The 72,089-nt window shown below is 35.8% G+C and overlaps 1 protein-coding gene and 1 long non-coding RNA gene across 5 annotated transcripts; one reads left to right on the forward strand and one right to left on the reverse strand.

The window, feature by feature from the left end:
- The first annotated feature begins 13,773 nt into the window (after window positions 1-13,773).
- Window positions 13,774-16,014, forward strand: LOC127087070 (uncharacterized). The gene is made up of 2 exons (XR_007789767.1): window positions 13,774-14,261; window positions 15,682-16,014. It is a non-coding gene; the product is annotated as an uncharacterized LOC127087070 (long non-coding RNA).
- Window positions 16,015-40,168: 24,154 nt separating this feature from the next.
- On the reverse strand, window positions 40,169-56,579 carry LOC127087071 (helicase protein MOM1). Of its 4 annotated transcripts, XM_051027928.1 has the most exons (15): window positions 56,438-56,578; window positions 55,303-55,336; window positions 54,792-55,193; window positions 52,711-53,248; window positions 50,428-50,479; window positions 50,075-50,155; window positions 49,686-49,985; window positions 48,418-48,591; window positions 46,820-47,732; window positions 46,301-46,321; window positions 46,078-46,199; window positions 45,025-45,129; window positions 41,950-44,214; window positions 41,646-41,856; window positions 40,169-41,133 (listed from the first exon to the last, which is right to left on the reverse strand). In XM_051027928.1, the coding sequence occupies exons 3-15, from the start codon at window positions 54,916-54,918 to the stop codon at window positions 40,400-40,402; spliced, it is 5,643 nt and encodes a 1,880-aa protein (XP_050883885.1). In that variant the 5' UTR covers window positions 54,919-55,193; window positions 55,303-55,336; window positions 56,438-56,578; the 3' UTR covers window positions 40,169-40,399. The 4 variants fall into 4 exon arrangements, with proteins under 4 accessions (XP_050883885.1, XP_050883883.1, XP_050883882.1 ...); XM_051027926.1 differs by having other exon boundaries at window positions 50,075-50,149; window positions 54,792-55,336; window positions 56,438-56,579; XM_051027925.1 differs by having other exon boundaries at window positions 54,792-55,336.
- Between the last annotated feature and the right edge of the window lie 15,510 nt (window positions 56,580-72,089).

A 72,089-nucleotide genomic window follows, 5' to 3' on the forward strand; every position in this document is an offset into this window, starting at 1 on the left:
ATATGTTACTGCATCTAGGCCTGATATTATGTTTAGTGTGTGCATATGTGCTCGGTATCAGTCCGCTCCTAAGGAATCGCATTTAAAAGCTGTAAATCGCATCCATATATGCCTTCATGGTACATCTAAGTATGGCATTTGGTTTTCCAAAGGTAGTTGTTATAATTTGGTTGATTATTCGAATTCTGATTTTGCCGATTGCAAATCAAAAAGGAAAATTACTAGTGTAACTTGCTACAAGTTTTCAAACTCCTTAGTTAGTTGGCATGTCAAGAAGCAAGTCTTCGTTGCTTTGTCAACTGCCGAGGTGGAATACGACACAACCGGTAGTTGTTGTGCTCAAATTTTATGGCTCAAATAACGACTACTTGACTTCGACATCAAACTTCAACGTATTCCAATAATGTGAGATAATACTAGTGAGATTAACCTAACCAAAAACTCAGTGTTACACTCTCATACTAAACACATTGATATACGTCATCATTTGCTACGCGACCATGTTGAAAAAGACGATGTCGTTTTTGAACATGTTGATAGCAAAAATTAACTTGCGTACATTTTCACGAAACCTATTGCGAATGAGCCATATTTAAATATTTGACGGGAATTAGGCATTCTCGATATCTCAAATGTTACCTAAATATTTTGTTGTATGCAATCTTTACATTTGCTTCAACTTTCATTATAAAGTTCCATTTCATGTGAGTACATCATTGATCTTTCATCCTAAGAGGTAGTATCATTTTACTTATCTCTTTATTCGTAAGTTTTTATTTAATGTGTTGCTTATATGTCTCTTACATGTGATTTCATATTTATGTTCTAAAAATGTGTGATACATTTGATAAATGATACATTTCATGCATGTTCACTTCCAAAAACTTCATTGTTAAACCATGTGTTTTCAATCTATATGTTTATAGTGACTTCATGTTATCATGTCATTATCATATATGTTTCATGCTATTATATCTTCATATTATAAGTATTTTTGAAGCTATTGGTGTTTGAGCATGTTATTTATCGTCTTTCATAATTTCATGTTTTGTTCTTATGTTTTTCTATTATTGACAATGTTATGCGGTGTTTGTAATAAACTCCTTATAATTGTTTCTGACTTGCATGATTAATTTATGTTTAGGAAATCTTCAATTTAATGTCATTCTAATGATATGTGAGTTCATGTTATTATTGAATAATTTATCTTTGCAACACCTCTGAGTGTTATATATGTTGTTTTAAGTTTTACATGATGCTTCTCACGTTTTGTAACTTTGTCTCATTTTGATGTTGTCAAAGGGGGAGAAGTTCATGCAAGAACAAATTCTAAGGTGCACATATTCAATGGGAGCTATGATCAAGACATCAAATACTTCGCACATTTTTCCATCATAAAAAAGGGGGAGTATGTGAGTACACTTTCCTTTTAGAAATATTTTGAATAATGTCAAAACTAGGACACTTAGTATTTGTGTATATTGGACCCTATCCTCTATGCCTATATGTGCATTTTCATCTTAGAACACTTAAAATAAAATAAAATATGTTTTTACAAGTCAAAATTAAGTTTTTATGTCAAGAAATAGTCTTTAGGTTGACACATTATATCTTGAGGTCGACACATACTGAAACTATTTTAAGAACCAAAGTTTTATCCAGTATGCATCAATGCATATGACCTATAGTTCTACTCATAGTACCTTTAGGTTGACTCATGCATGCTTGAGGTTGACGCATGCCGGGCCTTGGCAAAGACAAGGTCTCTGTCTGCTTAAGGTTAACACCTAGTATATAGGTAGACACATATAAGCTAAAATGCCTTTATGGGTCGACACACTCATATGGGTCGACACACACACACACACACACACACGCACATACACACACACACACACATATGCACACGCAGGTACACCCCCCCCCCTCCCCCCCACACACACACATACATACACACATTATATGCATACATCATCCTTTTCAAAAAATTGAAATCAAGAATATACAAAGAACTTTCTCATAATCTTCAACATTTTTGTATGCATACATACAACAATTAAACGTAATCATTTTTGTTGGGTGTCGTCTAGATACAAGCTTGATAAAGTCCAATTTAGGATTTGTATACTCAATTTTGGTTGAGATTTCTTTGGGGGGTTTCCTTAATAAAACCAGTTAGGGTTTTCCCTCCAAGATCAAATGTGATTTAGGGGTTTTTTGGCACAAGTTTTTACAATTTGGATTCATCTGAGTGAAAGCTTTGAAGAAATGAGTTTCCGTCAAAGAAGTAGAGAAACCGGAGGATAAAATTGAAAAACTGTGGATAAGATTTTTCAATTTGGATTCAGCCGAGTGAAAGCTTTAAAGAAAACAGTTTATGTCAAAGGAGTAGCAGAACCGGAGGATCAATTGGAAATATTGGAACACTTGATATTGCTTAAGATCAAAGGAAGAGAAGAAGATATAATCAACATCAAATTTGAGATTTGGGGGTTTAGATTTCTATTTCTTTCTTGTATACAACATTTTCAAAGGTTAACTAAATATCTCAATTCCATTTGGAATTAGGGGCAGACGTAGCATAGTGAGGGCTGCCTAAACAAATCATTCTCTCTCTCTCTCTCTCTCTCTCTCTCTCTCTCTCTTTCTATTACTCTATTTACAATTTTTGAATTCATTTAGTGTACAATTTCATATACTGATAATCCTGTTTGTGTTGAAATATTTTAAACTATTTTGTAAGATAACTGCAATCTATAAAATAGCAATTGGTTTTCACATCAATAACACAAAGGAAAAACCAACTTGGTGTTCATTGCACACGACATATTTGATAAATCATCTTAGTCAATTTTTGTTTCTTATTTCATTGGAAATTGATTATCAAAGTGTAAAATCATTTAAATGTTATTTTGAAAGTCATATTAATTTGTTTTCTCATCATTGGTATATATTTATTTCATTTCGTTACGGTTTAATACACATATCTGATTCTTCCGATAACGGTTTGGGATAGACGAGTGTTGATCCGGATCCTCTTTCGCTACCCATAAAAAATATTTTTAAAAACATATTTTTAATCAAATTTTTATTTGCGATCTATTCACCCCCCATCTAGATCGTTTCCCTTGTCTAATATGAAGATTTATGACAAGGGCAAGGCTCTACTTTTGTTAAGCTTGTTACCCAGATTACCAGAGCATTTAAAGATTCTCTTTATTTATAGTAAGGAAGGTATTATTACTTTAGATGAAGTTCAGACGACTGTGAGACCCAAAGAATTTTCAAAGCTGAAGGATTTAAAGATTAATGATATTGGTGTTGGCTCGGGTGTCGCAAGAGGAGTAAGTAAGCATAGAGGGATGTCCAAATCCATGAGATTTGACAAGTCAAGGTTAAAATACTTTATTTGTTATAAAACTATTCACTTCATGAAGGGTTGTTCTAAGAAGGAGGAAAATGAAAATTATGTGGAGATTGTTGTTGTCTTAAATAAGGGTAGTTATGAGAGCGTTGGTGCACTAGTGATGCCGAGTTTGGAGACTGAAAAGAGTTAGGTGTTGGACTTAAGATTATCTTATCAAACGTGCCTTAAGAAATAATAATTTGAGAGTTTAAAGCTGGAAGATGATGGATTTGTTTGACTTGGTAACAATCAGGTTCACAATATTCATGGTGTTGGTACAGTCAGCCTTAAAATGTTTGATGGTTTTGAGTTCCTTCTACATAATGTGTGGCATGTTTTAGAGCTTTCAAGAAATATGTTTTATGTGAGCACATTTAAGGATCTAGGCTATTGTAATATAGTTGAACATATGGTGTTGATGATTTCACATGATAGAGCAATCGTAGCCAAAATATGTGAGTTGTATATTTTAGATGGTTCCAATGTTATTGGTTATTCATCATTAGCTATTTGAGACTTCCGTGACAAAAATAATCTATGAGATTTGAGGTCAACACATGGTAGATACTCAGAGGTTGTTTTAGGGGCTTTTAATGATTTTTGTATAAAATAAGGGATACATATTCATTTGATTGCTTTTCGGCTTTATGCTAGGAATTGAGTTGCCTTGGAGTTTCAAAGGTGGGGATGGTGTCAAAATAGCTTACATGATTGGAAGATTTCTATTCATGGGAATAGGCTTATAGAAATTCGTTTATGTTTGGAGTAAGAAATACGTAGATCACTTTATTATGAAGGTCGTCAAAAACTTTACCATTTGCGTAAAAAAAGGCTATTTCATCTTAATGGTAATGTTATGAATTATGTATTCAATGACTATCCAAGATGTGGGAAGAGTTAGGATTCGTGGGAAGTTGAACTAGGAGGATGAAAGTTCATCATAGGCAAACGCATTACTTTTATTGAGGCCCAAAAAAGAAGGAAAGGTAAATAAATAGAGACGAAAACATCATAAACTATTGCAGAAGACTTAGTTTGAAGTGGAGGTCCCGCTAGGTATATTAGTTCTAGTGAGGGAAATTTTATAATGGCCTATGATTATCATTTGAGTTGTGATAAGGTAAGGAGAGAGATTTTAGCACCTCATAAATATAATTATGTTAGCATTGGTTATTACGCTTCATATGTGTTTGAAGAGTTGCAAAACATGGAAACAAGGACCTTTAGGGAGGCATTCAAAAGCAAAGGAATTCAAAGATGGTTGAATAACCATACTGCTATATTACCTAAGCATAAAAGGTTGTTTGATAATTGTATTAAAGTGGCAAGATCAAGGTTCAAATGTGACTTGGACTTGATCAAGGTTGTTGAATGAATATTCAAATCAAATAGAGCAACAAGGTGGTTGATGGCTAAATTGGCATCATCATCGATTTAAAGTAAAGGTGGAAAACTGTAGGATTATGCCTTAAAACTTTTAGTGAAGATAAGGAAAACATAATCCAAGATTTTTATGCATATTTTGATTTATGAAAGATTTAATCTGAATCTGTTTTAGTAAGATTAAATTTCATATTTTCAAGAGATTTATATTTATTCAAGATTTGTTTGCAATCAACTTTATGAAGATTGGTCTTATACGCTTTTGGAGGTTCAATCGCATCTCAAACCGAAAACACTAGCTGGACTTTTGTTGCTATTTAAGGAATCACTCTCATTAGTGAAGACTCGGACCTTGCACTACTAAGCTTGGCGTGTTTTAATGTTATTAAATCTTTGTTTGTTTTGTAATACTCTATTCATGGGTCATATTTCTCAGTTAGGAAAATAAAGTATTTGAGTTGTATTATTGTTTCATCATTCACATAATTTTGTAATTGTCCAAACGCTTGGAAAAGTGTTTGAGTGAAAGTGAAAAGGGTCTCAGATTCAGGGGGGCCTGGATTGAAGTTTAAGGGAAGTATTAGGAAAATAGGCATTAAACTGGGATAGATAAAATAAGACCAATTTATGCTTCTGATTACTAAAGTAAATTTCCTTTCATTAGTTTGATACCCTTTAGATGTAGATAACATTGCACTGAACTGGGTTAATAATTCATGTGTTACTAATTTTTTGCATTTATCTTTCATGTTGCACATAATTATAGTCATATACAGTATTCCATAATTGTGTCTATCATCCTAACCTCGGTAGAAGAACATTTCAAATATTAAAGCATTATTACATTTACATAAAACACCTTGATCAAGATTGATACATGAAGATTCAAACGACTACATCAAACCCCAACAAAAGAGAAATTAGATACTCTTAATCATAATAGCTATATAATAATGTCTTAGAATAAATAATATGAATATCATATGTGTCGATTTCTCAGGCAACGTTTCACCTTCAACCTTCCTCTCTTCTCTCTCTCTCTCTCCTCTCTCTCTCTCTCTCTCTCTCTCTCTCTCTCTCTCTCTCTCTCTCTCTCTCTCTCTCTATCTCACACACACACACACACACACACATACTCTCTCCTCTCTCTCTCTCTCTCTCTCTCTCTCTCTCTCTCTCTCTCTCTCTCTCTCTCTCTCTCTCTCTCTCTCTCTCTCTCTCTCTCTCTCTTACACACACACACACACACACACACACACACACGCATATCTCTCTCTCCTCTCTCTTCTCTCTCTCTCTCTCTCTCTCTCTCTCCCCTCCCCCCCCTCCCCCCTCCCTCCTCCCTCCCTCCCTCCCTCTCTCTCTCTCTCTCTCTCTATCTATATCTATATATATATATATATATATATATATATATATATATATATATATTATCTAGTTAGAATTCAATACAAGTACTTTGACAATGTCCTCAAAATGAATGGTTCTAGTTGTTATATATAGAAGTATGTAACAACAGTCTTGCTTAGTGAGACCTTTAGCCGGCCTAACGAGTTTGTCTTTTTTCCCTACACGTTGATTGCTAGCTCATCCTAGTGGGCCTATCCATCTTTCTTTGTTAGAAAATCTTCCTTCATATTGAAGTTACTTAGTATTTAAGGAATCTCTCAAACCACCTTACTTAATTAGGCGAGGTTGTCATCTTCGCCTAGCGATAAACCATTTACTTCGCTATGAAGCAACTCGGTCTTAATTTTTTTTTGAATTCTTTTGTCCCGCCTTAGCTTCCCTAGCAAACTAACTCCTTTGCCTATTGAGAATATCCCTACCTCCGTTGTAATATCCCATATCCTCTTAAATGCTCTATTCTTTGTCAGTTAGGACAAATTGAGTAATTAGTAAGCTCAAGTGAGACTAAGTCTTACTCAATTCTCTTAATCCTTACTAATTAGTAAGATAAGTCAATTTGGCAATATTGATGAGTGGAATTTTGGAGATTTTAAGTAATTGACAAGGGAAGAATGGACATTACTTAAATTATCCTCACTAAAAGACAGAAGATTTCTAGAAATCTTCCATCAACTTTCCTTTTGATTCATTCTTCTCATTTGTAAAGTTAGTAAGGAGAAGAAAAGAAAGAAGAAAGAAGAGGGAAATAGGAGAAGATAAGAGAATAAAAATCTCACACCATCATCATCATCTTCATCTCATCTCAATTCATCATCAACTTCTTCTCATGAAGTGGGTTCTTAGTTAGTTTTAGCTTTGGAGATGAAAATCGAGGTTTAGGGTTCTTTGTGAAATCTTGCTATTTCTTATGTTTTTGATGTTGTATGTTATGTGATTTTGTTGGATATTGATGTGTGGGGATGTTATGAGAATATGTATAAAAACTATGTTGTTGTTATTGTTTCTTTTATGTGTGATTTCTTGTTGTGTTGATGTTGTGTTGTTCTTGTTGTCATGATATGTTGGAGACTCATGAGGTTAAGAAAGAATGAAGACATAATTGTATGATGATGAAATTCATGGTATGAAATGTTTGATTATGTTATGATATGATTAGACATGGGTTATAGTGGTTAAAAGTCGATAAAATGGTTAAAAATAGACTTATATCAGTTCTGAAAAACAGAGTCTCGGTTAGACACGAGTTTCCTCGCTCAACGATACAAACAATTATGGGAAATGGTACATTCTGACTTGGCTCACCTAGCCACAAATGTCTCGTTGATACTGAATTTTCAGTGCCACCGATCTTAATGCATCTTGAGTTCCATAAGTCAAAATCAGACGCGGTTAGATGCGTTAAAAATCTTGTTTAAATCTATATCTAATAATGATGCTTGATGATACTTATTTGCATGTTTTCTCTTTGTAAATTTATTGTAATTCCTGTCGTGACGCAAAAAATACCACGGGTGTTCGCACTATCGAGATGATAACAGATTCGCCATCAAAACTTATTTATTCCAAAAGGAAAGGTAAAATATCGATAAAACCCTTAAAATAAAAGAAAATGGTCGTCATGACCAAATTCGAGTTCGGGAGTCGGTTATGCAAGGGGAAGGTATTAGCACCCTTCACATCCGTTGTACTCAACGAGAACCATTTAGTTAGATTTGTGAATAAAGTGTTAGCTTTCATTTATTTGTTTTCTAATAGTTATTGAAAGTTTGAAAGGAAAAAGAAAATAACTAAAAATAAGTTTTTTATTAGGGTGTTTGACAATATCGCAGATCTTGCTCATATGTATCCTCAGGTGCGATGAGGAATTCAAAGTTACATTGTTCTAGGCAAGACAAATATGTTTTTTGGTTTTTTGTTAGAGTGCTTGACAAGATGTTGAATCTCGCTCCAACGTATCCCTAAGTGCGGTGGATAACTCAAAATTACGTAATTCCGAGTAGAAAACCACACATTTGTTGGTTGATTTTAGAGAACGAAGGTTTAAGTCACATTCTAGTGGTTAAACGTTGCTTGTATGCTCGTGCGAGGGCCGTAAGCGTTTGTTTGTATCGCAGTAGAATGGATACAATATTGCCCATTTGTGAAAAGGTTTTCGATCGCACAGGGGCGAGAAAAGATAGGTTTGATAAGTTGAGTGTGTTTTTGAGTGGATGACGAGTACTTTAACGGTAGGCTAAGTACGACCATCATCCAAATACTCGGGACTGGGGAGGATAATTACTTCCATCTAATATTTCTCATCCAAGTTATTTATGAAATTTGTGAGGCGAATTAAGTCACATTTCTTTAACAGATGATGAGTATTCGAACGAGAGGTTAAGCATGGCTATCGTCAAAATACTCGGGGACTAGGAAGGATAATTACACCCAACGAATCCTTTTTTTCCTGGTGTAACACCTTGATATAATTAGATGTTTATTTATTTATTTCTTGATTTATTTAATTAATTTAATTAAATAATTGTTTTATGTGATTTCTGATGTGTTTGGCCGGTGTTGACATTTGTGGTGAATTATGCTTAATTCATTAGTTTTGGGGGGATTTAATTAATTAATTAATAGAAAATTGAGAGAATAGTAAAGGTTGGGGTACACAGTGAAAATGATGGAAATGAGATGGTTAGTAATGAGGAGCTTATGTTTAGTTGGGACAAAATTACAATTATAAGGAAACTAATTTGGTTATTATATAATTAGAAAGATAGAAAATAAGATTTTTGAGAGCAATTGTCAATAACGTGAAAAAGAGAATAAAAAAGAGCAATAGGCATTAGAAAGCTAGGGCTTTAGGAGAGGAGAATCATAGAAGAGTTTACTTTCTTATTTTGCTTGCTGATTTTATAAGGTAAGGATGGAGGATTACTCATCTAAGTCTACCTTAATCATGAAAGGGTATAGAGGTTTCCCTTAATCTCCAATAGGGTTGTCGCTTGCAAAAAGTCACTTGAAAATAGGTCAAATTTCACTAAATCCACAAATGATCTATAATGTCTCCAAACTTTTGATGATCCTCCAAGCATAATTGGCTCTTATCATGTAAATAGAATTTGTAAAGTATGTTGAGAAGAGTCATATTCAAAAAAGGGGAATTCAAAAATGTTGAGAATTGAAGGAGTTGTGATCCTTGGAACCTTGACTTCAAAATGTTGACTTTTAGGTCAAACCACTTGGAACAAGCTTGTGCACTTGGACTTTCCTTGCATTTCAAAGCACATAGGTGATCATATGAATTCAAAATAAGGTTTTCTTGATGTATCTTGATTAGATTGCTCAAATCTTGAAGTTACTTGTTGAACAAGGCATGGAAATGAACACATGAACCTTAGACTTTTCTTGAGAAGTAAGCCACCAAACTTTGAGATGTTTTTGACTTGAGGATCCCTACCTTGCACAATAAACTTAAGGGAAAAAAGGCATATTTTTGGTATTTTTATTAGTGGTTAGATAAGCAATAAACATATAAACACAAAAGTAAACAAAGAGGTGCTTAGTGATCCCTGTAAGAAGCAAACCTAAAGATGAATAGGGGAAGGGCCAAGATGTGACCTTATTTGTATGTAAAAGATGCAAATGAGATATGGGATATTAGGGTTAAAAAATAGGGTATGACACTGGGGATACATCTGAGGTGGATATACCATTCAAGGATTAACCATCTGACCAACAGTCTCACCATACTAGACCCCATATAGAGCATAGGGTACCCTAGGGTAAGTAAGTGGAGGTACAACAACAGAAGATGTCCCAGGACAAGGAAGAGGCATTCCAGATTAAACACCTTGATATGGATTATGAATAACAGGTTGAATAGGTTGAGGAGTAATATAGAAATGAATGCGAGGACTTATATATTCGGGCTCATTGTCATCAGCAGTTTCAGTGGTGACTCGCATGGAATTTTGATGAGTCTGGCCCTGAGGAATCTCATGGTTGTCACCATCAACCACCTGAGGAGAGAGATGAGTAGGCATGCCCCAAGGAAAGGCAGCAGAGTTCCCATTGACTAGAGGCATAACAAATGATTGGTATAGAACAAAATCACTTCCATTGAAAATTTGAGGAGTATAATTCAGAGGCATTCCCCATGGGTAGGAAGCAGCATGCCTACTCAGACCAGGCTGAGAGTTTAGCTGGTTAGCAATGGGTTGAATCACAGCCTCGAATAGGGTCTCAACAACAACAAGAGTAGTATCAGCAGCAGTAGTAATACCAATATTAGTATTGGTAGCAGCAACAACAGTAGAAGTATCGGTGTCCTTCTGAGCGTGTAGGTACTCCATAATTGCATATATATTCCTTGGAATAGGTCCATCTTTCCTTGTAACTAGGCCAAGGTTTCCTTGTAGTTAGCTTTTTCATGTTCAACATCTGCCACGATCTTCTGTTTGTTTGCTCTGGTGAAGTATCGGCGGCGAGTTGTCGTCTTTTCTACAAGGAGGAAGATGGTGTAAGTATTTTATTTTCTTGTATGAAAGGTTATGAATGCATTGATGTATGAGATGCATGTAAAAGATTTTTTTGTGTTTCTAGGGAATCCCAAGAATTTTGAATGTTCAATACAAACTAAATCTTTTTAGATTCCCTAGGAGTGCACATGCTAAAATTCATTTTGATATGATGTCATGAGATGGAACATCATAGATTCAAAGGTCTGGCACATCTGGGTAATATGTCCATACTCCTCAATATGTGTTCAAAGGTACGACGTATCGAGGTATGTAGGGGCTTGATTTCCTGCATAAAATGCATATCCCCTCATTGGTAGGTTATAAGGCTTTATGAAGGTTCTTTGAGTCATAGATATTGGGGCTAAAATATCATTGTCATCACAAAATAACTCGTGGGCCAATGATACTCTTGGGAGGATATACTCTAAGTGAGCCAACCCTAAACTTCAAAAGCCACAGGTTAAGTAAAGGTCCCTAAAGTCATGGACCCCCTTTGAAAGAATGGTTGTCAATGCAAAATGACTTACGTGCCAATGAAGCTTCAAAAGGAATCTACTCTAAGTGGGGCCTTAGCACCTTCTCATCAAGACAACTACATCCGACAAGTCAGTACGAAGCCTCAATCTATCACAGGTGTACTCTTAAATCCTGGGTATTGGGCTTATCACTCAATAGCATCATGAAACTCATCCCACAATAGAGAAATAGAACAAATATATCCAAGATATAATATATGAAAGCAATAAATCATGTGATAACAATAATAATAAAGCAAGTAAAAATAGTAAAGATAAATCCCCAAACATGTAAAGAAAGCAATCAAAAAGTAGGCTTAACTCCTACTTGAAAGAGCAAGGACCCCCCAGCATATTCGCCAACTGAGGCTACATGATAAATACCTGAGTGCATCGCACGCTCGAAGATACAACAGAGTCTCCATTGAACTTTATTTATTCCTAAACGAAAGGGGAAACATCGATAAAACCCGGGGGAAGAGAAACGGGTAAGGAAGTCGGTTATGTAAGGGTAAGGTATTAGCACCCCTCACATCCACTGTATTTAACTTGAACCATTTTGATTGTTCTTTGCTCGAATAGGTTCTATTATCTAAAGATTACTTGCGAATGATCTGAATAAAAGGAGAAAATGAATTTAATAATTAAGGTGCTTGCTGAGGGTTGGGTCCCTCATGCCTACGTATCCTCATAGTGCAATAAGAAATTAAGAGCTTCGTAGTTCATAGACCTAATGGCGGGAGATGAAATGAGTGTTTTCCTAAGCACGAGGACTAACAAGGCAAACAAGAAAGAAAAGGGATTGGTGTAATGAAAGTATGGTTTAAACCAATGATAATGTTGTTTGAACCCATATGATAAGTATATCTGAACCAAAGAGAAAATGTGGCATGAACCAATATATAATATGTACAAAAAGAAAAAGGGTATGCCTAAGCACGAGGACTCACAAGGCAAATAAAACAAAAGAAATGGGGCTTGCCTAAACACTTGGACTAACAAGGCAAACAAAAAGAAAAGTTTGTCTAAGCATTAGGACTAACAAGATAAATAAAAAGGCTTTTGGTTTAGAGGTAGGTATTTAACCATATGGTAATTAACCCAAAGATATATATGGAATCCAAAGAAAATTGTATTTGGTCCAAAGAGATAAGTATATCACTGATGAGAAGATTATTGAAGGTATTGAATGATGAATGGTGAAGGTTTGGATGTTGCCCTAAGGCAAAAGAATATATTTGATTGTTTATTTATGAAATTTGTTTGGTGAGTTTAATCGTTGGCACTTAGAGGGAGACAAACATCTAACCACTGACTAAGTACGATCGACAATCAGCATACTCATGAGTTGAGATGACAGTTACATCCTAACCACTCTTTTTCGCCCTAAGAGGACCGAATTAAACTTATTTTACTGTTAAGTGTTTTGAATGGGTGTCAAGTATCGGGCCACAAGCTAAGTACGACCGACAACCCAAGTACTTGAGAATATTGTGCACAAGTACGCACACCCCATCTTTTTCACCCAGTGTATTATGAAAAGTATTTGATGATTTTTGAAATGAAAGAGGTATGAAAATATAATAGAATGGAATATAGAATTGGATGAGATAGAAGTGAGATGGAAGTGGAATGGATGAGATACTTGACATTTGATCAAGCATTCACGTTGCTTTTGATTGTATTTGATTTTGAAAAGCACTTGACGTTGGATCAAGTGTGTTTTTATTCTTTTGAAAAGTGTTCTTTTTATCGTTTTGTTTTTATCTTGTTTAATAACTGGATAAGGAAACAACAAAGAAAAGGAAAGTTATATGCTATTACATGTTCATGGAAATGAGGGGAATTTTACCCACAATAGGGGGATGGATCATTATACACCATACAATAATGGGAAAAGGTCCATACAAGCATATAATGGTACCATGCCCTAAATCAATCAAGTGGTAATGGTAAAAAATTAATATGTTCATATCCATGATCATGTACCAAAATGCAAACTGAGAATGGATGCAAAAGATTGATCCTAATGACTTCAAATTAGAAGCTAAAGTCTAAAATTAAACATACAAAGTGAACAAAAAGATCTAAAAAGAAAGTAATGTGGTCATGAATTTTTAATCAAAAAATGACTAAAATCAATTACACAATTAAGAGTTTAAGCAAAGTAAATTTAATTGTTAAGTCAACTAAAAAACTATGAGTAATTTCTACATATTAACCATTTTATTTTCAAAGTGATTTGAAGGCAATTAAGAATCAAAAAAATCCTAATTGTATTCATGCATCTTTGTCATTTTTACTAAGCAAAATCTTCTTAATTCCTAATTTTATGGCAACAATGCATCAACAAATAAAAGGTAATTAAAAAGAACTACAATAAAAACAAAGAAATTATAAAGAAAAAAAAACTAAAAGGGCCAGGGGGTGTGCACCAAAGAGAGGTGCAGAAAGCAGTTACAATGGGCCAATGGCGCTGAGGCCCATTGGTTATGACACACTCAACAAGGGGTGAAGGGAGAAACATGGTGTAACAAGAGTGAAACAATGGGCCTGATATGTTGTGAAGCCCAAATGCAAGCAATGTGAGAGGAGAGAGATTCAGTTTCAAGCCAAACTTCTCACATTCAGAACTAAATCATTCCTCTTAAACCTTGGTCGGAGAAAAGAATCTCCTCCGCGCCGGAAATCGCCTCTGGCAGCGGCGGAGGGCCAAACACGTCAACCTTTATATCAATCCCACAGTTTCAATGTCCTCAACCTAAACCCATCATCAATTCCCTCTGATTCCTAACCAACAACCCAAATCGAACCTAAAACCCATAAGAACCCTAAACGGATGTTCATAAATTAGATTCCATCATGGAGGAATCAAAGCCTAATTCATTAGAGCTTTGATTCCTCAGGCTCCGAATCACATGATGGTAACAAGAATTAGGGAAAAGATGAATAAATCCTACCTCTGCAGACGAAGAGCTTCTGAGTTCAAAGGTGGAATGAGCAGACGGATCCATAAATCTTCAGAAATTCTTCAATTCAGTAAGTGCTTGGATCTCTAATCCATACAATCTTCGTCTTCTCTGTATGATAGCCTATAGGTATTCTTGGTATTCTTGTGATTTCGTTGTTATGTGATTATGTGATGAGAGTGAGGGAGTGAGTTGAGATTGAGAGTGAGGGAGTGAGTTGAGATTGAGAGTGAGGGAGTGAATCGAGAGAAACTCTAGGAGTTCATAAAATTCAGAGAGAGACTCGAGAGAGTAATTTGGAATTATTATTGGTGACCCCCAATTGAAGAGTGATGAACATGATTTCTAGATTCTATCCTCTCAATTCTGTTAGAAATTCATTCTAAATGTAATCAAATTCAACTGAAAATCACCTTCAAATTAGGAAAACTTTTAGAAGTTCATTCAGTCAGTTGATTTGTTAGCAAACAGTTAAATTCTGTTAGGTTCGGTTAAAATAGTTAGTTCCAGTTATCTTAGAGTTAGCTCTGTTAAGTGTTAGGGTTAATGAAATTTACAAATTGATTAAAGTGACGCTAGTGAATTGTTGTGTAAACTGTTAGTGAGTTATCACACTTGATTCCTACTGTTAATTACAATGAGAAAAGTCAGTGAATTAAATGGATTTGTTGTTATAGGCTGAAATTTAGTGAAGTGTTAGTAGGTTGAAATTAGTGAAATATTATAGTTAACTGTTAGGAAGGCTATTTGGATGTTAGCTTGCAGTTAGTTGAATGTTAAGCTCAATGTGAATTAGTTAGATGCAAAAACTCGAATGTTAATGTTAGTGTGCAGTGTTAGTATTGTTGTCAATGGCTTTCATGGTTGCTTGTTGTTGATGCTAATTGAATTTGTTTGATTCATTTTGAAATGGTGTGATGCAATGTTGCTGAATTGTCTGCTATATGAACTCAGATGGTGTGTACTATTACTGCAGTGTTTTTGTGTTCATACTTGCTGCACTTGTGGAATTTGGACTTAGGGTTGTTAGAAAAACCAAAATAGTTATGCTTGATGCTTGTTAATGGCCCTGTTTGAAATTCAAATCAATGAACCCTATTATGAACTAAATGGTTGTTAGTGTATGAGCATGATTGTGTAGCAATGCATTCATGTTTGCAAGTCCATTTTGAAATGATGTTAATGAACTGAACTAAATTGATTCCTGCTAGTTGTTAGGTGACTACTAAAATTTTGATTGCTTAGTTTTGTCATGTGAGTTTTGGTTTGGCATTGCATTGACTTGGTATTGCAGTTATGCTCTTATGTTAATCATGGTGATGCCTTGAACGTTGATGCCTTGAACTAGCTGATATAGGATGCTCAAATAACATGATTCAAATAAACTCATGCACCCTTGTTCTTGAATGGAATGTTTGTGTGCTAGATTACTTATGAAATTTGTTTTACAAGATAGTGATGGAAATGTTTGGTTTGCTAATTTATTGCAGGGCTGATGTTGTTTGGAGTTTGATCATGATCTCAAAATGCTTGAAACTACCATGAAGGTCCATGGTGATAGCTTGAAGAATCATAGCCTGCTTGCACATGAAGAAAGTTTAGCCATGAAGTCAAAAGAGGATATGGGCACATGAAGAATCAAAGTGAAAATAGGATTAGGACTAGGGATTAGGTCAGTTGACTTTGGTTAATTGATTGACCAAAAAGTCAATAGTTGACCAAAGTCAATTATAGGTCAAAGTCAATTTTTTGTATGAATCTTGTAATTGGTACTTGTAAATGAAATGTACAATTTTGAATGGAAATAGTTGCTTTTGATTCAATGCAAAATGTTTTATTTTCAAATTGAAACTTTTCCCTCAAAAACCAAGTTTGAATCTTCCTTGAAATGAATGAATCATGGACTTTGAATGAGAACTATGAAACTTAAACAAATGGACAATTAGTGCACCATGAAACATGAGCCAATGAATGCAATATGAAGTTTTAAATGGACCATGATACTTGAATGAAACATGCATAACAAAACTCTGGACCAAATGAATCATCAGACAAATAACCATGTTAAAAACCATGATCCACATATGATTGATTCCAACTACCAATAGAAAACTTGATTAATGATTCTAATGGCAATGGTATGATGCAAACTAAAATGACCAAATAAACCATTTCCATGAATTAGGGTTTCAATCACAAGATCAATAGACAAACCACATTGTCCACAAATATCAAGCACACGTGATTAGGGTTTCGTACTCTATCCAAGATCAAGATGCAAATCACACAAACAAGGATTACAAACGAAGTAATAAGGCTCTGCAACCAAATTCAAACCAAATGGTCCACAATTGTCATGAACCAAGACTAGAGTTTTAAGCCATAATTCAAAGGATGTGCTCTCCACATTGACTGAAACACCATAATCCCTAGGGTTTGATCCTTGTGCAAACCTTAGATCTTGTTAGATATAAATAATCACAAACCTTGAATCTATGATGTATGTTGATACAATGGATGATATGAATGCATTTGACATGAATGAGTGCAGGTGAATCTCAAACCAAAAGTCAAATAAAAAATGAAAAAGGCTGGGAAACTTTTGGGGTATGACAGGTACCCGTAATCTTGTGGGTCCTTTTGTGTTTGTTACTCTAGTCCTTTTCTTAAAATATGGGTTTGCCTTAGAGTATTGTCTAACCTTATTTTAGACTTTCTTTTTTTATAGAAATTTTATCATGGATAAGCGTTGATGTAGGTGTTTAATTGGCTGCATTGTATGGTAAAACACTAGCTGGATTCTAATGTCTTGACTGATGTCATGACATGTTGTGAAGGTGTTTGTGTAACTGCATTGTAGGTTAGAATATCTAACTGTACTCTGATGTCTTGACTAATGTCATGACATACTTGAGGAGTTTACTGCAGGATTAGCTAATACAGGAGTTATTGAATGTCAAAGTGGATGTGGTGACATTCATCCCTGTCAGCAGATACTGAGGAATAGAACAATTGGTGTTCTGTTAGAGCTCAGTATTCATTTCCAGTCTGGTTATCAAGGAAATACCAGACCTGGCATAAGGCCTACTAACTGAATGTCAAACTGGATGTTATGACATTCATCATTGACAGCATATACTGAACAGTAGACAGAGTGGTGTTCTGCTACACTTCAGTATGTTTCTCAGTCTGTTCTTCAAAAGGATAACAGAACTGACTTAAGGCTAAATGTGTAAGTGTCAAATTGGATGCTTTGACATGTATTAATGTAAGCTGCTACTGTAGAATGGACAGTTTGGTCCTGTACAGTTCAGCAAACTTGTACAGTCTGTTTTCAAGAAAAACAGACTTAGCATATGGTCCTTGATGTCAAGCTGAATGTTGTGACATTCATTCCTGACAGCATATGCTAGATTGTAGGTTGTTTAGTTTTTCTGTTTCAGCTTTTTCTCAGGCTATTCTTCAGGGATTCAACAGCTGAGAGAAAATCCAGGAAATCAACAACCAAGCTACATTTAATGAACCTAACAAATAGCCTATTTGTTAGTAACCTAGATGTGGAATTTAAGGGAACTCGCGTGACCTTAAATTTAGGAGAATACAAGTGCAAAGCCCAAGTACTGCAATATAAAAGGAAGTCGCTCCTTCATTCAGAACTGGGAATTTTGAGGCGTGAAGATTTAGTGTGTCCATCATACTTCACTGCTGTATTTTTGTGAGTCTTGTATTAGACATATCTTGTAAACCAAGTTGTTATCACGTAGATGATTGCTTTGGTGTAGGGTGTTCATTGAGTTGTAAGTGTTGTGTCACTCTAAGCTTTTAAGCGTGAGTGTTGTGTATCTTGATTAAAGTTGTCAAGCACAATCAAGAGTTGTTTGAAGTGTGTCTTCAAAATTGTCTTTAATATTGATTAAAGGTAGTAATCACTGAGGTGATTGAGGGGGAGTGAGTAGGAACTCTGATCTTAGTGTAAGATTGAAATTGCATTGGGTAGGGATTAAGTGAGGAGTTGTAAACGGGTGAGTTTAGCTTTGAATTAATACTACTGATAGTGGATTTCCTCCCTGGCTTGGTAGCCCCTAGATGTAGGTCATGTTGGACTGAACTGGGTAAACAATTACTTGTGTTATTTACTGCACTTACTTTTAAGTTCTGCATAATTCTTGTCTGTGCAGAATTTGATGTCATAACAACCTGTGTGACATCGAAAGTCTGATAACTAGAATTTCAATTGGCATCAGAGCAGGCACCCTGCCTGTTAATTTCTGGGTGAGATCTAGGGAAGTTACTTTCTAGTACCATGGACAAGGATATAGGACACTCAAATAGACCACCCATGTTGGATGGCTCTAACTATGATGACTGGAAGCCTCGTATGATAGCCTTCTTAAGGTCTCTAGATAGCAAAGTCTGGAGAGCTGTCAACAAAGGATGGGAACATCCAATTGTAATACCTCAAAATTTGCCCTCCTCTCTTGGGACTAGCATTAACATATATTGCATTTCATTTTAGGTCATTAGGCATGTCATGTTGCATATCATATGGTTACATTGTGCAAGCTATCCTCCCAATTCTTGATCAGAAGATGAGGAAGTCAAAGTGCAAGCCTAGGGTTTATTGACTGATCATTGGCCATCTGAGGATTGGACTGTGAATTAGGGTTTCATGATTCCCAATGGATGTTGGTCTTTATCTTGATTGCAGTGATACATCATCATCATCATGGTTGGATGTCATCAGAAGATTGAAGAAGATTCCTTGAGATTAGGGTTTTGACCACTGGTCAAACCTAATCAGTTGTATTGGGCCAGTCAGGGCATGATCAGGAGATGGGGTCTATGATGGTTGTGGGGTTCATAATGTGATTGTATTGTGTTTGTTGAGGCTAGGGTATCACCCTTGAGCCATTTCAGTTGAAGATTGGAGCTTAACTTGATCTATGCATTGCCAGATTCATCTGTCAGATGAAAAGTCAACTGTGGTCAACTGTACATGATCTGATGGATTTGGAGGTGGAAATGAGTTGGATACACTTCATTCATGTTGGAACAAGTGTTATTTGACATCTCAAAGCTTAAGAATGAAGAAAATCAAGTCAGGACAAAAACTGCCAAAAATAGAAAGTGACTTGTAATTGAAGTTTCCAAAAATGGAAAGTTTTTGACCTCAAAGCCACGTGTCCAAGGAAGCTTCAAATGAAAAATTGTTCAACATGAAAGTTGTAGATTTTGTTCTTGCCTTTCCAAAAAGTCCAAGAACATGAAAATACCATGTATGGTTGGAAAATTATGGCTCAGTGAATTTCAAAAATGACCCATAATCAGGAGGCCATAACTTCCACATGGTTTGTCCAAATTGCAAGTTCTTTATATGCACAAACTCCATTTGACATGTACTTTCATGGTGCATAATTGGATTTTTCCAAAAATGGTCAATGCAAAAAGTCAATTTTCAACTGGACAGTTAAATTGGACCAAGGGCAAAATTGTCCAACTTTCAAAATAATTGGAATTTTTGAGTGGGGATTTTTGCTACACCTCATGAATGGCATTTAAAATTTGTTGGAATCATCATTTCATGGCAAAGGCTTGTGGTTTGGAATTTGGCTTGAAAAGTGAAATTGCAAAATTGGACAATTAGCCATCACATAGTGAAAATGGGAATTACACATCCAATGAACATCCAACAAGTGGCAACAGCTCATGACAGGTGTTTAGAAGGTGTATGAGGTGGCATTGAGCTGTCATGAGCTGGCATGTGAAAGTTCAATTTTGCCCTCACTTGGAAAATTACCATTTCACTAACAAATGCATTTGGTTGATTAAACATGTTTAGGTGGTAATTAAGCATTGGTATATAATCTTAATCACTTTCTAAGCATAACAGAATTTCATTTCACCAAAATTCAGATCTAAAACTCTTCATTCTCTCAAGTTTTGCTCAAGAACACAAAATCTTCAAATCCATCAATCTCCTTCAATATTGGCTCGATCTTGAAAATTCTTTTTGCATTGATCTTGTATCATCACGTGCTAGATCTGTTTTGGCTTCTCATCATCAATCAAGCACTGAAACTCAACTGTCCAAGCTTGCTCCATTAATGGTGAATCGAGATTTTGCGCACTAGAGGCTACTTCAATCAAACCTGAGCGTTGAATTCAATTTCTTGGAGCTTATATTGCATCTGTTTGGAATCAAAACGAGCAAACTCATCACGATACATCACTGCTACATCAAGGTACTCAAAATTCGAGTCTCACGATTTTGCCAATTATCATATGCGTTGTGTAGGCTATTGAGCATAGGTTAACATGTAGCAATTGGTTTGTAAAATGATTGAGCGAGTTGAGAGAAATGTTGATTCAAAGTCTTGAATGTAAAGCCTATTTCGTTCGATCCAGAGTGTACGTTAGGAATTAGGTAAAATCGAGGACATATTCATACTCCACGCGGTGAGACCTTTCCAACGGATGTCCATTTGTCGATTTTGGTTGAGGTTTGAGTCGAAACCGAGTTTGGAGTGGAAGCTTGAGACGCGAGGAAGACGATGACAGATTTCTGGAAATGAGAGGCATTCGATCCATATTTTCGTTTGAAAATTTGAGTGAGGAGTTTCCCGCGGTACTGTTTAAGGTTATTACGAAAATGCCATTAATGAAAACTTAATTAATTAATTAATTCATAAAAATTCTAAAAAATCACTAACACCTTTAAAAATTCATATAAAATCATAGGAAAATCAGAAAAATGTGGAAATTTTTGTGTTGACTTCCTTGTTGACTGTAGATTATTTTTGACCTATTGGTCAAAGTTGTGCATGGTAGAATTATTGTTTGACTTAGGCTTGTTTCACATGTACTCATTTTTGATACTTTTGGCCAATTCCAATGTGAAATGCTCATGGTGTAAAATAAATACTTGAAATTTTTTGTGAGGATTGTTGACTGGATGATGTTTATTTCCATGTAAATTTCATGAGTTTTTGATACCTGATCATTGAGATATGAATTATTGAACTTAGGTGTGACAATTTGTGTCACACCTCATTATGTCAATTTGCTGGATTTTTTTGAGTGACCTAGGCTTGGTAGAATAATATGAAATTTTGCATGGTGAATCATTAACATGTTAAGATGCTTTGTGAATTTTTGTGGAATTTTACACTGCATTTTCAAATTGATTGTGATTTTTCATTTCTGTTGGTCAAATATGCAAGTCCATGTGACATATGTTTGTAATTTTGATGTGAAACGCTCATATGGTATTGGATAATCATGAAATTTGGTATGCTTGTAATAGACACATGTTTGGACATCCCTGTTTTGGTCTCATCCATTTCTTTTTTGTTTTCATTGAGTTATGAATTTTTGAAGTGGAAGCATGTATTGATGTTGTGATTTGGAGCATATAATTGTGTCTGTTTTGTTGATTTTCATTGACATGGTTCCCTTTGCCCAATTAAGTTGAAATTTGGTATGCTAGACCTTGAATAGTCCCTGTTTAGGTGTAAATTATTTGAGAATTTTTGGAATTGTTTTGGTGTGGATTTGAATGCAATAGTTCTGTTTGCATGTTTGGTGCTTCATTTGAGCTAGTTTGGATTGTTTTGTGCATAAAATGAGCATGATGAATGATATAAACATGAGACCAATGGTGTTTGCTCTTATTTGACATTAATTTGACCTTGGTTTGAGAATACCTTGCTGTTTGGGAATTTTTGTCACTTTTGGACCCTAGGCTTGGCCTAGTGGTCTAGTTGCTAATATTTGCTTGATTTTTCAGGATCAAAAGCATAATGCACATGGAGAATGAATCAAGTTAATTGAAATGATGTTGTTTGATGTTTGTACACTAACATAACATTGTTTTGTAGGTTTTGAAGCTTGGGCTTGAGCTTTGAGCTTGCTTTGTTGTGCATTGCTTTGTATAGTTTAATTGATTGAACACTTGCTGTTTCTGGTTTGTCTGTCTGAGTACTAACTGTGTTTGATTGTTTCCAGGTACTTTTAGTTGCTCAGTTCCTTGTGAACTTTTGCTTTGCTTTGCTTAAGCAACTTGCATTGAGGTATAGCTTCCTAAACTTCATGTAGTCTGGAAGACCCGGCTGTTACCGGGCCGGGCAAATGTCTGAAGTCCTCCTTAAGAGGCAATGATTGTGGTTGTTTACTTTTTGTGCCCAAGCAGGTAAAGACCTCTATGAGGCAATTGGTGGAAGGTAGGGATATGCAATCTATCCCCCACTATTCAGTTGAGTCGTCCCTCTGCTCACACGGCTGTGTGTTGACGCATTGGGACACAAACCCAAGATCTGTGCTGTCGCACAATCGAGTCAGAGTCATTGAGCGTAGAAGGGTCCCTCCATTCTGGACCCACGCTCCCTTGTCTGAAGCTCTCCCTGGTCAGGGATAAGAGCTGTGAGGTCTGATCCTCACTTCACCTTTCATCTGCTTCACCTTAGCCTCGTAATGGCAAGGTTAAGAGCAAACCCAGCCCGTACAGACGACTCGCTTCGGCAGTCAAACCTATTGTGTGAGCCCCTTGTTTGGCTATAGTGCGTGCTATGTGGATATCTGATTGACATGCTTGTTTGAGATGTTTGTTCTCATTCGATATATTCTATATGCTTGTGTGCTTGCTTCTTTCCTGGATAGGAATAGTTTGCTTATGCAAGTAGGATAGAAAACTGAACTTAGGGACGACTTTGCATGACAACATCTAGGCTCGAGTCGTAGTCTCCCTAGTGTTGTGTCTCCTTCTGTTCTGGCTAGTAATGCAGTCCCTTTCAGGGGAACTACATCGCCCTGATCCTTGTTCCAGACAAGGTATGTAGGCAGGAGGTCGTGCGAGACCTCTCCGGGCGCCTTTTTCTTTTTTGTGTGTGTTGTTTGACAAATGCTAGGCTCGAGTCCCCGACTCCTTAGCCAGTTGTTGTTTGTTTGTCTGCTTGTTATGTGTTGTTTGTGCTTTTTGGGTTCGGATGCCGACGTAATTCCAGTAAGTGGTTGTTGGGCTCCACGTTTGCCCTTTTGAGCGTGTTTTGGTTCGGATGCTGACGTAAGCCCAGTGATTGGCTGTCGGGCCCCACGTTTGCCCTTTTGAGTGTGTTTTGGTTCGGATGCCGACGTAATTCCATCAAGTGGTTGTCGGGCTCCATGTTTGCCATCTTGGTTTGTTTGATTGTTTTGTGTGGTTTGGCGTGCGTAAGCCGAACTACAGTGGCTCTGATTCTTGTTCCAGACAAGATATGTAGGCATAAGGTGCGACGCCTTATCGAGCTCTTTCCTCTTAACCCCACCTGCGTTCCCCGTGTGTGTGTGTGATGTTTAGCAACCTATTCTTTATTTTAGAACGTGGATCCCGTCGAGTACGACGGACGTGAGGGGTGCTAATACCTTCCCCTCGCGTAACCGACTCCCTTACCCTTTCTCTTTGGTCGCAAGACCATTTCCTTTCCAGGTTTCTCTGAGCGTTTCCTTTCCCTATTTTGGGATAAATAACGCGCAGTGGCGGCTCTGTGTGTGTTTTTATTTGAGTCCCGCCGGTTGTTTTTCGCGGATGCGACACCAACGAAGACAGATGAAGATGGAGTCAGTGTGCAAATTCCTGAAGAAGAGTGGGACAAGGAGCAAGAGGCATTAGCCCTTGGAAATTCTAAGGCCTTGAATGCATTATTCAATGGAATCAGTAAGAACATCTTCAGGCTGATACACCACTGTGAGCTAGCTAAGTAAGTTTGGGATACCCTCAAGATAACTCATGAAGGTACTTCCAAGGTGAAGATGTCCAAACTTCAGATGCTGACCACCAAGTTTGAAAATCTGAGGATGAAAGAGGATGAGACTATTCATGACTTTCACATGAATATTCTTGAAATTGCAAACACCTCTGGTGGATTAGGTGAGAAAATGGCTGAAGAGAAACTTGTAAGAAAGATTCTCAGGTCCTTGCCTAAGAGATTTGCTATGAAGGTCACAGCCATAGAGGAGGCTCAGGACATCTGCAATATGAAGGTGGATGAGCTCATTGGTTCTCTCCAAACCTTTGAAATGGGCTTGTGTGAGAATGCTGAAAAGAAGAACAAAAGCGTAGCTTTTGTATCTAATGCTGAAAAGGAGTCAGAAGCAGGATATACTGGAGGTGATGAAACCATATCAGAAGCCTTAGCCATGCTTGGGAGACAGTTCAACAAGTTCGTGAAGAAGATTGATCAAAGAGGTAGACCTAATGTCAATAACATCTCGTCTGACATCAAGAAAAGATCAACTTCTGAAGAAAAGTTCAACCAAGGCAAGGGAATCCAGTGTCATGGTTGTGAAGGGTATGGACACGTCAGAGCTGAATGCCCTACTTACCTCAAGATGCAAAAGAAGAGGCTAGCTATCACATGGTCTGAAGGAGATTCTGAAAGTGAATCTGAGGGAGAATCTGTTAAACATGTCACTGCACTAACCAGTGTTTGTGCCACTGATGATGACTCAAGTGCAGATGAGTTGACCTTTGATGAACTTGCTGCAGCTTATAAGAAGTTGTGTGTCACCAGTGCAGAAGTGCGTGTACAAGGAGAAAAGCAGAAGAAACTCATCAAGGAGCTGGAAGATGAGAGACAGAAGCATCTGACGACCATAGAGGGTCTAAATGGTGAGATAACCCTGCTGACCTCCAAGCTGAATCAGATGACTAAATCCATCAGAATGATGAATAAAGGAACTGACACCTTGGAAGAGATCCTAAAGGTGGGACAGAAGTCTGGAACCACATCTGGTTTAGGCTTTGGGAAAAGATCCTCAGCTGAACGCAAACGCCCAAAGGCCAAAGTTCAGAAATTCAAGCGGAGGTCACATCCAATGTCTCAACATCGGGGAACCAGGATGAATAATCATCAGAAGAGGAAATTCCAGAAATGGAGATGTCACCAATGTGGTAGGCTTGGGCATATAAAAGCCTTCTGCTACAGGCTTCATGGTTACCCGAACCAAGTCCCTCATGTAAGGCCTAAGCATAAGACATATAGGCACCATGTCTCCAACAAGAAGCGACAATGGTATGCTAGGTTAGCTCACACAGCTCTAAGGGCTTCTACCAAAGAAGACTGGTACTTTGACAGTGGATGCTCAAGACATATGACTGGTATGGAAAATCTATTGGTAGATATTCAACCTCACACTACCAGCTATGTGACCTTTGGTGATGGTGTTAAAGGAAAAATAAAAGGTGTGGGTAAGCTGGACTGCTCTGGAGTTCCAAAACTGAATAATGTGTTGTTAGTAAGAGGACTAACTGCAAACCTCATCAGCATAAGCCAGCTGTGTGATCAAGGGTTCTATGTTCAGTTTACTAAGGAGCTATGTATTGTGACGAATGGTGACAATCAGGAAGTTATGAGAGGATCCAGGTCCAAAGATAACTGCTATCTGTGGGAACCTAAAGTCTCAAACTTCTCCATAATCTGCTCTTCAGCCAAGGAAGAACAGGAGGTGAAGCTGTGGCATAGATGCCTTGGACATCTCCACTTACGGGGAATGAAGAAGATCATATCCAAGGAAGCAGTCAGAGGAATTCCAAAGCTGCTTATTAATGAAGGAAGAGTCTGTGGAGAATTCCAGGTGGGCAAGCAAACCCAGATGTCACATCCGAAGCTGGGACATCCTACAACTTCCAGAGTTCTGGAACTGTTGCACATGGACTTAATGGGACCTATGCAGGTTGAAAGTCTGGGTGGAAAGAGATATGTATACGTGGTGGTTGATGGCCATTCCAGATACACGTGGATAAGCTTTATCAGAGAGAAGTCAGATACATTTGATGTCTTCAAAGACCTGTGCATCAGACTCCAAAGGGAAAAGGACAGTTGTGTTGTCCGAATTAGGAGTGATCATGGTACGGAATTCAAAAATTCCAAGTTTGATGAGTTTTGCTCGTCTGAAGGAATAAGTCATGAGTTCTCCTCCCCTATAACTCCCCAGCAGAATGGGATAGTTGAAAGGAAAAATAGAACTATTCAAGAATCTGCCAGAGCTATGATTCATGCAAAGAAGCTCCCTATGCACTTTTGGGCTGAAGCTATGAATACCGCGTGCTATGTTCACAACAGAGTCACCTTGAGAAAAGGAACCTCCTCCACTCTGTATGAAATATGGAAAGGCAGAAAACCCACTGTGAAGTACTTTCATATCTTTGGAAGTAAATGCTACATTCTCACAGATCGTGAACAGAGAAGGAAACTGGATCCCAAAAGTGATGAGGGTATATTTCTAGGATACTCCACTAACAGCAGAGCTTACAGAGTGTTCAACTACAGGACCAATGTCCTGATGGAATCCATAAATGTTATTATGGATGATAAAGAGGAAGGAATCGATGTCATAGAGGATGTTGAAACATTCCTTGACAGTTCAACAGATATTCCAGTCAAGTCTGAAGAAGTACAGAAACCTCCTCCTGAATGTGAAGTAGATGCAACCACCAAAATGCCATCTATCAGAATTCAGAAAGACCACCCTAAGGATCTTATCATAGGGGATCCCAATAGTGGTGTAACTACCAGGTCAAGGGGAATAAGCTCAAATTCCTGTTTTGTATCCAAGGTTGAACCAAAGAATGTGAAAGAAGCCCTGACTGACGAATACTGGATCAATGCCATGCAAGAGGAACTTGAGCAGTTTAAAAGGAATGAAGTATGGGAGCTAGTTCCAAGACCTGAAGGGACCAACATCATTGGTACCAAGTGGATCTACAAAAACAAGTCTGATGAGAAAGGAGTAATTACTAGGAATAAAGCAAGACTAGTAGCTCAAGGATACACTCAAGTTGAAGGGGTTGATTTTGATGAGACATTTGCTCCTGTTGCCAGGCTTGAGTCCATCAGATTGCTGTTAGGTGTAGCATGCATTCTGAAGTTTAAACTGTTCCAAATGGATGTGAAGAGTGCATTCTTGAATGGCTACTTGAATGAAGAAGTCTATGTGGAACAACCTAAAGGGTTCTGTGATCCTAACCAACCTAAGCATGTGTACAAGTTGAAGAAAGCCTTGTATGGGTTGAAGCAAGCTCCTAGAGCATGGTATGAAAGGTTGACTGAATTTCTGACCTCAAATGGATACAGAAAAGGGGGGATAGATAAAACCTTGTTTGTGAAGGATGAAGAAGGCAAAATCATGATTGCTCAAATCTATGTGTATGATATAGTCTTTGGTGGAATGTCAGAACAAATGGTAAAACATTTTGTTCACCAAATGCAATCTGAATTTGAAATGAGTCTGGTTGGGGAACTGACTTATTTTCTTGGAATGCAAGTCAACCAAATGGAGGACTCTATGTTTCTCTCTCAAAGCAAGTATGCCAAAAACATAGTTAAGAAGTTTGGTATGGATAATGCTAGGCACAAGAGAACTCCTGCTCCTACTCATCTAAAGTTAACCAAAGATGATGGAGGGCCTAGTGTTGATCAAAGCCTGTATAGAAGCATGATAGGCAGTCTACTATACCTAACTGCAAGTAGACCTGACATCTCTTATGCAGTTGGAGTGTGTGCTAGATACCAAGCAGAGCCTAAAGTGAGCCACTTGAATCAAGTCAAAAGGATTCTCAAGTACATCAATGGGACTTGTGACTATGGGATGCTGTACACACATGGTTCTGAGCCTGTCCTATCTGGGTACTGTGATGCTGACTGGGCTGGGAGTGCTGATGACAGAAAAAGCACATCAGGAGGTTGTTTCTTCTTGGGAGACAATCTCATATCTTGGTTCAGCAAGAAGCAGAATTGTGTATCCCTGTCCACTGCTGAGGCTGAATACATAGCTGCTGGAAGCAGTTGTTCCCAACTGGTTTGGATGAAACAGATGCTCACTGAGTACAATGTCACTCAAAATGTCATGACATTGTTCTGTGATAATCTCAGTGCCATCAATATTTCCAAGAATCCCATCCAACACAGCAGGACCAAACATATTGACATTAGACATCATTTCATCAGAGATCTGGTGGAAGACAAGGTGATTACCTTGGAACATGTAGCCACTGAACTTCAACTGGATGACATATTTACTAAGGCTCTGTGGATGCTACTCAGTTTGAAAACTTAAGGGGCAAACTGGGAATATGTCTCTCTGAGAACTTATAGCAACCAATGATGTTTGGAATGTATTGTTTAATATCTCTGCCTATTAAACAATTGGAACTATGCTCTGATTGGTCAACAGATCATAGCTATGCCACTTACAACAAGTGTGGCAACAAGAGGATAAGGAGATATCCTAACTTGAGGCGGCCTATGCACCTGCAGGAGTTCAAGGACGCTGTTCATGCAAGAGTGGTTCTGGATGTCAGAAACAAAGTCATGGCATCTGATATGGCTGTACCTACTGTAAAGCAAAAGTGGGTGATTACCTGATCAAAGCTGTGAAGCAAGATCAAGTGGGTGCTAACTTGGTTGAAACTGTGAGGCAAAACCAAGTCTGTAAGTCTGTCATTTGTGTGTTTTCTGTGGTCGGAAATTTAAAGTGTTGCTTTGGCAACATTTTTGACAAAAAGGGGGAGTAACAGGTGATACCCCAGGACAACAGATTATTGTGACAGATTCAAGATTCCCTCCCCTGCAGCTGATGTGTGATGAAGTTTTTATTTAACTTCCTTATGTGTGAGTGTGCTGTCACTCTGAGTGTATTAGCTAGGTCTATTTCCTGCTAGATGTGTGATTTCCGCTACTATGAACTCTGTTGTGGGATCAAAGTGTTTTAGCCAAAAATTTGCCAAAGGGGGAGTTTGTAGGTGTTTAATTGGCTGCATTGTATGGTAAAACACTAGCTGGATCTAATGTCTTGACTGATGTCATGACATGTTGTGAAGGTGTTTGTGTAACTGCATTGTAGGTTAGAATATCTAACTGTACTCTGATGTCTTGACTAATGTCATGACATACTTGAGGAGTTTACTGCAGGATTAGCTAATACAGGAGTTATTGAATGTCAAAGTGGATGTGGTGACATTCATCCCTGTCAGCAGATACTGAGGAATAGAATAATTGGTATTCTGTTAGAGCTCAGTATTCATTTCCAGTCTGGTTATCAAGGAAATACCAGACCTGGCATAAGGCCTACTATCTGAATGTCAAACTGGATGTTATGACATTCATCATTGACAGCATATACTGAACAATAGACAGAGTGGTGTTCTGCTACACTTCAGTATGTTTCTCAGTCTGTTCTTCAAAAGGATAACAGAACTGACTTAAGGCTAAATGTGTAAATGTCAAATTGGATGCTTTGACATGTATTAATGTAAGCTGCTACTGTAGAATGGACAGTTTTGTCCTGTACAGTTCAGCAAACTTGTACAGTCTATTTTCAAGAAAAACAGACTTAGCATATGGTCCTTGATGTCAAGCTGAATGTTGTGACATTCATTCCTGACAGCATATGCTAGATTGTAGGTTGTTTAGTTTTTCTGTTTCAGCTTTTTCTCAGGCTATTCTTCAGGGATTCAACAGCTGAGAGAAAATCCAGGAAATCAACAACCAAGCTACATTTAATGAACCTAACAAATAGCCTATTTGTTAGTAACCTAGATGTGGAATTTAAGGGAACTCGCGTGACCTTAAATTTAGGAGAATACAAGTGCAAAGCCCAAGTACTGCAATATAAAAGGAAGTCGCTCCTTCATTCAGAATTGGGAATTTTGAGGCGTGAAGATTTAGTGTGTCCATCATACTTCACTGCTGTATTTTTGTGAGTCTTGTATTAGACATATCTTGTAAACCAAGTTGTTATCACGTAGATGATTGCTTTGGTGTAGGGTGTTCATTGAGTTGTAAGTGTTGTGTCACTCTAAGCTTTTAAGCGTGAGTGTTGTGTATCTTGATTAAAGTTGTCAAGCACAATCAAGAGTTGTTTGAAGTGTGTCTTCAAAATTGTCTTTAATATTGATTAAAGGTAGTAATCACTGAGGTGATTGAGGGGGAGTGAGTAGGAACTCTGATCTTAGTGTAAGATTGAAATTGCATTGGGTAGGGATTAAGTGAGGAGTTGTAAACGGGTGAGTTTAGCTTTGAATTAATACTACTGATAGTGGATTTCCTCCCTGGCTTGGTAGCCCCCAGATGTAGGTCATGTTGGACTGAACTGGGTAAACAATTACTTGTGTTATTTACTGCACTTACTTTTAAGTTCTGCATAATTCTTGTCTGTGCAGAATTTGATGTCATAACAACCTGTGTGACATCGAAAGTCTGATAACTAGAATTTCAGTTGACATTAGCTTCTGATCATTTCAGAAGCTTGGATCCAAAAGTCTTAGGAACTGAATTCCCTTAAATTTTTTGACTTTTTGACCGTAGTGTCTGGTTTCATCGAAACCACTAACTTTGAGATCTCAGGTTTTGACTTCTGTAGAACTTTTGACCTTGAGGTCTCTAGTTCTATCAGAACCTCTGACTTCTCTATTATTGACTCTGATGGGTTCATAACTTTGATCTTTCCAATATCAGACACCAATAAGTCATAAACATGACTTGAAGAAGATGGTACTGAGAGATTTTTCCATGTCAAGGTTATGAAAACCACACACATTTCATGAAAGCCCAAACCATCTATTTTTATCTTACTTACTCCATAGATCATGGATGCAAGCAAAGTTATGTTAAGATCTATTGTTAAGAAATCTTTGAGAGCCATATCCTGCTCAGGTAGCAGCTAGATTTCTTTCCAATATCTCAACAGTTTCTTTTAGAAGATTTCAAATCTTCTTTAAAAAAACTCAAGATGTTTCTTAACAGCATTCATGTGCCTTGGCTTATCTTGATAAAGACTTATGAAATCATGAATAAGACCAGAACAAGATATGTTAGAATATACCATATATTTTTCATCAAATTCAGAGCTAGAACCTGACTCGAACTCTGAATTAGAGAGTGTAGAAGCCATCAATACAAGGTTGGCTTCTTCAACTTCTCTGTCTGAATCTTCTTCATTATCAAGTTCATTCCATGTTGCCATGAGACCTTTCTTGAACTTTCTTTGAAATATTCCTTCAGAAGGCTTCCCTTAAATGATGTGTCATTTTGCTAGATTAAGACAATCATTTCAAAAGTGATCAGGCTTGTTGCAATTGTAGCAGATCCTCTTATCATCTTCTCTATTCTTGAAACATAAACCTTTGAAGTTAGATATTCTACCAAAGAGTCCCTTGTTACTCTTGGTCAGATGTTGAAATATCTTGAAAAGGAAGGTTATTTCATCACTATTATAATCCCCATTAGAATTTTATCAAACATAAGTTTCTTCTAGTTTTTTTGTCTTTTGAGGATCTGGAAATTTCATCAGTCTTTCTTTTAAACAAGCAGATAAAGATTAAACCTTAATACCTGTAGCAAGCACATTTACCCCACGAGTCAGTCTTAAAGATTAAGAAATCCTTTCACACTCACAAAGCAAATAACTTAAAGCACCATCATTGAAAGATTCTCCGAGAATTAATATAGTAAACTTTCAACTTAGCAACATCGAAATAGTCTTTGAGACTTAGCAAGGAAAACTTCTGACCGAAATAAAATGAATGACAAATGGGAAATCTTCTAAAAGTTAACAGAGAAGAACCCTTAAAATAAACAATGTGAATAACAGTTGGGAGGTCCTCTGAGAATTAACAGAGAAAAACATTTAATTAAAAACAACCATCAGGATCTTCTGAGAATTAATAGATAAAAATTTTCACACAGGATAATTGAGGCTTTCCAAAAATTAATAGATAAGAAGCTCAACAAGATACAATTAAGACTCTCTGAGACGTAACAAAGAAGAAACTCAAATAATCAAGCAACAACTAGGAGATTCTTTGAGAATTAATAGAGGAAAACACTCCACAAATGAAAATTGAGACTTTCTGAGAATTAACAGATAAGACGCTAAACAAGATACAATTGAGACTCTCTGAGATTTAACAGAGAAGAAACTCAAATGTTTAATCAACAACTGGGAGATTTTTTAACAATTAACAGAGAAAAAATACTCCACTGAAGACAAATGAGGCTTTATGAGAATTAACAAATAAATAAGACACTTAACAAGATACAATTGAGACTTACCAGAGAAGAAACTCAAATGATCAAGTAACAACTGGGAGATTTTATGAGAATTAATAGAGAAAAATACTCCACAAAAGACAAATGAGACTTTCTGAGAATTAACAGATAAGACACTCAAATGGTCAATAGAGGAAAATGGTAACTCTAGTGGGGGTTGACTGGTATCACATAAGATAACCGTTAGTTGGGGAAACATTTTAAAAAATACTCTCTAGGGAGAAGATTTACTGTGGAAAATGCTCTGCAGGGGAAAAGCTCTAAAGAGACTTTTTTGGGTAATCTCGGCTTGGGGAGGAAATTTCAACGAACTTACTGGAGTTACCAATGAGAAAACATGCAGGGTAGAAACTCACTCAGAGAAATACCACTAGCTTGGCTGAGGATTGACCTGGAATTTTATGAAAGGTCTTGGATGATGGATCATGCTATGCATGCATATTTTGATTATATGGTGTAATTTTCCACCTTGGTGGATATGCTAATATGAAATGATGCATGAAATGTTATGATCAATACATGTAGGTGTGCCAATGGGTGATTGGACTTTTGCAAGGCTTAGTTTTCTTTTGTTGAGAAGGTTAGGCAGCGATAGGTTTCAGAATACTAATGCCAATTGGTTTGAGAAGTGCCAATGAGAATTAGACTTTTGAATACCAATGCTAGAATTTTGGTTTGTTAAACACCCTCGAGTTTTGGGTTATCGGTGAATACTGGTTTTTGAAAAATGGTGCCAATGAAGATTCAACTTTGGTTTTAAAGATGCCAATGAAAATTGGACTTTAGTTTTGAAGATGCCAATGAAAATTGGACTTTATATTTTGAAGATGCCAATGTAAATTGGACTTTGGTTTGTGAAAATGTCAATGAAAATTGTACTTTGGGCTCTTTATGGTTGCCAATGAAGACTGGACTTTGGTTGGTGGAAAGGTTTTGACTTCCCAACACTCTGGATATTAATGATGTTGTGATCGAAAAGCAGTCATATATGCTCTTAGTGCCCCAAGTTTGATATGATGGCAAGTTGCATGTTCATTCATGGGCAAACCCCGACTTCAGTGCTAAGTAGGCCATGGTGACATGTGAATAATTTTATGTCTTGTGCATCGAGCGCATCCTTGGTAAATATTGATCTCCCTTCAGACATTTCAAAATCAAAACAATTTACTATTCTTTTCAATTCTTTTTATTATTTTCCCAAAGTTTTAATGCAATGTTTATAAAAAATAGTTAACATTTTGCAAACAAGCAGGCAAACAAAAATAATGGGGAAAACTTTGATGAAGAAATCATTCTTATTCACTGAAGAATTGACCTGTAAATGGGTGATAATACATATGGATGCAATTCCTATAAGAGGTAACTACTGAGATAGGAAAAGTAAAATGGCAATGAGAACTATTTAAGTTTCCATCGAATTACAACACTTCTATATTCCTTATGTCTTCAAAAATCGTAATACATTTGCTTTCGAGCAGAGTGACTGGATTGATTCTTCCTGTCTTGAACTTTCCATTCTATTATGGGCTCACGGATCGTATTCTCTTGCCTTTGGAAAATCCCTAACTTTTGCCTGGACCTTTCTTTCGGGTTTTCAGGCCACCAGGATACAATTTTTTACCTAAGTCGCCCTTTCGGATTTTTGACTTAGCGGGTTTTATTATTTTGCTTTTATCCCTAATTTTTGCCTGGACTGTTATATCATATTTTTTGTCCGATGGGATACCCTTTTTTCCTAAGTCACCCTTTCGGGTTTTCGACTTAGCAAGCTTTGTATTCCTCTTTAATAGGAAAAGTAGATTTTTACTGCGCCCGAATTCACTAGAAGTGGAAATTCTTTGTCATCTATAATCATGAGAATTATATCACCTTCAGAAAAGGTTTTCTTTATAACTTATAAAACCTCATAGTTCGGTGTCCACTTTCCACGTGAATCCTTGTGAATCGGCAGGATCACTTTCAGCACCAGGTCTCCTTCTTGGAACTCTTGAGGACGGACCTTCTTGTCGAATTCCTTATTAAGATGCCTTTGGTAAAACTGACCATGACATAGCGATATCACGCGTTTTTCCTCTATAAGGTTGAGTTGATCAAAACTTGTTTGAATCCATTCCACCTCTTCCAATTTAGTCACCATCAAGACTCTCAGCGATGGGATTTCAACTTCGATAGGAAGTGCCGCTTCCATGTCATATACCATAGAAAATGAGGTTTCCCTTGTTGACGTGCGGACTGACGTCTGATAGCCGTGTAGCGCAAAAGGAAGCATTTCATATCAGTCCTTATAAGTTATCACCATTTTCTAGATGATCTTCGTGATGTTTTTGTTTGCTGCTTTTATGGCACCGTTCATCTTGGGTCGATATGGTGATGAGTTATGGTGCTTGATTTTGAAACTTTTGTACAACTCCTTTATCATTTTGTTGTTTAGATTTGACCCATTATTAGTGATGATTTTGCTAGGAATTTCGTAACGTCAAATAGTTTCTTTCTTGATGAAAAGGGTAACCACTTGTCTTATTACGTTTGAATAGGAAGCAACTTTAACCCATTTTACAACCAGGATGAATTTGTGTATGTTTGAAGCCTTTGGTTCAATGAGCCCGATCATTTTTATTCCCTGCATAGAGAATGGCTAGGGCGTTGTTAGGATATTCAAAAGAGTTGATGGCATGTACACCTTGTTTGCATAGATTTGGCACTTATGACACATTTTGGCATAATGGAAACAATCAGTTTCCATGATCAACCAGTAATAACTAGCCCTTAAGATCTTTTTAGTCATTGTGTGTCCGTTGGCGTGGATCCCAAAAGATCCCTCGTGGATTTCTTTAATGAACATGGTTGCTTCATTTCTATCCACGCATCTAAGTAGAACCATGCCATAGACAAATAGGAAGACACATATTCGAAATAATAGATAAACACTTATTAACAATATCATCAAGTACATAAAAAAAACTATAACCATTCAATTATATCACATTTCATTATCCCAAACAACAATATCGCAAATAATAACTCATAATAGATTATTCCATATAAAACACTTTTTTAATTCTTACATATTTATATTTAAAATAACCAAAATTAAAATATTAGAGCATGTATTGTTATAATATTTAAATAAAATTGCATATATATTTTTAATTTAATATTTAACCTTTTTATAAAATCAAAGCAACACCAACAATCTAAAATTAGACCTTAATAATAAATTTGATATAATCTTTTTACTGTGAAGACAAGCTTCTCAAAGTGTTTTGATGCAGACATGTTCAACATATATGCATTGCAAAAAGAATGATTCAAGACTCAAGCTCAAGTGTTTCCTTTCAAAGCATTCCAAAGTTTTGAAGATTGCTTTTGATTCGATCAAGGTGCTAAGGTATTAAGTTCTCATTCTCTCTATGATAAGTCAAGTGCTCTAGTTTTTTATCATTCATTCATGTGTTGACTTCTTAGGTCTCTTAAATTTTTATCTTGTAGCAGCCACCTTCATTTATAATTGCATTCTGCCATTCTGCTGTGTGGTAATTAGTTACAAGCATTAAGTAATCGATTACCAGTTATGTGTGTTGCTGTGCAAGGCAAGTTTTACAGCAAGTAATCGATTACACCCCTTTTGGTAATCGATTACACATCGATTACACAGTGTAGTTTTTCGAATTTTGTAACGTTGTCTCAGGTGTAATCGATTACACCATATAGGGTAATCGATCACCACTGAATCAGTGGCAGAAAACATTGCATTTTTTCATGAAAATATTCTATGGAGTGTGTTCTTGAACCATGACATCCTTTCATATATCATAACCATTTAGAGAGGTATCTAAGGGTTATATATAACACTTTTTCTGCAGATTTTGAACACACCTCCTTTCTCAAAAATATTTTTAAACAATCTTCTTCATTCATCTTTTCAAATTTATTTCAAGTGTTCTTGATCAAAATTTTCTGGTGAAACTATTTACAGAATTTTCATAAATATTCATATAGTTTCATCCATATCATTAGAGCACTTGTTTGTCATAAAGAAGTTTGATTACTTTAAAGGAGAAGATCAATCAATAGATTGATAGATTACTTTCACTTGTCAAAAACTTGTAAAAAGTTCATATTGTTGTTTTATCTGTGTTGTCCAGAATTGTTGGAAACAAGAGGTTCATTAAAAGGGATGATTGTTCTCTTTTTGAACTTAGTGAAAAATCCAAGAGGATTGTTCTTGGTGTGATTGTTAGTGTCTTCATTGAAAGACTAGGAAGAGTCTTGTAAAAGTCCTAAGAATAGTAAAATCTCTTCATGTTGAAAGGGGACTGGAGTAGTCTCGATCTGTGAGGGGAACCGAGATATCTCTTCGTGTTCTTTATCTTTATGCACTTTACCGTTCATCGCTTAACATAACCAGAAAAGAAAGAACAAAGTTTTTCATAAACAGAAAAAAAATTCAAAGAACCTAATTCACCCCTCTTATCCCCTCTTATGCGCTACTCAACTAGCATTTATCAATCTTATAAATAGAAAAATCTTCCATGAATATCTATATATAAATATTTAAAAGTCCATATATCATAAAACCATCAAAAAAAATATTTATTTTTCTTATTTTGTCAAAAAATAAACCAATAATGATTAAATACAAATAAAATTATACGTTATTATCGCTTTGAAATTCTACTATATATAAAAAAATGATTATCCAATATATTTTCTTTTTATCTTACTAGCAAAATGAACATAACTTATATGTTTTTATTAAACAAATAATTATATTTTTATTTTAAAGCATTCAAATAGAATATAAATATTCTACCGACTCTAAATTCATCATCTAATTTTAAGTTGCGGGAAGAAAAACCTTATGCGTTTTTCTTTCTAGCAATGTTCCTATTTCCACGTATGATAAATTTGTAACATAAAAACAATAAAATCATAAATAATAATTGAGACAAAAATGTAACCTAAATAAAAGGAAGGATGATAAAAATAACTTTCCCAAACAGAAATAATTAATAATACATATTCATTCACCATTAATTTCAGAACACTATTATTCATTTATTAATAATTTGTATTGATTTCATAGTCAAGGAGAGAGATGACCTCATAAATGCTACGAAATTTTGAATTTTAATAAAAGAGAATAAAATGATTTTGGAATGGCAAAATAATATGCAAACTAGAAGGGACATATAAGTGTAACTTAGAGTAATATTCATTAAAATGTTACCGTTTTACCATAATAACTATTTTTAAAATTACTTATTTCTTTTTAAAAAATAATATTTACTTAAAAAAATACTACTATTTTCTTTTTAATTAAAATTAAAATAAATGTAAAAAATATATATGCTTCAAAGTAAAATAATTAAGTTCTATAAAAATTAAAGTTTTCCGCTATCACATGACATCTCTCCTTCTTTCTTGAAATCTTTCATTTAATTTATGAATATACAAAACAAAACTAAATAAAAAATTCAAAAAAAAAAGTACGCATATATTCTTTTACCAAAAATGCATAAAAATATATTATCAAATTATTAAAAAAAATAGAGATTAAAAATATTAAGATTAAGGTCTAAAAATATATCCACACAACTCAAAATAAATATTTATTATTCTTTTAATGAAATATATCTTAACATAAAATTTATATTATTAAAAAAAAATATTTTTGCAACTCAGTATTTACAAAAACATCAACCAATATTATTATAATAATTATATTAACACTTTATCAAAAATATATCTATAACATCAATAAATAAATATTTATCATTCACTCAATAAAAGAAATCATAACTCATATCTATATAAATATATTCACAAAAGTATTCCAACAACATATACTCAAAAAATCAAGAAACAATAATGCAAATATACATGTTCTTAATAGTATATAATCGAGATATAATCAACTCATCACTAAGGCATCACACATAACTTATCTCATACCAATAAAAAAAATATATAAATAAGGCATCACATATAAATGCATATTTCATGTTATGACGATAAAATGCAAGCACGTCTAAAGCAAATCTCATCACTCAGACAATGACACAATCCAAATGATAATATATCATCATATACATAATTAAAATTATAAATTTTAATAATCATAAATTTTAATATACCACAATCACTTTAGAAAACACCATTTAGACACACGTCACTAAGACAAACAGATAATCGCTTAGGCAAATAAACAATCACATAGTTCATCTTTTATTTTTATATAAATCATATTTTATTTTCATATAAACCTTATGTATATTTTTTCAAATTTATAATAACTTTATTAACAACCACCATAAAATGTTAAAATATATATTATAATATTTAAATAAAAATATATAAATTTTTTATTTAATATTTAACGCTTTAATCTAGCCACTATTATTTCATATAATATTACAACTGTATATACAAATACTCAAATAGATAGAAATATATTCCAAAATTAATATATATATATATATATATATATATATATATATATATATATATATATATATATATATATATATATATATATATATATATATATATATATATATATATAAAAGTTTCACATAGACTATATCATACAATTAGCTATAAATCTCTATATATAATATTAAGTTTCCTCTATCAGGTCATCCATCATTTATCTCCATACTCTAAATATTCAATCTTGGGCATGAGTAAGTGTGTTAAGAGTCTCATATCAAACAAATATAATCTAAACATGTATTTATAAGTGGGGATAATATTCATGGGGGACAATCATCATCCTACAAGTCACTTTTGTAGGGTTGAATTAGGCACAATTACATTTCATAACACTCGTTTAAATAACATATATAAACTACCTATTACATAATATAATATTCAATTTCTACAAATATATGTATATATATATATATATATAAATAAATAAATAAATTTTAAAAATAAAAAATTTATTAAATGTGAGTTTAGTTTGATGTTAAATGAGTCATTTGATCGATTTGATGTTGATGGAATAAGCTTTGAAGTGAGTTGAATGATTTTGAAAAAAATGTGAGTGGAGAGTTTGAGACTTAGAGATTGGGAGAGTATTTTTAAAAGTGAGAATGGAGAAAAAATCTAAAGTCTTTTTGATTAAAACAACGTTTGGAGATGCATTTTCATGAAATATACAAAAATGTATTTTTGTAATTTTTTTAACAACACTCGATAATTAATGCATTTGAAGTATGTTCGAAGATAGATTTCCAAATTTTAAAGATAATTTTAATTTTTCACGGTGGTAAAAGCAATTCTTATGGTGCGTCAAGCAGTTCCCATTATTTTTGTAAAAAAAAATTAATATTGTACTATTTTCAAATAATTAAACCCAACCTTAAAAATGCTCATAAAAGTAGTATGATTATACTTCATCCAAATATGTTTGACATTTCACACAAAAAAATAGTAATAAATGATAAAAAAAAAACAAAGTATATTAGAAAAAAGATTATTATTGTTAAATTGAAATGGTAAAATAACTTATAATTTGAAGAAAATAAATTATAATTGAGAGGAGGGAATATTTTGTAAAACTTTACTATCTAATCTATTTCTACTCTTACTTATGTCACGTAAGCAAAGCTAGAAGGCCTTGACATTGGCCAAATGACAGTTAAAATATTTAATAGTATGAATCAGTTTTTCGGAAGACAAGAGCATATAGATCAGTCCACGTCGGTTCATGATTCACCATGCTTCCTTTTAACCCGATGTCATCTCATAGACAAATATTTTCCTTGTAAAGGAGCTCATAGCATATCAACTACTTGCACTCACTCTCATTAAAAAGTGTCATATATGAATAATGTGCAATTTTTAAGATAATATTAGATTGGTTAGTTTTAATGATAAGACGGAAAAAATATAAGACGGAAAAAGTAATTATTAATAATTTGTTAGATACATCAAAATATCAATGAAACTTTGGATCTAACTAAGAAGAGGCTACCCTTGATACCAATATACATTTTACTATCAATAATTAGGGCGATCAGTTGCCCACTAAAAGAATTTTCAAAACACTGCCATCAGTCCAACCAAAACTAAGCTATAACATGGCCAGGAGTTAGGACAAATGCATTCAACACTTGTCTGGTCAGTTATCATCATCTGATAAACATACTAAACCAGGAGATGCAGCTTGATGCGATGAGTTAGCTGCAACGTTACTGCTGTTGGGCTCAATTCTGGATAGGTTATCGGGGCCATGATCTGACAAACGTGAAATAACATTTGGAGGGGTTATAGTAGACTGGCTGCTAGAACTCCCTTGTAATCCCATGAAAGGTAAGTTAGGAGCAGCTAACCTGCCTGCGCTGTCAGGCCTGCGTCCGATTTGGGGATCAGACTGATAGGCTGCCGTTCGTTGCCAGGATGGAACATGAGCATGTGAGGGAGAAGTTGCTTGAACGTTACTAGGAGCTGTCTGACTTTGAATCCCACGTAGAAGTGGATGGAAACTGGAGGGTGGAACAGATATTTGGGGTCTAGAAGATTGGAGATGTGGTGCAGGGGCTCGTATCTCACCACCCGCTTGACTTCCTCGGACGATTGAAGATCTAGTAGTGTTTAGGATAGGAGTAGTAATATTTATGATAGGACACCTAGTAGTGTTTATGATAGGAGAAGTAGTAGTGTTTATAATAGGTGGTCTTGCAGAGAAACCAGAGAAATTTCCTGATGCATTGTAACCAGGTGGTACTATATGCTGTGAGTTAGGAGCAATGGAGGGGCTCAACAGACTGGTCGCAGGAGGCTCGCTAGAAGAACCAGAGATCGAGCGAGTAGTTTGTTGTCTCGAAAGTTGAAGCAGCTGCTGTGGAATTGAATCTGAAATCAAGATGATGGTTAGAAAATACTCGAAACAGAAAACTCGGTGCTGCAAGCCAATCCACACTTAGTGATTTGTATGCCTGCTGTGGCATAGAACACATACACAAGAGATTTAAGCACGTAAATTTGCCACCATATCCCAAAGTTATAGTAATAATCCAAACTAAAAACAATAAATACCATAACTACTGAAACAATTTGGTATATGACTAATTTTACAAAAACTGCACTTATAAAGTTTATTTGAAAATCTGCCTTTTAGAAAAGATAAATAATAAGCGAAGCACACTTTTCATGCAAGAACTCTCAAACTTAAAAGCATCTGCCACCCAGACTTATTATTTAGATTGAAACTTGATCAGTCAATTAAAAAACAACACCATGGCAAGGAAATAAATAAACCACCAACACTGATAAAGGAATGGAAGTGAAATTTAGCTTCTGTATTATATCCAAGTCAGAGCTGTAAAAGCAATATTAAAACTTAGATGTTTGAGACACAATCATACCATGCAGCATTCCTGATGCACCAGCTTTAAGATCCAAGCATTTAGACCTAAAAGCATGTGCCAAGATCCTACTCACACACACCGTCTTAAGATTGGTTTCCAGAGTCTTCTTTGTTTGCAGAAATTCAACTTCAGCCTCCTGAAATTTAACATCATACTTTCTTCGAAGCTCTGCTAACTCCTTTTCAAATTCAGATTTCAGCTGCAATTTCTGTTTCAACAAGAATATACTTCAGTAACCAGAAAATATAGAAACCTAGAAAAGTATCATCAGAGTAATGTAATGAGTAAACCAGAAACTAACCGTGTCTTCATGGTTTTTTGAGGATTGTTCTATTAATTTATGTATTCTTTCGACATCAACTTTCAGTGGATCATAGGACAAACGAGGAGGCGTTCTGGAAGGTGAAGGGGCTGTAGTTTGGATAGGATGATTATTCATCTCCAATGGAGTTGACAAATTTCTTGGGTTGGCAGATTGTGCTCTTACTCTACTGGCTGTAAGTGAATCAAGATCTGAATTTGAGGCAGGGTGCACAGCAACTTGATTTGAATGTAAACCATGTACTGAATTTGGGTGTGGTTGCCCAATATCTGGAATTGCAGAAGATACCTGAGGATGATGAGTGGGGAGATCATTTACACTGATCGGCTGATGTTCATCTTCAGTTGCTAACTGAAAATTAGACAAATCCAACATAGCCAAGTTGGAAGACAACTCTGCAGCTGCTAATTGATGCACCTGTTTCGTAGGCATCGTGATTTGATTGGCTGGTACAACATCAGCTGAACTAGATGCCGGTTGAACTTGTTCAGAAGAATTTTGCATTTCCCCAGTTGATTTGTCAGATGCGGACTCCACAGATGGCAATTGTTTTCCTTGTTCTAGAGGAGGCTCCATGACATTAACTTGTCTAGATACTGGAGAACTGGTCACAGTTACAAGTACTCTTCCCTCCTGGTTATTTGTGGTACTATTATCCACCAATGTAGCATTTGCTGAAGACTCTATATCCATATGATGATCAGCCACTGTATGGCAATTTTCTGGCACTATAATAGGGATATCTCCATCAGGAATACTCAAGACCCCATCATGTATTTGTTGCTCCAAAGGTGGATTTGAAAGGGAAATTGTATCGCCACAACTGGTTGAACAAGCAACTTGACAAGGCCTTGAAGATAAAACACCATCTAAAACTGGCACATCTATTGAACTTCTGTCGGATATTTTATCCACAGATGAAGGGGGGTTCAGATGAGTTGCATTCTGAACCAGACAATCAGTAAAATTGACGGCCGCAGGCATTTCAACTCGCACTTGTCTTTCTGATACACTTACATAGTCCCCTTCATTATTAGTTTCTTGCACTTCAACTGAAATTTGCCTTTCAGGTACACTTGAGGGAACTCCATCAGAATATTGATGATTTAGATGTGTTCCATTCTCACAAACTGGCAAGCACTTGGTACCTAAACTGGGCATATCACAACCATCTCGAGACCCATGGCCAAAACCTGCACACCTATTATCTTCATCTGCCATGCTTGTAGCGCCATCAGAATTATGTTCTCTACAACACGTGGTATCTAAGCTAGGCCTCTCACAATCATCTCGAGAGCTATGGCCAAAATTCTCACGCCTATTATCTTCACCTATCAGGCTTGTAGCACCATCAAAATTCTGTTCTCTGGAATGGAAATGTTTAGAGATAATGTTTTCCTGACTGACATAGTGATTTTCCGTTACATTATGGTCCTCGCTTCCAGAGACTGGTAGACGATTTGAAACCATAATACCCACTTCATTAGCACTGTCATGCTTGCCCAGAGAATTTTGTTGTTCAACTGTTTTACTAACTGAAGAGGAATTGGTTTCAGGAACTATGCCCCCCGTCTCTTTCATAGATTCAATCACATTATCAATCATCAGCGAGTAATCAACCCCAGTCCCAAGTTCCTTTGAAGCAACTATCCTTTGCAACTCATTTTTTGCCCAAGCCTTCACATTTTCCACCCAATTGGGCCCCCAGTCTTGAGCCTTTAGCATATGAGCTGATTGTTCGTCCTCAAGATCCTTGAGTCTTAATTCATGCTGAAATTTCAGTTCTTCAATACTTTTTTGCTGGTCAATATTCAAAATCTTGAGTGTTTCTGTTCTCGTCACCTCATTAGGAGAGCAGGACCGAGTGAATGCTAACTCTATTTTGTGTTTTCTCTCCAATTCAGCATGTTCAACCTCAATAGCCGCTCTCAACCTATGTTTCTCTTCCTGTTGCATAAGGTGTACCTTATTCAGCATTTTTTCACACTTTTTTTTAATTTCTTTAATGCTTTTGGACAAATCTTTTTTGAACATTTCAACTTCAATCATTTTAGAAGCTTGGGGAGAAGAAGTATCGCTACAAGTGCCTGTACGATGTAGAAATATTTTTTTTAGACACCGCAGCAGAGAATAACAGTAGTTCACCTCTCCTTTCTTACAGTCAAAATTCAAATGTTGTTTTGCAAGAATAAGAGAAGCATTGTGGTCAAGTTTGTGCTTTTCCAAAGCAGCAGCAGTCCAAATCTGAAATGGCACAATACAAGGAGGGATTATCAGTCCTACTTTTGCATGCTTAATGCAATTATAAAGCAAATTACTGTTCACAAAAACAAAGTACTGTTTACAGTCACAGGCCTTTACATATTAACTACAATATACTAGAAAATATCATAATTGCGATAAGAAAAGTGACATGGCAGTAAGATTCTCTCCGTTTCAAATAGAATAAAAGAGGCATGAGAAAAATAAGAGTGGAAGTTATATAATAAGAACAAATATTAAACAGAGTGGGGGAAGTTATATTCAGCTTTGCATCTATCATATGCCTATGTCTTGTCCATTTCTTTCTTCTATATTATCTTCCACAAATGAGGCTTCGATTTAGCCACCTTTTGAACAGGCTTGCTAAACTACTCAGAGATAAGAATCTCAGTTGAAACAAAAATTTCAGGGCAAACATTCAGTTGACTAGCCAGATCAAGTGCAAACAAATAATGGCTTTGGTGGTTTGCTTGCAACATAAAAATGTCAATTGTGTGAAAAATCAACAAATTGATTATTAGATTTTCCCAAAAATAAATAAATAAAATATGCACACAATACACAAAATTAGAAAGCCTGGATAGTATACAACGAAATCAAATTACAGAAAATACTACTGCTTGAAAGGAAAAGGTAGCCCAAGTTGTATAGAAAATCAAAACAAGGATAAATAAACAATAACAAACAATCAAATAAACAAACGACCAACTTTATTTAGGGGAGCATAAGGTAAATGATAGAGAAGGGGTGAATAAGAAAAAGGATGTCAGATAAAAAATGCAAGAAACTGACCAGAGATATTTGAAAAGCCTGTAAGATTGACACAGGTTCCCTACTGACATGGTGATTGTTCATAACATACTCAAGAAAACGGTCAACCATCTTCTTGACATTATCCTGCATTACAAATATATGGCACCATAACATCAAATTCAAACATACAATAGAGCTCAGATTTCATTAGCACAAACAATCAGGTAATTACTCTGAAGCCCTGATACTCCCAAATTGCCAAGGTATCAGTGTCTTACACGTATCCGACACTGATGCGTGTCCGCTACGGCCCGATACATACCGGTACCGGGGTAGTATCCGGCAAATAAATTTCACTTTTATAAAGAGAATATGACTGATGCGTTTAGGATATGGCTGAATGTCACAGCTACAGCACAGGATAGGTTGAATGAGATAGGCACGGAATAAAGCAAACTCCAAAAAACAAGGTCTTTTTTTTTATCGAAAGTCAGGATTCCATAATTGATTTTTTAGAATAAAAAAAGAAAATGAAATATAATAAGGAATGCAAGAGTCAAAAATATGCGTTTGAATTGTTTGATCAAAAGCTGGGGTTTGCCACCCACAGCACCGATAGTGTCCCCACAGAACCAGAACTGGAGTTGTTTCTTGATGATGGGAAAGGGGGAGATGACACTGACACAATTAGTGTTAAGTAGTGAATATTAGACAATTCTATGGAGCCCAAATTTCTTTTGGATAGTAGTAGTAATGACGTTCATTTTGCTATATTCTAATTGGTTCGGAAAAGACATGTAATTGTCACTTGTTTTGAATATTTTTTGTAATGTGAATGATTCTTAGTTATCATTTTTAGTTTGTGTTTATATAATGTTGATTTATATATTTAATTTTTTATCAAAGAATCTTAGCCGTGTATCCTATCTTGAATTGCAAAATTTTACAGTATCTGTATTGTATCAAATTTTACCGTATCTGTATTGTATCAAGTATCTGGGCTTCATAAGGTAACTAAAATGCAATCTTGTCAAGGGACCAAAGCAGGAAAATAAACAGCAAGTAAAAGTTAACAAAGAGAAAAACGCATACTGGGAGAAGAAGAACTTCACGGAGCTTTGTGATCTGTGGCTTCAGCGAAAGATGTAAGCTCCTCTGCTCATCATGCGCACTGCCATTTTTCTCAAATTCAACATCATTACTCGTAGGTTTATCTGGCATTTGATCAAGCAAATAGTGAGTAAGGACTGTAATTTACATTGAATGCCTACACCAACACAAATAGTTGAACTAGGAAAGAATTCAGTGACTTTACCCACTAGATTTCCAAAGGTTCCTGCAAAAGTGTATTACTGGTTTTAGAGGATATCATAAAAAAAAATCAAAGATAATTCTTACTATTAGTTAACCTCGTTGAGGGCCTGTTTGTTACTGCTCAAAATAAAAGTAACTTTTGATCGAAATAATTTAGAGATGTTTAGAAAAAGAAGAAACTGATTTATGCTTGTTTACAATAATAAAAAATACTGTTTTTAAGTAATTTTTAACTTGTTTGAATACAATACATAAAAGTGCTAATTTTCTACAAAACTACAAGAAATGACAAAAACATATTTTTAAGAAAAAATAATTAAGTATTCTTTGAATACCTTGTCAGAAAGAGTTTATTTGAATACAATAGGTTTTAATGATAACTCTTGAGTATATTTCAGATTTTAATATGAATATTATGAATAACTTTAAACATACGCTTCTTTTCACAAAAATAAGCTAAAACAAATTAACTATTAATAAAAGGTCGTAACAAAGTTGAAGTAACAAACCAGCCACTAACCTGCCTTGATTTCAGTAGATAACTTTTCACCTTCGGACTTCAATGAAGGCTGGTCAACAATATTGTTGCTCATTTTCATGCGCTTCTTTGCTATGCCTTCATACACACAGTCAGACCCACCTTCCAAATTATTAAAAGGCTGAACTCTCTTCCGGCTCCGCTGAGATGAACTACATGAGTACTTCCACTGAAACTGTTTCCCCTCCAATAGTTTAGTCCAAAAACATTGAGGTGACTCTTCATCCAGCGATCCAATTTTCAGCTCACCAAACAAAGGAGAACTTGCACGGTATGTTCCTCCATTTTGCTGGACTTTCAATAAAATTGAGTGGTTGCTTGTTTCAGAATCTTCAGCAGCATCAGATATAAATGATGAGAACTGTGACACTGTTTCTTCCAGCAATGATTTAGGACTTGACGTAGAAGTTGCACCATCAAGGAAAACTCCCAACTCATCGAAAAGGCGAGATGCACCCCACATCAAAAGTGTATGACTGAGACTCCGATTTGTAGATAGAATATTTATGTCCAGGATCTTATCTTGCTTAGCAAGTATTAACGCTTTCTCTTCAACAGTGAAAGCTGAATAAAGACGGAACATCTTGATCAATTCAAACTGTGAATCAAGTGTTATCTTCTGAAGGGATCTTATATCATTCATTGGGTTCCAATCACTATCATATATAATAATAGTGTCAATAGATGACAATTTTATGCTAGGAAGGCAGGCACATGTTTCCATCAAAAAGACAAATCGCTTATTATTCTTGTCGTTAAATTTCTTCATGGCAGCTTGCTTCTTGGAAGACGAAACACCTTTATCAATTCTTTCATATGAATCCAGACCAAATCTTAGTCGCAGGAAGTCATCCAAAATATCTCCTATTGTATCCTTTCCAGAACCTCCAATAGACTGCAAATTCAATAAGAATTTCTTATAGCTCAATGACCTAATTTCTCTTAAGAGGATGAACAGACAATATAAAAGAAAGTGGGGGTATGACATTTTCTATTTAGTCACCAACACTCATGAACAGTGAGAAAATTAGAAAAACAGACCATGATAATGCCAAAAAAATGGCATGCCTTCTTGCATTTGATTTGCTAAAAAAGAATGACCAGACAACAAAACAAAACAAATCAAAGATGATAAACGGGGAAAAAGTACAAAAATTTGTTTCTCAGGAAAATCAAAGGATAACCTTTTAGTCTCTTGCGCAACTTAAAAAAAAATTAATTCTTCTTCTTGATAGCACTCATACTCCGGTCCTCTTCTCTACAACAATGGCTTGACCTTTCTCTGCCCCTCTTCCCCTCCTCTACTAAAAACTGTTTGTGTTGTATAATATCTACTTAATAATAGAGAATCTAAAGTTATGTGGGTGACCTAGTTACTTAGTGTTATTTATTATAATAAAACATGTTTCTAAGCGTTCTATAACAACATTCTCCTTACTCATACGATCCTAACCGATCTTAAAAGAAAAGTTGAACAGTGAGACTTTTCTTACTCTAACAAGTGAAACTTTAACTCTCTCAGACACACATATATACAACAACTCTGTGAAGTATAGGAAGATAGTCTGCAAAATGCATACCTGAAAAAGTACGAGTGCCCGTAAATCATTTTTTTTCAACTCCTTGAGCATTGAATCAAGTAGTTGCAGCTTGCCACTTGCTTTTACTCCAACGTTCAGATACTCTATTTCTTCAAGGCCCTTGACTAGTAGAGTTTGCAAGGACGGATCAATAACATAGGGATGATTACAACACTGTCGAGAGATACCACAATCAGAATATGAAACCATTAAGAAAATTTAGAGCCACTTGACAGCTTTGGAGTTAATTGAAAAGGCAGGGGAACCCCAATTCAGCTATTAAAAAATGCATTTGTTTACTAAATGTGTTCTAGTTTTTAGTTAGGGAGACCAAATAAACTTCCAAACATATACATAAAAAGATTTTAATAATTAAAAGAGGTTGAATCTAAACCTATTTTAATCATTGATTGATGAATATGAGATAGAAGGTATAACTCAAACATCATAAGATAAGTATTGTTCAATCTTTATAAGCTCTATTTAGGTCATATCACTAGGCGGTGTGAGATTTGTACTACTCACCAGTACAACCCCACATCCAGAGCTCTTATGTCTTCTGCTTGAACAATTTGGGTGGCGCAGCAATGAGTCTAGAATTGACTCTAATATCTTAGGCTTTCAGGGTTGTCAAAGTTGGATAAGCTCCATTTAGGCCATATCACTAGGCGAAGTGGGACCACCTTCAAATAATAAATCGTGCATCTATTGAATTGATTAAAACCTATGTAGCAACGACACTTCTGAAAAAAGGTGTGTCTGTGTCCACGTTGGTGTCCCAAACCGACACCGTCACTTGTGATTATGTTTAACTTATTCATATTTTCAAATTATTACCGGTGTCGACGTGTCAGTGTCGTGTTTCCGGGGTCCACACTTCATAATTTAAAACTGCTATGCAATACTTTTGAAATTATTTACAAAAATGAAAGGATGAAATTTTAAATAGTGAAATGCATACTCGTAAAGAATTATGATCAATTTATCAATAACAATCTAATAAAAAACCGTGCATGTATTGGATGGGTTAAAACTGCTATGCAATATTTGAAATTGTCAAAAAAAATTGAAAGGATGAAATTTTAAATATTGAAATTCATACTGGTAAAGAATTATGATCAATTTATCAATAACCATCTAATAATAATAAAGTAAAATTAACCAATATTGTAACAACCAAATATTGCAGAATAAAACAACTAAAATATAAACCCATTATATATGATCTTATGCAATCTATGCAAATAATTAAAAAAGGGCAACCTAACCTTACGAGTTGAAATAAGCACATCACGAATGGCCCCAACACTATCAACCTTTGGTGATGAGCAAAGAATTGAAGCGTTTGAAAGTAAAGTAGCACAATACTGCTCAAGCTGCACATGAGATATCTGTGCAGGAACCCAATACTCAACAAACCTAAAGGAGTCAGACTTGCATCTATTTGCAATATGACTTGACAATTTCTCCTTCGGTTGAACAACACTTTTCTCGGAATTATATATTAAACCGTCTTTTTCAGTATCACTTTGACCATCAAGAGTATTTTTGTCTTCCACAAAGCTATCCTGAAATGCCAGTAGGAATAAATAGGCAACAAAACAAATTTGAGTTTAGGGACAAGATCAAACAAACCTATGCATCAAAAGAAACAAACCTTCGGGTGTCCAATTCCACTTGTGTGATCAATCTTATCCTTCTGCAGCATGGTTAACTCAATGTCATCTTCATCCTGATGCTAATGAAAAGATACAAAGAAATAAGACTCACCACAAATGAACATTAGGAAAAAAGTACATGGATATACATTTGCTAATTTTGATTTAAAGTAACGGGATCTATTTCTGGCCACTAGATGATTGTTGAATAATTATTAGCCAGCAATCTATCATTAGTGTTGCAGCCCTCATTTTAATTTGATTGAGAACCATAGCAGTGTAAGCCCTTTTTAACAAATTATAAGTAAATTGAGAGATGTGGGATAATGTGGATAAAAGAAATTGAACCAACCTCGGCTGCACTTGGGTCACATGACTCCTTGACTGTAGGATTGTAATCCAACCTGCAAAGTAAAGAACCAATCACTTAGACCTGAAAACACACCTAATATGTCAAAGTGTCGATAAATCATCAGGAGCACATCAACAGATAAAGGGTAAATGGTATCATTCTTAGCAAAAGATTCCGTCGATGTATTACATGTTTATGTTGTATGTGAATATAGTAAATGGGTGCCCCTAGCCTTGAAAAGTAACATAAATTGGCTAGCACTTGATGATGGCTAACCATAATGAGACAACTTAAAAGCTGAAACACTTTGTTACATTTATTGATCATGGTTGAAGTTATTAGTTTTAGATGAATGGAGAAGAGAAGTGATAAGAGCTTGAAAATTATAGATAATAACTTGATAATAGCATGATACAAAAGACTAAACACTAATCCCTCTTAATAGGGATACATAGACTTATAATCCTAAATAAATAAGGAAATCGGGAATCAAATAATAATAACAACAACTAAGTGATATGGAAAATCATCCAAAAGATATGACCTAGGATACTTTAATACAGTACCAAAGATATTATAAGATATTTTATTATATTCCAACACTTCCTCTCAAACTAAAGCTTATTAAGCAGCTTAAAGCTTGTTACAAACATATCTTCGAATGAAAAATATAACACCCGACATAATCAAACCCAAAAAGATATACCGGATAAACCAACAAAGTGACTATTCTTGTTTTTTTAACCTGGGCTACTTGGGAGCTGAAAAGACTGAAAAATTACTTTGAGAGCTTAGATTTGTGGAGGCAACACAAATGACACTCAATGGTGATAATCCATTTGCACTTCATGTTGCTTCTAGTATTTCCCAATAGGACTAAAAACATTGAGATATAGTCATTTCATTATTATTTCCCAATAGGACTAACAACATTGAGATATACTGCCATTTCATTAGTATTTCCCAACAAGACTAACAACATTGAGGTATATTGTCAATTCATTAGAGAAAAGACTTTATCTAAAGCCATTACCACTGGCGTTGTTAGTTCAAATGATCAATTGACAGATGTAATCATCCAGTCTTCAAGGGGTCCTTTTATAAATTACATATGTAACAAACTCGATGCATATGATCTATTATCTATATGCTCTAGCTTGAGGGAGAGAGTTAGAAATAGTGGATATTGTGGTTTTAGGGGCTGCCCTAGGTTAGAACAAAAAGTAGAGGAGAAAAACTGCTTTTATCTTATTTTGAATTGATAGGAAGACATATATAGGAAGTGTTGCCTCTATTACATAATATATGCAGGAATGGAAACAAAATAAACGGAATCAGATCAAATCAAAAGACTTGATTTTGTGTCAGATAGAGAATTAATTAAGATAACATCAGATTGTAGAGATCTGAGTCTGCTCCCAAGTCCTAATAATTCTTTCTTCTAGAATATTAATTGTACCGACAACATTCAACACTCCCCCTCAAATTGGTGCGTAGATTTCTTAGAATTTTATATTGGGCCTAACTCGACCTTACAAAACAGACTTGTGAAGTGAAAGATGTCCAAGCTGTCATATCTCTAGGCAATATGTAACTAAATCCTCCCCTTCACACCCAACACAATGAGGGTGTTGGAAGCTACAACGAAGGAAGCCCAAATGCTGCAACTAGACGGCTAGGGGAGGATCACAATGAAGGTAAAAATTCCAACATACACCCTCACGTTCGGGCCCTAATCAGCCTGAAGCGGGGGCGATTCAGGAAGCCCAACAAAGATCTAAAAGATAGACTCGTGTACCATCTTAGATTTTTATATTGGGCCTTACCTCTACCTTACAAATATAGTATTAGTAAGGACTTGGGGAGAAGAAACAGTAGGGAAATTTTAGAGTTGCTGGTGACAATCACTTTCATATTAGCTCCTAAGAATATAGAATAGGCCAACACCATCCAAAACAAAGATGTTTGAGTACAACACAGTCAAAAAGGACAGAAGATGGTTAATATGATATATCAAGCAGCATGTATGATATGAATGACTCAATAGAAGAACTTTGTAATGTGACCATGAATTTGAAAATTAATAGAAAAGACAGAAATGTGTGTATGAGCCTTATAGTAAGAAAAAAAAGATGGTTTGATATAGGGGAGGGGAACAATAAAACCAAACCTCATATACACAATAAAAGCAACAGAACACACACAAAAACATGAATAATGAATGGATCAGAACTCTTACTTAACTAGAATTGATACTATTTACTATCATTTATTAACAAGTACCTTATCTGTTTGGAACATGACTTGTTACCACCTAGCTTTGAAGGGAGAGCATCAGGGATCATGTTGCAGTTGTCTCCTTTGGATAATGTAGAAGAAACATTTGAATCCATGTCCACTGTGATTACCCTTCTCTTAGAAGGTGCAAAATTTTCACCCCCACCAAGCCCAACATTGTTACTGTCCAAGTCCTTGTCATCTAATATAGAGTTTCCAGACACTAATGTTGGAAATGCCTCCTCCCTGCCGCAATCAGGCTGTGCACTTCTAGACACCTCACTAGTCTCATGAATTGGGGTGTTAGAAGGAATAAATGAGACAGGAGTCACATTATTTTCTGCTAGACTCGTCATAGGCCGACTCAACCTAGAGTCAATTCCAGTCTCTTTTGCTTTGGCATCTTCGGATGGCAATGTAGCATTCTTTGAGACTTCTTTATTCGCTGAACAACTTTGTTTAGATAACTCGTCAATCTTGTCTCCACTACTGTTGTCACCTTCCTGATTTGACTTACTAATCCTATGGGATTTCTCAAGACAATCTGAAAATCAAGCAATCAAAATATGGATTAGTTAAATAATACCTAACAATAATTAACGTGTCTTACTCGGAAAAACTTCCACTTATAAAATGTTTGACATGACAATGTTTACAAAAACAACTAAACTAGAAGATTAGGAAAATGGCCTGCTAATCCTAGCTTTATTTAACTACTTTTTTATAATAACATGATAACGCACTTAAGTCTTAACATTAACCATCAAATTAACATTGATTTTTCTTAGTAATTGAGTTGGACCAAATTCAGCCTTTACAAAGCCGGCTTGTAAGGTGAGAGCCGCCAAACTTTATAAACACTACAACATACGCCATTTCTATAGCCAATGTTGGACCAAATTCACCCCTTCACACCCAACAAAATGAAGGAGTTAGCAACCCAAGTGCCACAATTAGATGGCTAGAGGCGGACTGCAATGAAGGCAGAATTTCCAACACACACCCTCGTGCTCGAGCCCCAATGAGCCTAAGGCATGGCAGTCCATTTGGGAAGCCCAACTACAGATCTTGGATAGGCTTTGGTACCATGTTAGAATTTGAGTTTGGCATTACTCAACCTTACAAAAACGGTTCGTAAGGTGAGGGTTGCCCAAGCTTTATAAACACTACACACACCATATCTCTCAGCAAAGTGGGACTAAATTCACCCCTTCACACCCAACACAATGAAAGTGTTGGAATCTACAATGAAGCAGTAATTTAAAACCCAGACCGGTGATCGATCATGTCAAGGCAATCCTCCGTCAATGGGTCATTGGTTGGATTGGTGGGTCACTAATTGACCCGCGTGACAGTTGATCCGGTCTATAATACAAAATTAAAAAATAATCGTGACAAAATCATAGTATTTGTACAATTTTAAAAAAGAGTTGTATGAAATATAATTTAATTTAAGACTATTTATATATTTTAATTTGAAAGAGTATACATTTTTGTAAAATTTATTATCAATCATTATATAACAATAACAATGTACTTCGTACCAAAAAAAAACTAACAAAATGTCCTACTTGCTAATAAGAGGAGAGACTTGTTTTTCAATTTAAAAGAATGACAGGGTGTTAAGTTAATTAATAATTGATTGAAATCCAAGTTTATATTGAACATAGGAGTTAAAAGCAACCAGGATAACACAAAAAGAAAGCCATTGGCTTAATGGCCAAATGCCCCTACCATAGTTGCTGCAGCGTGCGTGTTTGAGTCACACTCGTGCCATTTCTAATAATTATTTTAAAATTTGAAGCATTATCCGAACATCATTGAACTGGACTGCTCCGGTTTAGACCGGGCTAAAAGCATGAACGGTCCAATTTGCTAATTGGACCTGACATGGACCCAGTTCCCGGTTTTTAAACACCGTAATGAAGGCAACCTAAATGTTGCAATTGGGCGGATAGGGGCGGACCACAATGAAGGCGAATTTCCAACAATTTTAATTAAATTTGGATACCTAACCAAAATCATCCCCGGGTAAACAAGAACAAAGTTGGCAAAAAAGAATGACATTATGCAAAACACCAGAGTACCTTTCTTTCGTTGTCTAAAGAGAGACCGATACGTACGAGCGTCCATTCTCTTAGCGTTCACGGGGGAAATTTCTACAGTGTGTTCCTCATTCTCATTCACTTCGGTTTCAAATATCAATTGTTTCATGCTCTTCTCTTTTTGTAGCTTCTGCCTTGAAATTGAACTCAAAGACCCTGCACTTTTAGAATTTGAAGGACTAGAAGAAGAATGTTTATTAGTTCTTCCAGATCTCGTCAAAGGACTTGGTATCTTCTTTTTCTCAACCCTTTCAGACTTCCTTCTAGCTTCAGGAGCTGGTAGTATTCTCTTCTCTACCTGCTTGGGCTTTTGAGTACTTGAAGAGCTTGCAATTATCTTCTTCAAAGGTGTTTCTCTAGGAGACTTTCTGATACCAGCTGTACCTGATACATTAAGATGTGATTCGATTTTTGCTTTCTTGCTACTTCGGGTCACCCTCCCGTTATTATTTTCTTTATCCTTAGCACTTTGTCTAGAACGAGTACTACTTACCATTTGCTTAGCAGAAAGTTTTGCCTTTCGAAATCTACAAAATAATACATTTGATCAGTATAAGGAGACATAAACCGACATACAATACAGAGATATCTATTAGCAAGTAGAAAACTTCATCAAGATTAAGTGTACATTGTGGTACCAACTACATAGGAATATGGCCCGGATACAATCAATTGAAATCAAAACATTAATCACTATTTAGAGATGTGCCTTTACAAACAATAAACTGAAATCAATAACATTATTGTCTACCATTAAAAGAAAATTATAATTCTGTTTTCTAAAGTTTGCTCAAGTTGCACAAAGGGAAGACATTAGTCTCGAAAACAATCACAGAATTGATTCTGAATGTCTAGAATTGATTCTGACATGTTTGGTTGCTCTCGAGGAGAATTGATTATGCTTTCCAGAATTGATTCTACTTGAAAATAGGATTTGTAGCTTTTGCGTCTAAACTAAATTTTTACACTGAAATTTACTGTTCAAATCACTTTTACAAAAATTTATCCAAACATAAATCACTTTCCCTTTAAATCACTTTTAACCAAAATCAATTTTAACCAAAACCAATTTTAACCAAAATCAATTTTAACCAAAACCAATTTTACAAAATCAATTCACTTAAAAACCAATTTTCTAACCAAACATACACTAAGTGTCCATCTCTAAGGAATATATCAATCTCCATAGGAAAAAGAATTCCAACCTACATAATTCATGAATCTTTCTAGCACAAATTGGATCATTGTAATGCAGAGCAGTAAATATATATATCATAATAAATTATATCATACAATTGCTTCACATCATCTCATGGCAAATATAGCATCTACAATATTCCCTAATTCTCAGAAATTCCATTATTCTGAGAAACAATCTTACCTAGCATTTAGAATATTCAAATAATGCATAAAACCGAGGGTTTCAACGAATAATACAACCAAAACAACAATGCACGTAACCCTAAATAACGAATAGAAAAAATTAGAAAGACGTAAATCGTACTGCAATGCAGAATACGCAAATTGTGAGATTCTTCTACCTTTACAAAGAGAGAGAGAGAGAGAGAGAGAGAGAGAGAGAGAGAGAAGTGGAGAAATTAGTAGTAGAGAGAAGTTTGAAGAAAAACCTTGATCATTGAATCAAGCAGCATGGATTGTTTTGGAAGCGCGAATCTTACAGCGATGATGGCGAGCAATTCAGGGTCGGTTAAGTACTGTATCAGAATTATGGGGTTCGTTCCTCGTTTGGTTAAATAAATAAATCGGGAATAGGTTTAATGTATTTATCTATTTAGAGATAAAAATTACTAGTAGGGTTTGTTTTTGTGTTTTTTTTATATTTCAATTAATAAACAAATCATTTTTTAAGTAAACATGTATCTAAATCATATCATATCTTTTATTGATAACAAAAATTATATCTTTCTCTTTAAAGAAACAAAATTATAACATGTATCATAAACAATCGTACCTTCCTATATATAAAGTTATAATCATCAATTTGATGGATTTGGAATAGTGTAAAGATGTTTCATATAAATTATAATTATGTTTTTGTTTTTTATATAAATATAGATTTAATTTATTATTATTTTTATTTTTATTTTTATCATCAATTATAATTTTTTTATTTTGTATATTAATAATATTTAATTTATTATAATTACTTTTATTTTATTTTTTATATAAATATAGATTTAATTTATTTTTATTTTTTATTTTTATTTTTGTTCATCAATTATAATTATGTTTTTATTTTTTATTTTTTATATAAAGTTATAATTATAGTGTTATATTTGTAAAAATGTCAAGGGATGGATCTGTGCAACCTTCGGGAAGGGCACCGATCATATGTTGCTTTTAAGGAGATATTGGCTCGTCCCTAATACCTTTCCTTCATCTAGATATGAGAAATGTGGGAAAAGACGTTCTTTGGGCAAAGAGAAATCAGGGTCAGTAGTTGGTCCTTGTTTCACTAAAAAATAGGGATTCAACGATCTATCATTGATTAGGTAGACAACGATCCTTCCCAAGAAAACTCTAGGCCCGAGGCCTCTATAAATACATTTCCCCTAAATGGGATAGGGGATGGATCATAACTTACACATAACACCCAAAGTTACACGCTTGTATATAGAGTGTCTCACCTCACGTGAGCAGGACCTATAAACCACCGTAAACACAACCATACATGATTTCTCGTCGCCACGGACAAGCCCTAACCACCACAATTGTTATAAACCTACGAAGGCCTCTAAGTATCCTCTACCATTGTAGGGATACCATGCACACATGTACTTGTTTATCAGTATAGTGGCGTCCACTGTGGGGGTCCTGGTAAAACTAATATGGGTCACACTTCTCTCATTTCTTCCATCTCCCATTCACAGATGGTCAATAAAATTCTACGCTCCAATACAAACACCATAGTCAGAGGTTTCGTTGATGGCTGGAGGAAATATGCAAGACAAGTGCTTGCTACAAATGTGATATCTTTTAACTCCCATATGGGTGAACGAGTGGAAACGAAGGTTAACATCACCTTTTTCGAAAGGGGCGCCATCAAAGTTAACACTCATGATAATGACCCTCTGGTTATCATTGTACAACATGGAAATTGGGATGTCAAGCGAGTCTTGGTAGATCTTGGGAGCTCTGCTGGTGTCCTGTTTTGGGATGTTTTCTAGAAACTTCAACTTAATCTTAACAATGTCAAAGTGTTTAGCAACTCGTTAATGGGATTGTCTGGAAAACATGTACGAGTAAGGGGCACGTGACCTTGGAGATGACATGTGGCGAGGGAGCAGAGACTAAGGCGATAGACGCCAGCTACCTTATTGTTGACGCCTTATCGCCCTATAATATCATCTTGGGTTGACTCGTCATTGATGCGCTAAAGGAGGTTATCTCCACCCAGTATTTGGTCCTGAAGTACCACTGCCCAGAGGGCGGGTCGGCACGATTTAAGGAGATCGGCGAATAACTCAAGAATGGTATCAGAATAGCATGGCGACAAAAAGGTAAGAGTTCGCCCTTGTGTGCGTCCCCTTCTTAAAGCCTCATATGCAGACGTGATTTCTAGGACCTCAGGTTAAACGTAAACAATGAAAGACTCACAACCTCAGAGGACCTGAAAGAATTCAGAATAAGTCATTCATCACATCAGGTGACGAAGATAGGTACCTCCCTTATAGAGGAAGAAGAACATGAACTAGTTAACTAACTCACTAGGAATGCCGACTTGTTCGCTTAGGTTCCCTTTGATATGTCAAGGATAGATATAAGAGTAGTGAGCCACCGTCTCGCTATTGACTCTTCTACCTATTAGTTGAGTAGCGCCTAAGAGGGGGGTGAATAAGGATCTTCGAAAACTTTTTCCGGTTTATGAAAAACTTTGTTCTTTCTTTTCTTGTTATGTTAAGCGATGAACGGAAAAGTGCGGAAAGGTAAAGAACACAAAGATATCCTAGTTCCCCTCACAGATCGAGAGTACTTCGGTCCCCTTTCAACATGAAAGAGATTTCACTATCTGTTATGACTTGTATAAGACAGACACAATCACCAAGAACAACCTCTTGTGATTCACCAAGTTGATATGAGAACAATCCTCTCAAACTCAACTCTCTTGCTTCCAACAATCCTGGACAGCAAAGTGTTTACAAAACACACAATCTTATTTTTCAACAACTCTAAAAAATAAGATATGGATTACAACAATGGTTTGAATGTAAAGTTTGTAGTATAATTATCACACTAAGTGATCTATCAATTTACTTGATCTTCTCTTCCAATAAAAATAATTTACAAACACAAATATATTAGATTGCTCAAGTATTTTCTATTTTGAATGATATGAAAATATGCAGAAAATATCTTGAATGAAGGTTTATAACAATAAGTGTGAATTCTGAAAATTCTAAGAGATTGATTGGAATAGGTGAAGTTTGAATTTGAAAGATCATGAATTTATATGCACATAACACCTCAAATGAAACATGGTAATGTTCTGAAAGAATCATGAACAATTGTCAAAGATGAATTGAAAAGATTTCATGAAATGGTGCATGAAGAGGTGTTTGAAAAGTCACTGATTTTTCAGAAATGCACAATGGTAAATCGATTTACATAATGGGTAAATCGATTTACCTATTGCAACGTTTAAAAAATTTCAAAATCTTTCAGTGGTAAATCGATTTCCCTGAGAGGTAAATCGATTTACCTAGTTAAAAAACTTAAAATTTTGCTTCTGGAAAAGTAATGCTCCAATGGTAAATCGATTTTCCTAAGTGGTAAATTAATTTACCTAAGTGAAAAAATTATTCTTTGCATTTAAAAAATATGAAAGCTTCAGTGGTAAATCGATTTCCCTTATAGGTAAATCGATTTACCCAATTTAAAAATGAGAAATATGATTCTAAGACATTTTCCATGCACTATGAAAAGTTATGCAATAACCATATAAATACTCGAGCATCTAAGACTTTAGTGAAGGTAAGTATTCTTATTATACCTTCTTGAAATGAAAAGCTTAACTTCTTGAATCAAGATACTTTATCATTAAGTAAAATCTTTGCCTTCTTGTTGCTTGGAGTTTTGTCTTCATCAAAATATATTCATCATAGAGAAGTTTGACTTCACACTACCAAGCTAGTGGCTCAGAGCAGGCGGAAAATTGGTGAGGAGAAAAGAGTCTCCATTGAAGACCGGGTAGTTAAGCTATCCAACATTGGGTTCATTACAGAAATAAAATACCCTACTTGGATGGAAAACATGGTGTTGGTAAGTAAAGCAAACAACAGATGGTGCATGTGTGTCGACTTCACCAATTTTAATGTTGTATGTCCCAAGGACCATATCCACTACCGGACATTGATCTCCTTATTGACAAGTTCTTGTGTTACCGTACGTCGAGCTTCATGGATGCTTATTTGGGGTATAACCAAATTCATATGGATCCTCTAGACGCCCCAAAATCGGCATTCATGTTGAATCATGGTAACTACTACTATAATGGCATGCCTTTCAGCCTCAATAGTGTTGGCACCACCTACTAGCACCTCATAGATAACATGTTCTCCCACCAAATTGGGCTTAACATTAAGGTCTATGTTGACGATATGATAGTGAAGACTACCGAGGGAAAAATCCTAGCTGGAGATTTGGAGGATGTCATGCAGCCAGTTAGGAAATACATTATGTGCTTGAATCTCGCCAAGTGCTCCTTTAGAGTTTAAGCTAGAAATTCCTAGGGTTCATGTTGGCGAAAAGAGGCATTGAAACCAACCCATACAAGTGTGAGGCAGTCATCGCCATGAGGAGCTCCACCAACTTTAAGGAAGTGCAATAGCTTATAGGTCACCTCGTTGCTCTATCTCGCTTCCTTTGATGTGCGACCAATAAGGCTTTCCTTTTCTTTGCCACCTTTAAGAATAAGGAAAGATTATGGTGGACGACTGAGTGCGGGTAGGCTTTCTAAAGGGCAAAAGCATTCCTCCTGTTGCCTCCCATTCTCACTCGCCCGAGGGAGGAATCACCATTACTCCTCTACCTCTCCGTCAAAAATTAGGCAATGAGCTCAGTACTCATACAAGAGACAAATAAAGTTGAAAGGCATGTGTATTTCATAAGCAAGGTGTTAAGAGGCCCTAAAGCATAGTATCAAAAGACTAAGAAGCTTGCACCGGTAGTTGTTGTCATAATAAGGAAGTTGCATCCTTATTTTCAAGGACACAAGATCTTCGTGAAAACCAACTATCCTGTTCGACAGGTCCTGAAAAATCCATGTCTGGTGTGAAGGATGGTATCTTGGTAAGTATAAATCTTTGAATATGATATCTAGTACATCCTAAGAGGAACCATCAAGTGCCAAGTTTTAGCTGATTTTGTTGTAGAATTTAGCTTGTCCGTAGATGAGGAGACGACCCCAAAATGGACGTCATCAGTTGATGGCGCCTCAAATGTAAAAGGTATAGGCGTAGGAATAATCTTGGAAGGCCCTAGCGACTTACTGATCGAGTAGGCACTGAAGTTTAAGTTCAAAGCCAACAACAACCAAGCAAAGTACGAAGCTTTCATCGTCAGCATGGTCATCACCCTAGAAATGGGAGCCTCTCGGCTAAAATCCAATAGTGATTCCCAGTTGGTCGTCAACCAAGACTCTGGACAGTATCAAGCTAAAGAACCCCAGATGATAAGATATCTACAAAAGGTACAAAGTATATCTCTCGCTTTAATTCTTTTGAAATAGGACATGTTCCCCAGGAAAAGAACTTCTCATTAGACCTTCTCTATAAGCTTGTCACCTCAAAGACAATAGAGTTTAATAGAATAGTGATCCAGAAGACTCTCATCTCCCTCAATATCGAGGTGGATGAAGTCTACTCCCTAGAAGTTGTCCCTGAGTCTAGTTGGATGTTTCCCATACTACATTACCTGTAGGATGATGAACTCCCATTGAACGAGGGGGAGGCAATGAGAATCCGAAAGCAGACTGCTAAATACACCCTTCTCCCAAGAAAACTTTACAAATTATGGAGGGCGACTCCAAGTTACGATGTTTAGGAGAACATGAACCCGCCCTTGTACTTTTTGAAGTCCATAAAGGAGTATGTGACAGTCATATTGGCATAAAGACTCTCGCCCATAAATTGGTTAGGGAGAGATAGTACTGGCCTACCTTTATGAAGGATACCATAGTTTTGTAAAGAAGTATGACCAAGTAGATAGAAGTTGAAGTTGTTGCTAAAATCACCGCTGGAAGAGTTCACCGCTTCTATTGGCAGGAAATTATGTGCAGGTTTGGGCTCCATGGAGCTATCATTTTCGTTAATGGAACTCGGTTCACCAGTGCTATGTGTAACACCCTATTTCCCGACTCACAAAACAATACAATAATTCAAGTATTTTTCAACCAAGGGTGTCACACATTCTCAAATAAAACACATGTTATCAAAGTAAACAGCTTGCAGCAGAAAAGTGGAACATTCAACAACACCTTCATGTAGTCTCATCTAATGAAATTACTCAAATATCATCAGTTTTTGAAATAAACATGATAATTTTCCAAATAAAAGAAGTAACTTCCCATCTCTTATGTTACACTACCAAAGTGACACAAAGGGTACTAGAAAAAACGGAAAAACAAAGAAGAAGGCAATGGTCGTCATTCTTTAACACAACAACATTGCATGCTACTTGTATCTGCAACATGGACATAAAGGCCACACACAAACAGAAAAAAGGGTGAGAATAATACTTACAAATGTTAGTGGTGAAAGTAAACAAAAGAACAATTATAAAAATACATAGACCATTCTCAAACAGCAATAACAACAATATAATTTATAATGCAAATGCTAAAGACACCAACTTCTCCTCCAATATGCATGTGGTACCAGGTTTTCGGGCATCAGAGGCTTATTACTAATTTATTATTGTATCTGGTTTCTCTTTGAACTGTGTCCCTCTTTGGACATGAGATCGTCATGGTTCCTCTCTAAACCTGACATCACTTGACTAAAGTCTTACATAACTATGTATGCATGATTATGGAAAAAAACAATAATAGAACTCAACAATCACCAGAAACATTATCAAAATTTCATACTCAAATAGATTCCTCTCTTGAACCATAAGTTCGCCAATTATCAGGTCACAATGTAATTCCTCTGAATTACTCAACTCAAAAGTATTCATATAAATAATTTTAATAATTATATTATAACTAAAAAATTATAAACAACTGAGTAAAATTGTATTATTGCTTATTGTTTACCGTGAAATTTGGTAAATAAAGACAAGTTTTATTTTACTTAAGGGATTAAACTCGAAAATATCCTGGGAGGGATTTGTGCAAAAATTATATGTTTTGAGAGATTTTAACAATGAACATCAAGAACATCGAATGTAAAAGTAATGCAGTAAAGTCAAGAAATAAAAGGAAAAGTTAAAGGAAAAGATTAACTTTATAAATGGAACGCAAGTACATAGATTGAAAAACTCGTTTCTCACTTTCACAGTTGGATACTTTGAGTGTGTAATGTGTAAAATTGCAAACCACAAAAATTATAAACCGACACTACTAATATACTAGTCATAATATACCTGTCTACAACGGTCAACTTAGCAAAACATGACATGTCTTCATCTTCATGCATCTTCCGACTTTGACAAATCCCCATGTGTCCTCGAATAACTGTATGATCTTATCCAACTTTCTCCGATAAAAACATGATACCCACGTCAACTAATAACCCCAAATTTCACTAAGTGTTTTGCTTCTGTCGGGGTGTTCAAAGAACTTCTCGACTAGCTTCCCAACCCTCATTCGACAAGAAATTCTCCTTAAAAGGTTATGTGGTCTTTTGGTCGAAAAATTACCACTTCAATTATGGGTGAAGCCTTAAATTTCCACTATAACCAGATTCGGCCCTGAATGCTCACACTTATCACCTGTGTCAAAAATATGAGGTAACAAATTGCCCTCCAAAATGACAATTTTTGACCACACTAGTGTCGAAAGGGAGAAATGTGGCATTTTTGAACACTTTTCGACATTGTTCAAACCACTTTGCTGATGTCAGTGTCATCATTGTGCCTTTTCACAAACGTCTACGCAACATGTTTTTTTTAGCAAAAACCATCATTGCTCCCACTTCCTATGAGAATGGGAAGTTACTTTCGTAGCGCACTAACTCTTCCACTTCCTGAAGAGGAACCGTCTCCAATTGCCACACGAATGCCACTTGTTGGACAGTTTCCCACCAACAACCTCTATAAATACCAATCTCAACTTTTTATTTCAACTCTTCAAACTTCAAACATTCACACGCATTATTGTTTACTCATAAGCCTTCTTTTTCAAAATCTTCAAGAGAAGAAACAATGGCTACTTTCACCACCTTTGCACTAGTCACTGGCTAGAACCCACTTGCATTCATGATTCTGGCATCAGAGGAGGAAAAAGGAAGAGACTTTGTGCTTGAACCACCAATTACTAAGGATAAAATCTCCATTTGGGCCAAACAGGTACTCGTTATGTTTGCTCTTTCTGATAAACTTCTTGTGTTTCTGGGCCTGTTTCCTACAGCCAAATCATACCCTAGGAAGGTGAATTTTTTTCCTTGTTATCTCGTTACCATGCCTTATACGTTCGAAGAATGCTCTCTCGATCTAAATTTTATAGAGACACATATGCGTGTTTTCTGATCAGCACCCACATCCTAAAATAAGGATTATATTGCATGGCTCGACAAATTCCAAAACAAAAGGAAAGAACAATGCGAAAACATATGTATTTTGAACATAATTAAGCTATCTAGAACCAACCCCAAGTATACCCTGTTATGTTGCTTACTTCGATCTTCTTTTGGGAAGTTTCCCCAAACATGTTCTAAATTCCCTATGGGATGCTTTCGCCGAATTTGTTCGACATAACAACTATTATCGGGCTTCGACCCACAGGTGAAACCTTCACCCCTACACTAGAAACTGTTAATAAATTCGTCTTTGATCGATATAGTTTCAAAAATTATATCACTGACCATCACGACAAAACTACGAAAGAGGTCTCAAACCAAAAGCATATTGCTTTTTTGACCCTTTGGCTTTCCTACTACTTCTTTTGCTAAAGTTCTTCGCAAATAGCCAAAAAATATATTCCTTTAGCAATTCAGCTCCACGAGGGTCAAAAGATCTCTCTTGGCAAGTTACTTCTAGCCACCTTATATTAATCAACAGGTACTGCTTCTTATAAACTAAAACACCTTCATGAGACCAACAAAAAGTACCTCCTTTCTAGCCCCATGTGGCTTTTACAACTTTGGTTGAAGGCTACATTTGAACCAAAGTTAGAGATAACAATTTCGAAAGCTCTTATGGTAAAAAATGATGCTATGAGCATCGAAGGCACTCGACTTACCTTAGTTACCCCACAAGACACTCATTCACATATAACGTTCATGAAATACATCAATTTGTTTCTCGACTCTAAAACTTTTGTTTCGACTATGGCTCCCTTCATATATCCATGTGATGACCCTACATAGTTCTGAAACATGTTCCCTGGTGTGACTCCTTATTCTACTGCAATCTCGAATGTTGTTTGGGAAACATTTTTAACCCCTATGCTCTTATCTACTCGCATTGAGACAACTGTCATATCCTAATTTTACCCCTAAGATTCCACTTATCACATCATTTGCATTTCAACCAAGATCACAAGCATGGTATCCTTCTAACATTCACCTCTTTGGGTTTGCCTTTATTGGAGATCATCAAGCATCCTTTGTGTTTTCTTTTTAACCTTTTGCTTGCTTGCATTCTAACTTTGCTAACCTTATTCAAAATACAAAAATATATGTTGTTATATAGGGTATGGACTTGCAATCAAAGGATCAAGTTTGGTTTCTAAATTAGGGTTTTGATCCCCAAGGTCAAAGTTTGGTCAACAAGTGGTCCACAAGAGCTTTTACTTCAAGGCATGACCTATAATCTTAGGTCACATTCATGTCAAGCTTCATTCAACATCATTTTATCAAGAGAAGTTCAAGTTTGGTTCCTAATTTCAAAGTTGATTCAAGGATGGTTCATGTGTTTATTTCCATGCCATCTCCATCCAATTTTCAAGCAATTATTAAGATATTCAAGGGACAATGAAATTTCCTTCATTTGGTATTCAAGTGTTCATCATTGGGCCTTTGGATGCAAGAAATGGAAATAAATCACAAGTTGGTACATGTTTGGTTGACCTAAAATCAAGTATGGCATGTCACTTGGTCCAAACACCATAACTATCTCTTTTCTTAACATTTTTGGAACATCCTTTTAAACAAATGTCACATTTGAACTCTTCTACAACATTGCTTCAAGGGCCAAACATCTATTTTGCCCCTAAGTCCATTAATTTTGGAATTTCATAAGATGTCTATGTGTGTAAAAAAGTAGGCCCAAGACCTGGTCGACCTAATGTCTGGCCCAGAATTTCAGGTCATGACCTGAACTTTTCATCCATGTCATTTTCAACTCAAGCATCCTTTTGATGTGATTCTTTTTACATCTGATTGGTCACCATGAGGAGATCATTTGGCACAAATAACATCTCAAAATGCACGAGTGAATTTCATTTAGCCTAAGCTCCAACATGTTACCTCAAACTCTGCATTTCATGAAAGCACTGTAGCGGTAAATTCATGACCATTAAGCTATGGATAAACTTAACATCGATAAAACCAGAGCCGCCACCGCGCTTTTATTGTTTCCGAAGGAAAAGGAAAAAGTACGAGCAAAATCCAAAGGTAAGAAGTTTTCAAATCAAAACTAATAAAATGTCAGAGATTACAGGTAAGGGGGTTGGTTACACAGAGGGAAGGTGTTAGCATCCAAAGTGTCCTAGGTACTCCTAGGGAGTCCTTTTATGTGTGCATGTGTTTTAGTATAAAATGTTATTTGCAATAAATAGAATGAGGGGATGAGAAAAGAATTCATTAATTATATTTTTGTGTTTGACAAGACCTTCAGACTTGTGCCTACGTACCAACATAAAAATGAGGGATCAAAACCTCGTAGTTCGTGGTAACAATTTCAAAATGAGTGGATTGCTTATAATAAAAGTTTAAATTTAAAAGAGGCACAAAAGGGCCTAAAAGAGTTTGAATGTGTGTTAGTTCTTTTTGTCTTTTTGAAATTTGAAGTCAAGTATGGTTAAATTCATTTACAAGTTTGATTTAAGAAAAGAGTGTAAAATGCAATGGCATAAGGCCAAAGTTTCTAATTTGCAATAAAGTCTAAGTTAGAAATCACAAGCAAAGAAAGTTTTGAAAAGAGGGAGAGATTTGAAATTTAAGAAGTGGGAGGAGATGAAGAGACTAATCCTAAGCAAAAATTTAAAAGTTAAGAGTTGAAAAGATCTGACCAATGGGAAGTAATCCTATAGACAAGAATGTCACATAGAAACCCATTTTTCCTTTGGACTTTAAAATCAAGCAATATCAATAAGCAAGCAAGATGAAGAGAAAGGCATCAAATAAAGACATCCACATCCAAGCTAGAAACTTCATAGTCTTCTTCATAATCTTCTCCATGTATCAGATGGCATACTCCTTGAATGGCTCAAAATAAGGCATTAGACACATGTCCAAAGTAACATTTGCATCAAGAGCATGTAGTAGATGAACTGAAATGGATGCCAATACTTGTATCAGATGAAAGTTCACATCACAATGACTTGGTTTCAGAAATGTTGGCATTGGCCAAGTCCTTTTGCATAGGGAATATTGCTTAATTCTAAGTCCAAAGCTCAGATCAAATCCAACAGTCCACACAAACATTTTTTAGGTTTTTTATTGTTTAATAGGTATTTTAAGTTCCTAAGACCACAAACACAAACAGGATTCACAAACAAGTATATACAATCATAAAATATGGCTCAAATGAGCAAAGTGAAAATGACATAAACATAAACAAGTTAAATGATATGTATAATGACAAATGATAAATGGCTTGAATTTAAAGTGCATAAATTTAATGACTTGAAATTAAAAAGGAAATAAAGCAGTTAAATGATATATATTTGAAATTTTTTAATGAAAATAAAGCAATTAAATGAAAATTCAAAAATTCAAAAATACATGGACCATCTGATCTCCCTCATTAATTGAGGTGGCAGATCAGATGGTCCAAAGCGCGCATTTTATGTGTTCCTTAGTCAAATGAGATGCACACGTAGTAATCACTTTGGATGGTTGAGATTAGAATGTAGGACTCATATCAAAGGGTTCTGGACAAGCCAAGACGCCACCAAAGCCCTGGCTCCGGTCATCTTCTTTAGTGAGGACCACCAGACTGGTCCAAGTTCAACTCAAAGAAAAATGGAAAATGAGTATACAATTTTGAAGGAAAAATGTTCAGAAGCTCGAATCTGACCTTAATTTTGTCTAATTCCAAGTATATAAAAAGATACAAGGAATTGAATTTTGAGGATCATGAACTGAGTTGCTTCGATTTGACCTCAAAGCAACTCAATCTTCTTGCCTATATTGGTAGGACTTCAGACAACCAAAAATCAACAAGAATAGTGGAGAATTGAGTGAGAATCGAAGATATGAAAAATATGAAAATTTACCTTCAATGGAGCTTCATATTGGCACGATCTTGCTTCCAATTATGCTTGGCCTTGCTTCAGAGGCTTGATGGAAGAGAAATAGATCAGAGAAAAGGATGGACTCTTGGAGTTTCAATATCAAAACAGATGGAGAATTGAAACTCGATTTTCAAAGAAAATCCTTAAGTTTATCCTTCAATGGTGAGGGTTTGGGGTTTCTGAATCAAAGCTTGGGCATGAGGTTTACAATTCTGAGCATGAGAGGTTCTATTTATAGCCATAGAGAATGATATTTGCACACTTCCAATTTTGGAAAAAATTTGAAAATCCTCTTTGCATGGTTGCATGGGTATGCATGAGGCCCATGAAATGATAGCATCTGATCCATAAACCAATGTGCAGTGTACTGAAATCATCTTGGAAGCTTATGCAAGTGTGTATGGAAATTGGACCTTGAAAGTATCCAAATGGCACTTCAACTTTCACTCATGCGTAAGTGTCTCATACTTTGTCCAAATGAGATGATCTTAGATGTTTTGGAAAGGTTAGATAAAGGGGAATAATGTTAATTTTAAACATATTTTCATTTGAAGCTTGGAGCATGATGAATTTTGAGGTGGAAGTTTGGGAAATCAAACATATTTATAAATTTTCTAAGTCCCAAGTCAAATGTTCACTTCTTCCATCTTGAATAACTTTTTCTATGGACTTCAAATGAGAAACGTTCCTTTATCAAAGTTGTAGCTCTTTAAAACCTCTTAAATTTGGTTACAAATTTTACCTCATTTGGATTTGTCATGAAGGAGTTATTCATTTTAGAAGTTGAGGAAAATCACTTGTTCAATGGTATTGGTCCAAAATGACCTATAATGTTTCCTCTTGGCACATGTATTTTCAATTTGAATTTTCAATTACTCCAAACATAAAAGTTGAAGTAGACATATTTAATATAATCATGTAATTTGAATGGCTTTCATATCATAAAAATTGAGCAAGTTATGGTCTTGAGAAGTTGACCTCCAAACTAGGGTTCAGACAAAATGACCTATAATCTTTCACCATAAAAAATGACTTTCCAAGAAACATTTGCTCTTGACCTCAACATGGAAGTTGTTTGTAATGTCATTTAGAGTAACTTTTCTCTTGGAATAATTTTCATATGACAAAAATTGTAGGAGATAGGGTCTAGGGAACCCCGGTTTTGACCAATTGACTTTCTCTGGTCAACCACCATGAACCAACTTGCTAGCTTTACAACCTCTTGACTTTTTGGACTCATGGAGGATAATATATGAATAAGATGATGTAATGTGAAGTATCCCTTGAAATATTTGATCAATTGTTGAAGAAACTTATTGAAGAAGTCACATAAGATACCTAGATGAATTAGGGTTTCCCAGGCAAACCAACTCCAAACTTTTGATAATTTCTTGATCAAGGTAACATGTGAAGATCACGGGGATCCATATATGATACTTAGAGCCAATGTAAACCAATTCTTGATTGAGCTCCTTGCACTAAGGGTCTTAAACCCTAGATATGAGCTTGCTAGAGCATAGGTGAGCATACACACTACCTACAAAAGCAACAAACTATACATTGACATATTTTTGGTATTTTGGTTAGTAAATAAAGAAAAATGAAGTATGATACAATCAAATATGCTTGGTGATCTCTCCTAATGCAAACCCAATGAATGAGGGGTAGGGATAATGCTAAGGTGTGATCCCAATGCTAATGTATATGATGAGAATAGCGTGAGGGATCTTAGGGTCAAAATTGGACTCTTACAGCTGCCCCTATTTAAGGACGTTCTAGGTGAGGAGATGAAGGTTAAAATCTTCGTATCGACTTAGTAGAATGGGATTAAATAACAACAAGAGAAACAGATTTTGGTCCCTAAGAGACCTCATGATACATATGATATGAAATGTTAAAAGTAATCTCTATGGGGAAAAGATTGCCACAAAGGAAAAGAATCCGGAGAGACTGAAAGTTCGCATGAGCATAATGCGTTCCATAAGGAAAACTCACTGGGGAGACAAAGACTCTGGGGGATAAAAGATACGCGTAGGCTAGGCTACGACTTAAAATTGTCGGGGGATATAACGGATTCCACAAAAGTAAATAAGTGGAAACACCCAGCCGCAGAATAAAAGGAACATCTGCAGGGGAAACAGGTAGATCAAAACAAAGATGAAATACTCGAACCAAGCATGAAAAGGAGATTTCACTGAGGAAATACACTCTCAAACTCAATTGGGGAAGAGATAATCTTCAACACAGGAGTAACAGAAACGTATTATCCACTACCGGTTATTGGGTACGGGGATAACAAGTTCTGACAGAGAGGACATCTGTTACCGGTTAGGGTAAACATATCAAGGATGACTCACTGAGAGCAACAGGAGGTGTATTCATTACCAGTTACTGGGTAGGAATAAACTACTGGGAAAAGCCAAAATAGGGTTTACAACTACCGATTACTGGGCAGAAAACCAAAGAGAGAGAATATCCGTCACTGGATAAAGTGATCATATCAAGGACAAACTCAAAAGGAAGAATATCCTTCATCAGTTAAGATGAACATATCAAGGATAGATTGCTGAGGAAAAGCAGGAATTACATCTATCAATTACTGCATAGAATACTGAAAAGAGGATGTAACACCTCAAAATTTGCCCTCCTCTCTTGGGACTAGCATAACATATTGCATATCATTTTTTAGGTCATTAGGCATTGCACATTGCATATCATGTGGTTACATTGTGCAAATCATCCTCACAAGTCTTGATCAGAAGATGAAGAGGTTATGTGCAAGCTAGGGTTTCATTGGACTGGTCATTGATCATCTGAGGATGGAAGTCCAAATTAGGGTTTTTGATTTCTCAAGGAGATTGGTATTGATCTTGGTTGAAGTGATACATCATCATCATCATGGTCTTGATATCATCCAGAAGATTCAAGAAGATTGATCATATACCTTGAGATTAGGGTTTTGACCACTGGTCAACCCTAATCAGTTGCATTGGGCCAATCAGGGCATGGCAAGGAGATGGGGTCTACAATGGATATGGGGATCATCATGTGATTATATTGAGCATATTGAGGCTAGGGTTTCATCCTTGAGCCATTTCATCAGAGGATTGGGGCTCAGATTGATCAGTGCGTTGCCAGATTCATTTATCAGTTAAAAAGTCAACCGTGGTCAACTGTGATTGATTTTATGGATTTGGAGGTGGGAGAGAGTTGGATACACTTCATTCATGTTGAAACAAGTGTCATTTGACATACCAAAGCTCAAGAATGAAGAAAATAAAGTCAGGACAAAAGTTGCCAAAAATGGAAAGTGACTTGTAATGGAAGTTTCCCAAAATGGAAAGTTTTTCACCACAAAATTACCTGTCCAAAAAAGCTTCAAATGAAAATTTGTTCAACATGAAAGTTGTAGATCTTGGTCTCACCTTTCCAAAAAGTCCAAGAACTTGAAATTCCCATGTATGGTTGGCAAGTTATGGTCCATTCATTTTTCAAAAATGCCTATAATCAAAGTGGCATAACTTTCACATGGAATGTCCAAAATAGTGATCTTTTTATGAGCAAACTCCATTTCACATGTACTTTCATGGTGCATAGTCAAAATTCATCAAAAATGGTCAATGCAAAAGGTCAATTTTCAA

The sequence above is a fragment of the Lathyrus oleraceus genome, chromosome 5 (assembly GCF_024323335.1).
Source record: "Lathyrus oleraceus cultivar Zhongwan6 chromosome 5, CAAS_Psat_ZW6_1.0, whole genome shotgun sequence".
In the NCBI taxonomy this organism is placed as follows: Eukaryota; Viridiplantae; Streptophyta; class Magnoliopsida; order Fabales; family Fabaceae; genus Lathyrus; species Lathyrus oleraceus.

Coding starts and splice junctions, on each gene's coding strand:
- LOC127087071 (XM_051027925.1), bottom strand. CDS start 55,305: ATGGTAAGTAGTACTCGTTCTAGACAAAGTGCTAAGGATAAAGAAAAT. Junction 53,249..54,791: donor CTTTAGACAACGAAAGAAAG/GTACTCTGGTGT, acceptor CTTGATTTTCAG/ATTGTCTTGAGAAATCCCAT. Junction 41,134..41,645: donor TGCATCAGGAATGCTGCATG/GTATGATTGTGT, acceptor TCTTGATTTCAG/ATTCAATTCCACAGCAGCTG.